Genomic DNA, 71,246 nt, shown 5'->3' on the forward strand with positions numbered 1-71,246 from the left:
TTTGACCTGCTTTACGGCAACGCGGCTACAAAATCCGGTAGGTTGAGGCTCAAATCAGTGAGAGAGTGAGGCTAGCTTTACACGGAAACTATCTGAACCAAAAGCGCAAAAGTGGCGTTTCGTTTCACTTTTAACTCCGCATTTAGACGAGCGTTTCTGAAACAAATCTGTGTTCAAACGGAAACGCAAAAGTGTGTGAAATTTCATACACATAGATGCAGTATACCGCCAGATGGCTAGGTGGCAACACTCCCAATAGTGCCTGCGTAGAGGTATTTACTTTTCTTCTACTTTTCCGAAAAATTGCGAAATACATTAACCAAAACAACCACTTGGATACAAATTATTGCGGCTAGGGCCTGTTGAACCTCCATCGCGGAGCTCGACATGTTGTTTACTTGTTTTTCCGGTCCTGTCGCATGCTTGTCACGTCATTTCTATTCGACGAGAAACGCAGTTTTGCGTTATTCACCCTTTGCACGGTGACGCGAGGGTGGAGTGTTTTTAAGATTTCCACTCTGGAGGGTGGTTTCACTTTTTTGCGTTTTCAACCCCCAAAAACGCCGTCACCATCTAAACGATATAGGACATCCGATAAAATGTTTTGCGCTTTTCACCTCCAATCGTTTCCGTGTAAAGTGCCCCTGAATCAGATCAGTGAGAGAACACTCAGCAGGTGTGTGGAAGATACCAGCTAGATAGTTTTTAAATTGTCGTCATGACAGAGCCTGCAAAGAAAAGGAGGAGTGTACTGTCCGATGAGGCGAAGAAAAGAAAACGAGAGCATGATAAAGAAAGAGCTAAAACGAGAGTGAATATCCGACCGGCTCATACTCGATGGCGACTTGGCTTTGCTGCTGCTGGACTTGTAAGTAATACCGGTAATATTTTTTTCAAACAGTGTGCATCGGTGTACAATACATTGTCAATTATTTTTTCGGCTCATCTTAGCTAAGGCGTTAGCTATTGTGCTAATATGTAACTATCGCTATGGCTCATGTTAGCTAAGGTGTTCGCTATTGTATGTAACTATCGCTAAGCTAAATATCGCTGTAACTATCACTGCAAGCTAAGACAATAACTGCAAAAATAACCCCAAATGTTTGATCGTTCCCAAAGTTGTTGATTCTTAGTTCACAACGGTCTCTGAAACTTTTTTCAACAACATTCACAAGATTTTCACAGACAATGCAAATGGCTATTACATGCTAAACTGTTAGGCAATACGTTTCTTTATTTTTCATCCTTATGTAAACCTATCTGGCTATTGCTAATCTGCTGTTTCAAATTTACAGTTTCACACAGAAATAAAAATAGCAAGCAATGTCATTATTTTGTTTTACTTCATTCTAATGTTGCAATACATCATACTTTCGTAAAATCATGCAACCTACTCTACCTTGTCACTGGACATCCTTCGATATCGTTGATTGTTTCCAAAGCCGGTTCTGCATAAACAAATAACGTGCCTGCGACAGTAGGATGCAGTAGGCTTACTTATTTACGACGGAAGTAATGGACAATTACACTTCCAACCAGTAGGGGGACCGAAGAGGAAAACTTCTTTAGTGCTGCTTTAACTACGCGTTCACATGCTTAAATATGCCGTCTAACCGGCTTCTCACGTGGGAAGTCTTTCTGGCTACTAGAAAAAACATAATAAAGGTCAGTTTTCCTTTCATTTTGTCCACGTGTGTCTACTCTAATCCATCCCCACGCTGCTTAATGCCAAATAGACATTTGAGAATGACTGTCTTTTAACAAAGTGAAAGACGAAATGTCATGCCTTTAAAATCTATTAACAAACGCACATCCATTGCCCCACTTCCCCTTCCACCACCAAAATAAACCTACCCCTTCTTGCCTCAATTTCCCCTAACTCAGTGAAAAGTGAATTTTGGTCACAAGTAATTCATCTTAACTAGATTTAGTGTGCTCAGAAGCCAGCGCCGGCCACATTGTACTCACATGATGACAGCGTGCTAAGAGGGACGGTCTGTAGTACGCCGGTCGCCGGAAAGCGATTCTGTTGCAGCTATTTTATTCAGATCTGATATCAAATATCTCAAAGTTGTTAAATTGAGGAATGCGAAACCTTACCGTGGATCAAATTCTGCGATTTATTGCTACTTTGGTGCTTGGGCCTCAAACCCAAGTGTCTGCAAGAGCATGTTGAGGAAATATCAACCAGTTCAACCAGTACGAGAGTAAAGAGTTGTATACATTTAAATTAGATACTGGAAAATCTAGTTAGGAGTAATCTTTTACAGTTAATTTAAAAAGACAGTCCCAAAAAGAAAGAGGAGAGCGCACACTCTTGTATATGTGCAAGGGGTACAGTATTATTTGGACCAAAAACCAGGAGATTGTTAAAGGGATAGTTTGGTTTCTTTCAGTTAGGGTTGTGTGAGTTACTTATGCGTGGATTACTTGGAGTAGATGCTGGTTGAGAAACAGACCGTGGTACCGACACCTTAGCCAAGCAATGAACTGCTGTGAATGGGGCAAGCAGCAAAATGTTTTTAGCCATGTAAAACGAGGCCCACCTAAAATAATCAACGTCAGTTTAAAGGGGAATTCACATTTTTTACAACCTGGACCTTATTTCTGGCATAAAACAAATACGATAAATAAAATACGATCGTTTACTCACCCATATAGCATTGATGTCATTTAGAGTCGTTCGGAAGATATTTATATCCAGTGGAGCGCCGCGTATATACATATAGTGGGAGTGATTGGGGCACCGAAACGCAGCCTCTAAATAACGCATTATCTGCCACGAAACTCGTTCATTTCACCAATATTTTGTTATGATACGCTAGTGAGTCCAGAATTTTGCGGCACTATATGGATATACGCGGCGATCTGCTGGATCTAAATATCTTCCGAACGACTCCAAATGACACCAAAATTATATGGGTGAGTAAACGATCATATTTTATGCCAGAAATAAGGTCCAGGTTGTAAAAAACGGTAATTTCCCTTTAAGCGTGTGCTATATTTAGATCATTATGCTCATCAAGGAACCCAAGCCAGTATATTGATATACGCTCTATATGCTCTTCAAAGCCGCCAGACTCCATTTACAAAAATTGTAATTTTACCTCATGGAAAGCACGAGTTCCCTTGATCAGTTATTGTTTGACTTTGGTCTTTTAACACATTAGTCAGGATCTGAATTAACATGTTAAAACACTAAAGTCACGCAGAAATAGACGAGCAACTTCCATGTTTCTATGAGTTCATCTTGCTGTCAGACACCTTTTCCCAATAGGGCTATTGTCTTTAAAGCCACCGTACCGTTCATTTACGACAGCAGTAATTCAACCTCGCAGAACATGGGGTTTGCACGTCTAACACTACGTACCTTTACGTAACTCACATGAAAACCCACCAAAGTCACACGATAACGCTAATCAGCTAAGATAATGGAAGATCAGCAGCCCCCATGTTCTATGACATAAAATTTGTATTTTTGTCAGTGAATGTTCGGTGGCTTTGAAGGAAGAGGCTGTTTCAAGGCAGGGTAAAGCTGTGATGACATTCTCAATATAGCATGCACCAAAAAGGGTTATTTGAGTTGGCTAAAATACATTTTGCTGCCGACCCCCTCCCATAACTGGGCTCCTCCTGTGCTTCTCCAAACCTTGGGATGCACCAACCACCACATGCTGCAGCTAATGGAAACCATAGTAACTTCTGTATGGACCACTTCTTCTACCAGTTCTTCAAAGAAACAGAACTATCCCTTTAAAACTGCACAGCCACGTGAATACATTTACCTTACTTAAAAGCTTGTCAGTGTGGTTGTGACGAAGATCCTCATTGCCGGAATGAGGTGTTGACCAGAAATTCCAGTTGTTTCGTCACATCCAAATGACGGTAGCTGATAGTATTACAGCCAACCAGGATGAGGTGTGGCCACTTTAAAATAGTCTTGTTGTGTTTGCTGCAAACATTCATCCAGCCAAGTATGTGGGTAATAATTTATCTTTAATAGGGTTGCTGAACATTAGTTTGCTGTCACCTTCAACTTCAACAATATTTAATTGGGTTATAGTGTAACATTGCACAGATGCATTTAAGATATTTAATACAACGGTCTTCCCTGCAACCCAGTACGCTTCACCGGCCTCCCTGGTTCTATATTAATCTTCGGCGAGAGGGTTGCTCGATACGTCTGCCAAGGTGACTCAAGGGATCTATTCCTTACTCTGTGTTTGTGTCAAATTAAATATGGGTCGCTGCAGATATGGGTCAGTGGTTCCTTTATGCTCCGTAGCTATTCTGAGCACCTGATTCAGCCGTGTTTATCCTGCCTGCAGCATGCCGCTCGCTCTTGCCTTGATGGTGCATCACAGAATTTTCAGCGAGGGGCAGTGGGGCCACATTAAAAATAGCACCTGCCAGCTTAAGATGGGACATATTTCATTGCGTTGGCGCGCGCTCGTTACGCACAAGAGTCATCTGCAGTAGCTATCACACTGTCCGAAACAGAAGGGACTCAACCTCTCGGGCATTTGCAAATTGGTCTAGTGCAAGTGTGTGGACATGGAAGCTGATCCAACAAAGTGCGGTTAATTTACATGTGTAACCTTATAAGGCAGTGAAAGCAGTCAGAGCCCACGTTCTCATTTTATTTTGCAGAGACTCTGAAGGCAACTACACATGTAAAGTCATCTTTAGTCTTGTCGTTTCAGGATTATTGTGTCGTGATAACAAAAACCTACAAAAACCTTTAGTGGATTAATCTGTGACAGCATTTTAAAGTCAAAATACTTTGATTTATGCCATTATCAAGGCTCTTTCCCAGTGACTCACCTCTCTGGGCCTAGACCGGCTTGGATACGCGTGGCGCTGTATCTCTGAGCTGCAGTTTCATGTCCGTGTGAGGACTGCCGCATATAATATTCCCCTTCCCTGGGTGAAACGCCGGTCTGCCGGGGCTGAGCGTCCCCTACGACTCTTCGATAGCCCTCCTCCTGGTCATACCCAAGTCCCTCCATCATCTGTCCAAGGTCAGACTCTGACTCCCGTGACCTTTTAGCCAGGTTTTGCAGCCTTTTTCAGCAACAGTTTTTTTTTTTTTTTTTTTTTTGTGAGTGAGTGAGTTAAAAAAGAAAAGATATCCAAGAGATGAAGGTTATATTTGTGCCAAAATTCACAAAAATTAGACTACTGCCATAGCCCGGGGTTTAGTAAAAGTTAAGGAGTTACAATTTGCAAACCAAATTCTCTATTTGTTTCTACATGCTCTTATCTGAGTGTCTGCTCTGTTTACTTCTCTCTCTTTCCCGACTGACAAATAGTTGCTCCCACGGAGAGAAAAGCAGAAAAAGCTCTGTGAGGATACTCCGTCTGCCCGTGCACAGGATGCACCTGCCTACAAAAAGACACCAGCCACCTCTAGGCGTGTCAATAGAGGGCGTCACCTTGGAGACTCTCCCACTGAGAGGGGGGTGTCGTCGTGGAAATGATGCCAGCAGCAGAGCGTTGTTGTTGTGGAGAGGCCGTCGTGTTGATGTCTTCCGCGGTCTTGGAGGAGATTTTCTGTCGCGGCGCAAAGGGGAAGGGTCGGGAGAGCACGGCGCTGCTTTATCCTACTTACAGTGCATGTAGGATAAAGCAGCCATCGCCCTGAGCACTCAATGCAGGTTGAATGGAGCGCCGCTGTCCTGCAGAGTGCTCCAACGAAGCCCTCTTTATGTCTTGCTGCATCTCTATGTACGGGTTAATCCTGCTTCCTATCAGCAGCACCACGTCATTTTCACAAAGAGGATTTCAGAATTAGAATGAACACAGCTCTGCAAAGAGAGCAGCACTTTTGTGCAGCTCAAACAGCAACAGCAGCATCACCAGCTATTTACCTCGGCACGCTTATGACTGACGTGGAAGTGTTCTGGAAGCACGTGGCACAAAGCAGAATTCAAACTTCATTGCTTCTCAAACTCGTCAAACTGATCCGTATGAAAACAACCATAGCGTGGTGCAATCTTCTAGAAGAGGCAGTCGCAGGCCCGAAGGTCAGACCCGCCATCTAACACAACATGTATTTGTAGATGCTGAGCAAAGATTGCGCCAAAGTGTGAGCGATAAATAAGCGCTCTACGGTTTTGAAAGTGTTTTGTTTTTTAAAAGGACACCCACATATCTGCAAGTATGGAAATGATGAGTAGGAGTCAACGGTAAGGGACAGTTCCACTCTTTTGAAGTGGGGGAGTTACTTATCCAGGGTCAGTGTGCTACCTACAGTAAATACTGGTTGGAACTTCCTTCATTTTACAATATATAGAATATTATCACCGATCTATCTTGCTATCACACAGCCTTTTCCAGTCAAGTTCTTTGAAGCCACCATACTCCCAATGACACTCCTCAGAGAACACGTGATTTGCCAGTCCTTTGACCTTTAACGGTCACTCAGTACCAACAAAACTAACTTCTCAATTCGTGACTCCCACCAGTGAACTGACAATTGATAAGCATCTGGCAAAACCCCAACTTCCTCAAAGAAAATGAACAATGAAAACACATTCACCTCGCTTGGAAGCTTGTCTTCGCACCTTTTTTCGTGTCTAAATATCAGTCGGTACCTATTGCCACCTCTTCTGCGCCTCCGCGGCATGGAAAGGCCAAAAATGAAATGCCTACAAAGTCATATTGTCTTTGTCTGAGCTGTGGTCACTGTAAAGCAGTCTGTTTGCTGCAGACCAATTACCTTCAACAATATTTAATGTGGGTTACATACATTAGCATTCTCTTTTTTATAAAACTGAAAGGATTCCCCTTCACATGCACACACACACGGACTGGCAGTCACTTTTTTCAAAGGGATCACCTCCAGGTGACTGACTGACTGTTTGTGACAGTTGCCGAGACGTTAAGATGGAAAATCCTCTTAGCCCACCCTCGGAGGCTCTGGTAAGTTCCCCACTTACAACCCATCTTCAACACACATGGTAACGAAAACCTGTCACACACAATATGCACACAACAAGAGCCTGTTTTTTTTATACGTGCGTCGATTTGTAATCTGAACGGACGGGCGTGAGGCTGATTTCCTCCTCCGTAGCCGCTGTAGTGCCTTAAAACCGCGTAATCTGCGGCATTAAAGTGTCACATGCAGAATCACTGGAAGGAGCCCGCTCTTAATTTTGCAGCATGCATGTCCTCAGGTTTGTCTCCCCTCATTCGATTACATCTGTCGTAATGACAGTCATGTGCGCAGCGTGGACAGCCATTGACCGGCTGAGACAAATCAGAGTCATGAGATTTAACCCACGAGCGGCCGTTCTCAACAAAAGAGTTCTCCTTGTGTGTGTGTGTGTGTGACTGGCCGTTGAGGACTTAATCTGTCAAATGGTCTGAATTACTTACATGAATCAATTAGTGTTAAGGTAGGAGTGTGATATTTGTATCAAAAGACAGAAAGACGGCACAAAGTGGATTCTTCAGGAAGAAGATTTTTACAGTATGTGAAGAAGCAGAATATCTATGTGCAGTAAAACGATTTACTTATCACGAGGAGTGGTGCACACCCCGTGAGACGAGTTATATAATGTGTTCTGTCACTTCAGTGAGAGATTTCTTAAGTAACTCACGAAATACAAACTGGGGGTGTGGCGTTCAAAAGATGAGGGTAGGATAATTAAAAAGAGAAGAGTGTCTTGTGATCTTGAATTGATCAGAAATGCATTCGTTCCATGTTATAGGAGTTTGATCCGTGTTTGAGACTAACAGTAGGTGTAATTTGGCCTCTGCTGCATCAGTCCTGACCTTTAAATACTGTTAAGAATAAAGATAAATGCTCTGGTTGGTTATGAATAGCGTCAGTGTTGGGTTCAGTAGGACACAGAAGGCGATTTCAACAGCTGGTCAACAGAAGACATAAAGTACAATGCTTACAATTGAACACTAGAGTCTACTGTTAACTAAAAATACTATGCTCTAAATTACACCTATCAGCCACAACATTAGAAGTAAGAAGACAGGAGAAGTAAATAACATTGACCATCTGTGGCAATTCAATGTTCTGCTGGGAAACTTTTGGACCTGGCATTCATTCATGTGGATGTTACTTAGACATGTAGCACCCACCTAGACCAGACCAGGCACCCCCACCCTATAGCAATGACACTCCTTGATGGCAGCAGCCATCCCCAGCAGGATGCACACAAAAACGGAAAACAAAAAAAAACATGAAGAACAGCACAAGGTGTTGACCTGGCCTCCAAATTCACTAGATCCCAAACTGATCAAGTATCTGTGGGATGATCCACAGAGGCCCCTCCCCTCAACCCATAGGACTCAAAGGCCCACACTGACAACATGTTGTTGCTAGACACCACAGGACACCCTCAGAAGGCCCATGTCCATTCTCTGATGAGTCACAATTGTTTTGGAGGCACAAGGGAGACCTACACAATATTAAGGAAGGTGGTCATAATGTTTTGCCTGATTGGTGTATTTTCTTGTGCATTTACAGTATGTTAACTGGCAGCAGGGTTGCCTCCACTACACACTGTATTTTATACACTTCCCAGTTAGCTGATTACCTCTAATACACAAAGAGTGAATACAGAATAATTTAACATCTCTGTTAATGACTGGTTTGTTTCAATCGATGACAAGTTTTCTCATAAAAAATCAACATATGCACAATGAAGCCATAACGTTAGCCAGGAAGTGCCTTATTTAGTCGGCTAGCCGTCCAGGGACCAACCAAAAAAACTACTTTGTGGCACATAAGGACATGAAATCCTAAAACATCTTGTCAAAAGTTTGAACGAAAAACATAAACTAAGCCAAACTCATCAGACTTCCAGAAATCCACGGCGTACCATCAGGTCTCCTGCAGTAATTTATGTCCGGTGACGGCCACTTGGCTCAGCCACGATGTGACGTCAAATGTCCCATCAAGTTATTTACAGCGGTCCTGTATTATTAGCCTGGTATATTACAGTCAAGCTATAGCGAGGTAACAGTAAGCCCAAAATATACTGCAAAATGTTTCAGCTCAGTGAAAATTACCCAGAATGCAATATGAAATATGGTATTTTACTGTAATGAAGGAATGATCTACTGCTATATCTACTGCAGTGTTGCACTTCCACCATTCAGTAATGTTTGTCCAGATTCCTGAAATTTAAGTAAGGAAGACTTGCATGGGAATTTATTGTGTTAATATTGCGAGAATGAGAAATTCCATTGAGGCATTCTTGATTTTTATTCTATTTTTTTTGCATTCACAAATTGAGTTAACGTGTTTTGGCATGTCACACTGATCTTGACCTTTGACCTTTGATCACAGAAATTGTCAGTTCATCTGTGAGTCCAAGACAACTCGGAAACGTACTGCCTCTGGCCAAGGATGCTGCAAAACTGAACTAATGTAGCTCAGTGTAAATTGAATAAGGATGACTATCTTTATCCTCTCTCTCTCTCGCTCTCTCTCTCTCTCTCTCTCTCTCTCTCTCTCTCTCGCTTCCTTGATCAGTTGACTAAGGGAGTTTCCAGTTACACCATTCAGATTGAACCCCCAATCAGCCAATCATGTGATCACTGTGAAACTTTAAATATATTCTCCCCCTGCCGCTGTCAGCTGTCGTTTCAGTTATCACTGCCCCAACCCTCTTCGGGGCTGGCCAGTATTAACATCCAGGGCCCAGGTAGAGCTCATCAAAGTCCACTCCTGCAAGATATTTGTTTCTTTATTAAATCCAGACATTTCGGCTGGACATTTCTCAAATTGTGCATGGAATTAAATAAAATCTTTTAAAAAATGGGGCTAAATGGGACGCATCCATCATCACTCTCATTGTTTTTGTACCTTTTTCTGCTGTGACATGATTCAATATAATAAACTAAATTAAAGAAACTGAGGGAGGAGAAAAAAATACCACCAAAAGCACATTTTGAAATGTCACATCGGTGTAAATAATAAAACGAGTAACGGCTGAATTCCAGGGTCAGATTTTCTTGGCTTGGTGGGACATTTCTAATTTTACTTTTATGATAAATGTAATTTGACAAGACGCCTAGTGATCTGATGAAAGTGATCCGAAATGCAAGAAACTTGCACCTGGAGCTCCTAGCTGTCGAGCACTGCCACCTAGCGGTGGTGGCAGTCACCTTACAGTGACCTATTGCATCAAAGACTCTTTTTTTTTTTTAATACAGTATATACATATATAATTTCCTGAGTAAGGGATTCCTTCATGTACAGTTTGCTTCCACTCCTCCACAGATGTACAAACCATGCATCAGCCAGCTCTGTTCTTACATAGAGGAAACCAGAATCTGTTTAAAGTTCATGGAAGTTCATCTGTGAAAATACTAAGAGTTACTATTTACATCCAGTCGATCCGTCATTTGACAACATCTGGATACTTCCCTCTTATTTTGCTGCCTCTGAACACTTTCTGGGAAATACATGACTGTTTCTCCTTGAGACTTGAGAGATTGAGTATGTAGATGAGTAACTTCAGCTCCTCAGAAAAAGCTGACTGTTTGTGAAAAGTGCAGAGGACTAACTCGGAGCTACTCCCTCACCACCTACACACGCAATTCTCAGAGTCTGGGATCCAGTTTAAGTATGAATCAGCGGTTTGTTTTAAAGTCAGTCTTGAGTCAAAAAGCCAAAACGATTAAGAGACACTTGAGCAGATCAACCCTTTCCAGTGAAGTTAAACATGTACTGCTTCTGGCCTTATGTGTTCCAGATGGGTCCCATTTAAATCTACTCCGCAAGCTGATTGCGCAACATTGGACTTTTTTTTTCTTAACCACGTGAAATCATAAGACTTGATTCTCTTCTCAAGAGCCATTACAAAGTATCGACGCACACAGAGAAGCATTTACATCTGTAAATGTGCAGGCTAGTGAGAGTGAAAGTGTTTCAGTAAGTCTAACAATTAACAGACTCCCAGCTGACCTGAAAATACCTCAACAAATCCTGAGGTAAATAAGCCTTAAAGTATAAAACAGACAGCGCAGATTGACCGATTACACTGTGCCTCATGCGCAGTGACATCATAACATCAGCATAATCAGAGCAATGATATTTAGCCACGCTCCTTGTCATGAATGGGAAAGCTCCGCTCTGGAATGAGCGCTTGATTTTTTTAACAGGCATGAGCAAGCCCAGTAAAGTAAGCAAGTGACTGTGCGCGGTGATAACGCAACAATGTGTCCCATATTCAGAGTGAGTCAGTAAAGGAAATGCCAAACAGCATGTTGCTTAATGCTTTCCTTTTGTCTCCAAATGCCAATCTGATGGTCAAAACCTCACCACCTCATGACTAGATGTAAAATAAGGAAGTGAAAACACGTATAATCCATTATATTAGGCTACATGTATAAAAGAATGACATAGCCACCGTATCTGAAAAGTGAAGCCTCCCATTTAAAAATCAGCCACTTCTTTCAGGAAATACTGTATCAAAACATTTATTTTACAAGTCATTATGTCCTCATTAACTAAATTCCCTAATCTGATGTTAGCTGGTGGTAGTCATGTTCTCATATAGTCAAAAATAAGATGGCATCTACAAACGAATGACTCAAGTGGCTGCTTCAACCCCGTGTGGAATTTTCGGAGTTATCGTCTCACTCTTAATCTTCTTGGTTGACTACGGGACATGAAACTAAACAAAACAACAAAAGTGTAATTTAATCTACAAAGTCTCTGAAACACTAAAATAAATGTTCTGCCGAAGAAAGAGCTTGTCACAGCATGTTGGAGCAGCCCAAAAGCCTATCTCAACAACAATTGGCATGCAAGTTTGTACAGACATTCATATCCCCTAGAAGATGATTTCTACTGACATCAATGTTAATTCAACCCGACTCAAATAATTCTGATCAGAGAATCCAATTTAATTATTTTCGTGGTCGCTAAATAACATCGGAAAATTCTGGCTATACTCATCTTTTCAAACTATTTTTGGAACAACTTGTTGTTTTGAAACTGCCATGTTTCTTAAACTTCTCTAACTCGGGTCACTTAAAAAGTCATTTTGATCAGAATAATCTGTTCTCACTGAGGTGGTTACTCAGCTAAATAATGCTAATTTTGAAATGTTACCATGCTAACACGCTAAACTGCAGTTTAACTATCTTAAAATGTTGCTGTTCACACTATTAGCCACAGTGTGAACACAGCATTTTAAGAATTCCATGTTGTTGGATACTAGGGCACTTATATGTCACAATTCAAGCAACAAAAGCTACAACTCGGTCAACGTGGCTAGCAACATTATCATCCAGTTGCCATTTAAGTTGTCAACGGCGTTATCCATTTCGTTTTTAACTGGTAAAATAACATATATGATTGGTTGAGGGTCGTTAGAGCGAGTGACAATAAAAAAGTTGAAGCTAGCTAAACTTTGATAGTAGCTTAGGCCCTAACGCTATCACGTAGCGACAAGTGCTGGGCGTCAGTTATAGCGGATTGTTGGCCTTCTTTGAAATTTAACTACAGCTTGTTACAGAGCTAGTGTCAAAGTAGCAAGCGACACAACATATCAAAACTGAGCTAGAATTTTGTAATTTTGTTTCAGCAGTCGTAGGTTAACTTTCAAATTACTGACGTCACCAACGAATTCGTCAGCGAGCGCTTTACGTCAGCGTGCTACAGAATGCCGTCAATGGGTGACCGTGATAACATGCGCTCAAATTACTTTTGATACAAACGGCTACAGCAACTGGTGTTGAAGTTGAAACTTTAATCAGCCTATTCTGTGAGTTAATCTTTGAACAATCGAATCACCTATGATCATTTCCTGTGAAGTTTGATTCATCAGGTTAAGAAGAAAAACTGGAAACGCTTTAATCTGATATAATCCCTCAATGAAAAAAAAATAAATAAAATAAAATTCCCCTGTAAAACCCAGCAGTCTGTCCAGGGTAACTCGTTTCCAGTTTCAGGAAGTTGATTGCTCGTGCTGCTGCTGTTACCCTGTGATGTCACTGGCTCGTATAATAAGGTGCCACTGCTTGATACAGAAGCGGCCAGAGAGGTACAAGGCAGCATTGTGGTCTGAGCTCCGAAGAGATGAAGAGTTATTCAGCGTTTAAGAAGAGAACCCAGTCCGTGATTATTACCGAGCGACAGGATCTCTGCGCATTTATTTGAGACAGCCGGCGACGACTGCTGGAAAAGTACAACACATCTGCGAGAAGAAGAAACGAAGAAAGACGCCTCAGATCAGCCTCCGGTATGTAGGCTACTTGTACCCCTTAAAGCTCACAACATATCTTAACAAACTGCTCTTGAAACTCGTTAAGCTGACAGTTTATCTCAGCGTGTGATTTTTAACACCATGTGCTCTGCCCGTGTAGATGCTGCCTTCAAAACCGCGTTTAATTGATTTTTGTTGAATTTCTATGTCAGTGCCGTAGCGGTTAAGAAAAAAAAACAAAAAAACAATGCTGGCAGCTTGAAAGCAATACACATTCACGGCACGTATCAGTGCTGTTGCAGATTTTGCAGTATTCACCGTCGCGTCGGGTCCGTTTTGCATTGTTTTTCTGAGTAAACTCCCAGTAGCCCTAAATGCACCACTGTCGCTGATCATTTCTTCCTGTTAATGTGGCGAGACAAGCTTCCTTGTAGGCGATTTCTCCACCAAAACGATCACTTTCACTCAAACTGCACCAAATCATGTAGGCTATGCGTGTTTATCCATAATAATATCTATCTATAATCGTGTTGGTCTTGTTTCGTGCAGGTCCCTGTCCCACGGGAGCCATGGTGGCAGCAGTCCTTAAGATGTATTTCATAGGAACGGCGCTGACGGTCCTCGCCGTCCTTTACGGAATCGTGGACTCCTTCGGCGGCCTCATGTACGTCCAGGACCATCCCTACATACTGGAGCTGAATCACCAGACTCATGAGGGGCCCCTCTCTCCCAGCAACACCCTCAGGGGACCCCGTGTGACTAGAACCATTGGCTCATGAGGGAATTTTAATGCCTGACTACTTGGATGCACTTTGGGGGGGAAGGGAAAGGAAGAGAAAGAACACACAGACTCTTAAATGATGGACTCGATATGGATGCTAAATCCAACACGTTACTGTTTTTGTTTTAACTTGTACCGTCTGCTGTCGGAAAACTGTTGCAGCTAATCTCTTAGAGCAACTGACGAGCTGTAAGAGCACTACTGAATAATGAATTGCACTAAAACAAGTATGTTTTGTTTATTAAATGATTTTCTTTTTTTAAAAAAGTGTTGTAATGTAGTTTATGGCTGGAATAAAAGCGAAAATGTTCTATATATCCAATTTCAAGGTGGTCGAGAGATATTTAAAATGTTCTGATATCCAACAAAGGTTCAAAAAAGGCAACTGGTGCAGCTAATTTCCATTAACCAGTTTCTGGTTGTTAGCATAACAAGCAAGTTTTCAGGAGGAGTTCCTATTTAAACCTCAAACTTCCCACCAGTCCCCTAGAACTGATGAGTGGTGAAACATCTTCTCAAAAAAAACTCTACAAGTCCAGTTGCCTTTTTTTGAACGTTTGTTGGATATACCATGACCTGGATGACTGATAACCTTCACAGACAAAATGTTCTGATGTTCAGATTCGTTTTAGCTTTTTGGGCGCTTCTTCTAATCTTCAATTTTTAGCGGGGTATTGGATCATTTCTCATTACACGTTACAGAAATGAAACCACTGGAGAGGTTTAGAAGGAAAATCACTTTTTAGTCATTTCATAATTTCCGATTTTATGATATGTGACCCTGTTTGCACACTGCCCAGACCAGACAGTTGTAAAACCAGTGGTTTATACTTTAACCACGTGTAAAATCAACATCACCATAAAGGCAAAAAAAAAAAAACTTTACATCAGATCTAACGGATAGTGAAGTGGAAAGAACGTGGTAGAATAAAAAGTGCAAGTGCACATAAGATATGCAGATATGACTAAAAGCTTACATTCCACCACTGGAAAAGTCCCTGTTATCTGTCTGTGTAGGTATCAGATGTACTAAAAATATAAGACAGTTGGAAAAGTATGCTGGCAGCGACTGAGGAAGTGAGAGTCCGACAGGCCCCGACAAAGTCCGAGCCATTCGAGGGACGAAAACAAACAAACAAACAAAAAAAAACTTCAGCAATTCAAACAGACCCTTCATTCTTGAGAAGTGTGATTACGCAAGCGCAGCCCCCGCAGATCCATTCTCACGCTCATTCGAGTGAACAGAACGGTTATGCGCCAAAAGAAAAGAAAAAAAGCCACGGGGAAGCATGTTTCTGGATGTCTACTGCAGTCTTTCTCCGTCTGCTCTTGTGGTTTTATGGCTCAGTGCCACAGCGTGCGTCAGACGCCTATTTTTCTCGTGAACTTGCGGATATATGTAAAAAAAAAAAAAAAATAAATATGAGAAAACGTATTTTTATCAGCTAGAGTCGTTACGCGCACCACATGTGCAGACAAATGTTGCAAATGCACTCATTATCTACTAAAAAAAACCATCAAAGCATGCAGGATGTTGCAACTTGGAGGGTGATTGTTTATTAATTGGATAAAGGGTGCGTTTTGAGTCACAGTTTTAAACAGACTGGAACATGCAGCTTTCTTTATTTACTGCTGCACGGTGGGACGCTTTCACCTCATAAGTCTTGAGTAGTTCTCTAAAGTTGGGGGGGGGGGGAGAAAACAACCCTCAACGCTTCTAACACTTTCACTTCCACCTCCACCCTCTATTTCTCTGTCTTCCTTTCTCTCCCCTCTGCAACAAGGGGACCACTTCCATTAAAGCGTTTTTGGCTGTCGTGGGTCACAGTAAAGGCTATAAGCTGTGAGATGTGCACGTACACACACCCACACACCAACTCAGACTAATAATCAGCGGTGAGTCACCAAAAGGGCATTGAGCTTAGTGTTCTGACACTTCATGAGCCGCTCAAGTTCTCACTAATTATCAGTTTCCCACTTGACTCACTTGTTTGCTTCACACTTCGAGATCTTTCTAAAAAACAAGTGGAAATCCCAAATTTGACGAAGCCAGTTTTGTATTTTTCCAGTGGAACCAAATTGCAAATAATCTTGTAATAACAGCACGTCTTTTGTCTTTAATCGGAAACAACGTCTTACCTCAGCTACACAATTTATTAAGACAATTACAACATCCTCGAACGAACGGGCACGTATCCCTGGCATTTTGTTATGGCACACAGGTTGGAACATCAGTCTGAGTGAAAAGACGTAAACCTGACATGCTGTTCAATCAATCTGTTTTCCTTGGTAGAAGGATAAAAGGGATGAAAAAAAAAAAAAACTTGGCACAGATGTATTACTTCATCACCCCTCGGCAAAACAGCTGCCTTTATCTGGGTGCCACCCTGCAGTAACGTGTGGCATCAGACGCACACGCACCTCGCTTGTTCAGGTTTTGACTTGACTGTTACGGCAGCTACATTCTGGAAATTATAGCCGACGTTTCTCGTGCGTAAAAGCGCAAAAAAAAAAAAGAAAAAATAAGTTTCGAGTCGCTTTGGCACACACAGAATTATGGGTTAACTCACGTCGACCTCTTGTGTTGAGTTGTCCCAACTACCTCTCTCTCTCTCTCTCTGCGCTCACGCCTCCTCCTCCTGCTTTAACAGCTCTTGAGAACTTCTCCATCCCAGTTCTTTTTGTCCCCGCAACGCATCCGCTATTCAGTTCTTAACTAGACGCACTGAACGTTTCATTTCCCCAAACTCTGTGTTTGCTCCAGTGGCCGGGAGATGCGTTTCCACGTACTGCTCTTGAAATGTAAATCCTCCCCTGCCGCTAGGTCACCTGGATGCGGGCAGAAGCACCTGCTGACGGTGGACGCGCAGCTTCACACAGCACTTTTTATGTTAATGACCCGTTCAAGCACTTCCCACCCCCACTCGACTTTAGAGCGCGGCTGAGGCAGCATCTCCGGTCAGCAGCGCTCATATTTTCACTTTGCACTCTCGCTGTCGTCGATATGATCTGGAGACTCGCGGCCCTCGGTGGGGTGTTGGTTCTCCTCCTGGGAGGTGAAAGCAGAATTTATGGTGGGGAGACGGTGGCTTTACGCAGGACCAAGCAAGGGGACAGCCAGGGACAAGTGCTCGCACGCACCAGGAGGGACGCCAGCAGCTCCCAGGGCATCTCCACTCCTTCTCACGGTCCTCCCTTCACCTCCTGCCGGCTCCCACTCACCCCAGCCGAACACAAGGTTCTGGATGACAACACACACGAGGTGAGGTGCATTTAAGTTGAGCTGCTCTGAAGCTGGAGAGGGGTCAATGTCCATCAAATGAGTCATATAAACTTTGGAAGAAACTCTCAATAAACCCCTGAAGATATTTTTCTTCTAGTGTTTGCTTTGCTTCAGGACATTGAACCTTTCTCAAACATGTGAGGCACAAAAAAAATAATAATAATAATTGAAAATTTGTGCACAGTGATGATTTATTTACTACCAGCAACTATTTTATAATTTTTACTCCACATTAGCAAGCAGTGCAATGTGGCAATCGCAGAAGACAACCTTGTGTGAGTACAAGTTTTGCTTTTTCAGACGTACCCTTCTATTCTCTTTTCCTCTTAGACAGGGTTTAACGGCGACGACAGCCCCTATGTAATCCTCACATGGGTGGGCGACGGCACAGGGGTGAGTATCTTAAAGTGCTGCAGCAAGAAAACATAACTTTGGATGTGCAGCTTCGATACTTTTTTGCAAAATATTACTTGTTACGCCATCGAAGCTCAGAAATAATAATAACCACATCCCTACGCTTCCTTTAGGTCATCCTTGTGCTGTCGACTATCAGCGCTTCTATTGATACTTTCCTAGAAGGAGGCTCCTCACGACTTTACCGAAGGTGAGCTGGAGTCCGATCATCTCATCCTTCCTCACGTGTGCTGTTAGCAATTATATCTCCTCTCTCTCATCAGCACGGATTACGGCAAGTCCTTCCACGACATCTCCCAGCTCATCAACCACACCTTCATCAGGAAGGAGTTTGGAGTCAGCGTCGGACCGGGGAGCTCTGTAAGCTGACCCGTCGTTTTGAGCAAAGTTTCAGTTGGTGAATTATGTGTGTTATGCGTCGGGGCCGGGAAGTGTGTGGTGTTGCCTCACAAAAAAAAGTGTGAAGACATCTTGTCCTTGTCGCCACTTTTGAGCGTTGTGGCTGACATGTTCAAAAATGCAGCCACAGAAATGCACACGGACGGTTATCTTGAGAAGGGCGAAACTTGAGCTTACCTAACCTTTCATTTACATTTTTTTTTACATTTCTTCTTTGCTTTGCATGTATGCAAGATCAATTAATACTTTACAGTTTAACATTCTGTCATCGTTCCGTCCAACCTTTTACTTCTACGCTGACAGGTGATACTGACTGCAGACACTCCAGTGGTCAACAACCCAGGTGGGGTTATCTTCACCTCCACGGACGCCGGTGCCACCTTCAAGAACATCCGGCTCCCCTTCCACCTGGCCGAGCCCATCACTTACCACTTCCTCAACCCTGACTACCTTGTGGCCCTCAGCATTGATGTAAGTCTTCTAATAACCACCTCCTTGCACACGTTTCTGGCTGATTTTCAACATCTCAAAACCGGTCTTCCGTGCTTTCTTTAATTTTCTTTGCACGTGTAGCGAATGCCTCCCACATAAACACACACACACCTAGAACACACCTTAAACCAAGGGTAAACATTCCTCTTTTTTTTTTTCTACCCCGACTTGCAGGGCAGTCTTTGGCTCTCTCTGGACTTTGGTGCCGACTGGACGAAAGTTCACGATGGAGTGCATTCTTTCTCGTGGTGAGAATAAACAAGAAACACAATTAGTCACAACGCATCGGTGCGGAAGACGCAGAAAACAATTGTTAAACAATTCATTGCAAAATTGTTGTACCATTTTGGGCCTTTTGTGCAACGTTTGTGACTTCCTCTTTCCATTAGGGGGGCTCGCAACAATTTGTTCTTCAGCTGCAGTCGAGTAGACACAGGTAAAAATGACAAAACACATACTTGACGATGCCAAACGGTCTAAATGAGTGACGGCCTGAAAGTCTATTTAAATATTATTTTAATATGCAGTTAGGATACAAGTTGAAGTTTGCATGCCTGCCCGAAGTCATAAACTATACGCAGTGTTTTTGCGTTTTGTCACAATCAGAGTATGACAAGTTGTGTTAGAGCCTTTACTGCCAGATTTTGAAGGCTTGATGGGTTTAAGGGAAAGTTTGCGCCAAATTTGAAGAAATTCCATGGAGGCGTTCCCGAGATATTCTTGAGAAGAGGACACTGAGTGGAAGCGAATGTTTGTGCCAAATTCAAAGACATTTCCTCGAAACGTTCCTGAGATATCGCCTTTATGAGTTGACAAAGGGTCAAAAATGTGTCATCCTCGGCTCCAATTCTGTCAAGGATTTCCTGAGATATCATGCTCACAAGAATGGGCAAGACGAATACACTGCAAGTGGAGGAGTTGTAACCTTACTGTCAGAAACCTTCTCATAGGCTAAATACCTCATGGTTTTTAGACTCAGTTGGGTCCTGGTTTTCTAAGAGGCACACATTCCTAATGTTATCCAGTTTATTTGTTTTTCGTCATTAAGATTTCAACACCAGCAAATCTGGGATAAAACACCATTATCTGTTTGCTCATCAACCTCAAGAACAAGCGCAAGTCAGAACACGTATTTAAGAAGGTTCATATTTTCCTTTTACATATTACTGCAGCTGACGCAGAAGAGAGGGGAGATTTAGTGCTCAAGAGAACCAAGGATCTGGGGAAGACCTTCACAACAATCCATGAAGACATCTACAGTTTTGGCTACATAGGCGCCTTTCTCTTCTTCTCCGTGATGGAAGATCCGGTAAGACTTGAGGACAAAACGCCTCCTTTGGACTGTCGTACCAATATCTCATCAATTGCCATTTTTACGCCATAGTTCTTTCTTCCAAATGTGTATTATATCTTTGCACTGTTCTGCTCCCAGAGATCTCCTCGCGTCATGTACTTCTCGTCGGACCAAGGAGATACCTTCAGTCGAGCACTGCTCCCTTCTGCATCCACCGAGCAGGTGAGAGAAAGTTTTGACTGCAAAAACAAATCTCTAAGCTGAAATCAAGCTGTGATAAAAGTAACCCCACATACTGGGCTTGGTATTAAACAGATGGTGTTTGATACGGAGCAAAGTCTCTTTTTTAAAAAAACAAAGAATCCCATTAGTCAGTTTAGCAGGGCCAGACACACACACAGCATCAGCAGCAGATGGCAAAAGGTAACAGACGGGAACAGCTCGGACTGCAGATATACAAAAAGTCAGCCACGTTGGCCAAAACCGTTAGACCTGCAACTCAAGCAAGTTTCTCGTGATTTGATGAGATATGCCATGACCTGAATGAGTGAGAATCCTCACAGACGAATTGGTTAAACCAAGTCAGAGTCACTAAATAGGGCACCCCCGCCCCCATAGCTATGACACTCCTCAAAAAACATGAAGAACTGCTCAAGGTGTTGACCTGGCGTCCAAATTTACTAGATCCCAAACTGATCAAGTATCTGTGGGATGATCCACAGAGGCCCCTCCCCTCAACTCATAGGACCCAAAGTCCCCCCACTAACAACATTCTGTTGCCAGACACCACAGGACACCCTCAGAAGGCCCATGCCCATTCTCTGATGAGTTTTGGAGGCACAAGGGAAACCTACACAATGATGATTGATGGGTATATCCAAGGTATAAAAATATTGTTTCATGCAAATTGCCTTTGACAGCAGTAAAAAACGTGTATGCAAAGTGTACCAGTCCCCGTTGGAAAGTGTTTTCAATATCTTAAACTCAGAAGGCAAGCCTGATTTTGTGCTACAGGCTCCAAACAAAATAACAGAGGGGCCGAATTCAGCACATTTCCCAGTCTGCTACTTTAAGGTTGTGCTCTCAGGATGTAAGTGTAGAGTTTCGCACATGAAGAAAACCATTTAAATCACTGACTCTAGCTAGTATTGAAGAACTGCTACCACAAAAAATCAAGCGTGCTGCCTCATTAGAGACGGTTCATCTTGGGGTGAGAAAGTCTTAAGCTCTTCATTTAGAGAAAAATGCTTTTTGTGGTTTTTAAGCAAGAACAAACGTGGCAACATTTCCTTTTTCGACACAACCCGAACACACACCTGCTGTGACGAAACCCCCGCCCACACGTCTTGTTGACAGCACAAACACACACGCTCTCTCACGACGATTAGACAAGGTGTATGGCAAGAGATTAAATTAGTCATCAAAACGGCTTTTTTTTTTTTTTTTTTTTTGCAATTTCACATCCCTTATTATATATGTGTGTGTGTGTGTGTGTGATTGCAGTTTTACTCCATCCTGGACGGGGATGAGGACATGCTCTTCATGCATGTGGACAACCCTGGAGGTATCAAGCAAACTCGTAAACACACACACAAAAGCACGGTTAATCTGTCTGACACATATTTGCAAATGTACCCACACCACACGCCAGAATTTATAGCTCTCTCAGCCTCTTTTTGTTGTAATGGAAAAGCTCAACGGTGAAGGCCGGACTGGTTTCACAAGTTCTTGGTGTTGCTGACAAATCATTCCATTATATCAAGTGTGTGTTTGTTCATGCAATTCTAGCTGCCCTCTCTTTGTTCCTTTCTTTCAACACTTCTCTCTTTCTCCCTCCACCTTATTCTCCCTTCCTCATTCTATTAACTGTTTACTCTCATATAATTCTTCTTATTTTACATATTTGTTTCCTCTGACAACCTTTCCAGTTTGTCACTGCACGGATAGGGTGAAGGGACTATTGTAGTGCAGAGATAAATAGGGGCGATATGGGGTAAAGGGGCTTTATCTTTTGTTGGCTGGAGGGAGAGAGATTTAGGTTACGCCGCAAAAGCTGACAAACATATCTTGGGATCAGGGTGTAACACACACACACACACACACACACACACACACACACACACACACACACTCAAAAACTCAACCGCGTCCATCGCCCGCTCTCAGCTGGGCTCGTCCTTCATGCCTTTAGCTGACACGTGTGTGAGCTTCAAACGGATAAAATATGATTGATGCTGGAAGGTTTGTGTCAGCGCGGCATCACCTGTTCCCAGGTGCTGATGCACTTTGAAAGTGATGCACGTTGCAAAAAAACAAAACAAAACAAAAAAAACACTGGATATTTCCCACAATGTAACCGTCGTTTCATTGAAGGGATATTTTGGTTTGTGCAGTTGTAGTTGGTGTATTACTGACAGTAAATAATGGTTAAACCACCCAGACTTTAGAGGAAAATCCGCATAGAAACAAAGAAATTAACCATTAGCAAAATGTATTTTAGTAATCAATATTAGTTTAACTGAATATTATATTTAGAACGCTATTACAGCTTTACTTTGCTGCCAGGCAGCTTTTTTAAATGGGGAACTGAAGCCATTATATCCATTATTTGTGTTTTCCTCATGTTCACCAGACTCCATTGAGAAAATCAATAATTTTGCCCAGCAGAATATGGGAGTAGGTCCACTGCTACCTTCGACTGGTAAGGGTTGGGGTTATTGTGTGACTTTCGTGTGTGTTAACGTGTGAGATCGGATCCAAGTGAACCCGTTGAAACAGCAGAGTCGCGCGGTGTAAGGCCAGGAACCCGTGAGTTCTGCAAGGTAAAATTGAGTTTTTTGTTAATGGAGTCTGGTGGCTTTGGTGCGATCAATACAGCGGCTACAGTTCCCTGTTAGAAAAGGTTGCAAGGTAAAGCAGGGATCATATTCTAAGTATATTGCAGACTTAAACTGATCTGAGTCCTGATCCAGCCCATTGAGTCCGAAGTTAGCTGTTATAAAAAAAGTAGGTCAATCTACAGACCCTGGATGATGTCTTCTGACCTGGATGATGTCGTTTCTGAACGCCGTGCCCACCCGCGACTGTCGGCTTGCTTACCTGTAATTTGTAATTTGGCGCTCAGAGACGACATCAATCTACAGACCCCGGATGATGATAACGGCTAACTCCGGACTCAATGGGGAATAGCACCAGCGTACGATAACAAAATATTGGTGAAATGAACGTGTTTCGCGGCAGTTAATGCGTTATTTAGAGGCTGCGTTTCGGTGCCCCAGTCACTCCCACTATATGGATAAACGCAGATCTAAATGTCTCCCGAAGGACTACAAATTACACAAAAGTTATATGGGTGAGTAAACGATCGTATTTTATGCCAGAAATATGGTCCAGGTTTTAAAAAACCCCTTTAAACTCCCTGAGTTTTCACTCAGAGTTTCTGTTAAACCCTATTTTGATGCATTGAGATGCTAAACATCTCCTTTGTTTTTCTCTCTTTTATCCCAGACACCTTCTTCGGAACCATGTACACCTCTGACGACCGTGGCATCCTGTTCTCCAAATCTCTGGAGCGCCACCTGTTTGATGGGCAAAGGAAGAGCGACTTTACTAACATCACTTCCCTGAGAGGAGTTTACCTCACGAATAAGCTAGACGTTGGTAAGTCTCTCCACGTGTGTGTGTTTGGATATCTCCCGAGGCCTGAAAACACAACAGTGTGCTCAGTGTTGTTTGGTTTGACGTGATACTGAATAAAGAGCATGTTGTGTCGTTGCAGATGGGCGAATTAGATCTGTGATTTCCTTTAACAGAGGAGGGACCTGGAGGCAACTGAACAAACCTGAGAACGTGGACTGTGGAGACCAAGTCAAGAGCGTATGTTACGTACAGGAACAGCCCACATGTGCATAAATTAACACTTAATCCTTTATTAAAACCTTTCTCATTTGTGTTTTTTTTTTTTATTAGTGCAATCTTCATATTCATGGTGAACACAGTCGCAATAAAGGAATCGTACCTATGCTGGCTCTGTCTGAGCCCACTGCTACTGGTCTGGTTATCGCCCATGGTAATTAAACATTTACCCATAGTCCTTTTCTGTAAATCCGAACTAATAATGCCAGCATTCATATTTATATACAGTGACAGCTCCTGGCAAATCAGGCATAACATTATGACCACCTTCCTAAAATTGTGTAGGTCTCCCTTGTGCCTCTAAAACTGTTGTGACTCATCAGAGAATGGACATGGGCCTTCTGAGGGTGTCCTGTGGTGTCCTTAGTGGGGGCCTTTGGGTCCTATGGGTTGAGGAGAGGGTCCTCTGTGGATCATCCCACAGATACTTGATGGGATGGTCTAGCTGGGTGCTACATGTCTAAGGAACATCCACAGGAATACCAGGTCCAAAAGTTTCCGGGCAGAACATTGACTTGTCACAAGATGGTCATAATCTTATGCCTGATTGGTGTATGTTTTGTCTCTCCAGTTTGGGTGTAAAGGCCACTACTTCTCTATGAGAACGATCTAGGAACCTGTACTGGACTATATTCAGAGTCGTGTCTTTCTCCCTTTTAGCGGTGCATCGTCTGTATGGTCTTAAATATGTTGTAATGGCATTTAAGAGGTGTATTGTCTCTTCACCAGGCACTGTGGGGGACTCTCTGTCATTATCGCAGCACCCAGATGTGTTTGTTTCCTCTGACGGCGGTTATAACTGGAGGGGGACACTGAGGGGCCCTCACTACTACAGCATATTAGACTCTGGGGGTCTCATTGTGGCTGTGGAGAATCAGCATGGAGGACAAGTCAAAACAATCAAGTACTGAAAATAATTTTTTATTTATTTTTTTGCACAATTAAACGGCACCAATGTGTTCTCATATTAACAAAAAACGTTCTCTGCTTCTGTCTCTCCCGTCCCAGATTCTCCACAGATGAGGGCCAGTGCTGGAAGTCGTACAACTTCACCGAGCAGCCCTTTTATTTCGCCGGCCTGCTGTCCGAGCCAGGCACCATGAACGTCAGCGTGTGGGGCTTCCGGCCCGAGGAAGACGGCCAGCCCATGTGGGTGGCGGTCACCATCGATTTCCAGAGCCTAATCACGAGGCAGTGTAAGTCCAGACACTAATAATAACACAGACCAACACACGTGGGACTCGACACACCTTCATAACTTATGTTGCCACCTGGTGGTAGATGCACAAAGGTTACTCCGGTGAAAGTTTACATTTGTCATGTGACTTTCCCTAACCTTTGAGAGAGTAGGACAAGTTCCTCCTTATTTTCTGAGGCTTTCTTTGCAAACAAGGACAAAGGCTTCTGTGTTTACCCCTCTGTTTGTATTGTGGTCCTAGATTTCTCTCCTTCTTCTCTGGGATCTTTTGACTATTATGAAGAGATCATGCAGTATAGTTTGAAGTCAGATTTTCTTTAATACTCCAGTATTATCCACCATGTGTTTGCATTGTCGTATCTTAGTAGTAATCTGTTTGAAACAGCCTCCATGAACATCAGGGTTTCTGGTGAACTCCATTTTTAGGATCTCTTTAATACTTGCAGTCTTAAAAGGTAATTGCTCATCACTGAATTCCTCAGGTAACGATAAGGACTACGAGGAGTGGCTGGCTCACTCCACACAGGGAGGCAACTCGAAGAGAAATGGCTGCGTCCTTGGCGTCAAGGAGACTTACAGGAGGTTAAAGAAGCAGTCCGTGTGCAGAAACGGCCGAGGCTTTGTGGTGAGCAAGAAGCAAAGGCCCTGCTTGTGCACCAGAGAAGATTACTTATGGTACGTGTAGGCTGTATTGGACCTACCCAGATATTACACTATACTCTCTTAAGCTGCTTAATACGGTGATTGGACGGGGAACCTGTTTTGCTTCCTTGCATGGAGAATACATTCTCATAAAACCGCCCTCTCTCCTTGACAACAGTGACTACGGCTACTATCGTCACGTGAACACCTCGGAGTGTTTGAGGCAACCAAGCGCTGCAAATAAAACCCTGGAGATCTGTCTGAGTGGAGAGGAGGATGAGCTCCTTACAGCAGGGTAATATTCTTTTATAAAGAAGAGGCACTCCTTGTTTGCATGCTTACCCACGTACCGGGCAGGGCCAGTTGTAGCATGTACCTCTTTACTTCAACACGTAATCCAGGTTCTTTCTAGAGCATCAAAAGTATCAAAAGAATCAAAAGAATTGCTGCAGAAGTTTGATGCAGGTAGAGTTTATTCTCAAAGGATACAACCTCCAGTCTGATTCTGGGCGCCATCAGACTGATTTCATGGTGTCGTGCATCAGGTTTTATAGTGTTTGGTGCTTCATTAAAGGGAAACTACTGTTTTTTTACAACCTGGACCTTATTTCTGGCATAAAATACGATCGTTTACTCACCCATATAACTTTTGTGTAATTTGTAGTCAGTTGGAAAATTATTAGATCTGCGTATATCCATATAGTGGGAGTGACTGGGGCACCGAAACACAGCCTCTAAATAACGCATTATCTGCCACGAAAATCGTTCAGGTCACCAATATTTTGTTATCGTACGCTGGAATGGCCTACAGACTGGCCCGGATGATGTCTTCTGACCTAGATGATGTCATCTCTGAGCGGCGCGGGCACCCGCGACGGTCGCTTGTTTACCTGGAATTTGCTACTGCTACCTGTTACCATCATCCGGGGTCTGTAGGTCAATCTACAGGGCACCGAAAACCCTGTAGATTTAAATATTGGTGAAATGAACGAGTTTCGCCCCAGATAATGTGTTATTTAGAGGCTGCGTTTCGGTGCCCCAGTCACTCCCACTATATGGATATAAGCAGATCTAAATATCTCCCGAACGACTGCAAATTACACAAAAGTTATATGGGTGAGTAAACGATCGTATTTTATGCCAGAAATAAGGTCCAGGTTGTAAAAAACAGCAGTTCCCCTTTAACATATCAGATGGTTGGCTCTGTGGGCTGCTCTTTTACATGGCAATTAGATGTCAGTTAATTGTCAGGCACCTATGTCCATTTCCATATTATGTGATTATATGTTCAATCCTTACTGATGTGGTACCTAATATTAGAAACACAAGGTAACAAAGAGATTATTTTCTCTCAAACAATTCTTCACATGTTTGCTCAGGTACCGCAAGCTCCCGAGTGATCGGTGTGAGGGAGGATTCCACCCTCAGCTAGCGGTGCAGACAGTCATCAGACCCTGTGGCGTTAAACCAAGCCCAGAACCACCGAGCAAGTCCACGTCTTCGGTCACACACTTCGACACACCGGTTAGTTTGTACTTCCTTTTTTTGTGTCAGTTCTTTCACGTTTTTTGGATTCCACAAGCTGTTTGCATGTATTTTTTTTTCCAGAGAGAAAAGCTGGTGCTGATCCTGGTGTGCGCGGGGGCTGCTGTCATCGTCCTGGTAGCCATTGTCTCCGCAGTCCTCACCGTCAGGAGAGTGGTGTACAGGAACAGGTGAGTCGGGGACGCGTCTCTTGCGCATGTCGCCCCAAAGTGAAGAGCTGACAGCTTCCCGTTTTGTCTCTGCAGGACACCCGCGTACCGTTTCTCCAACCTCCGGATCCAGGATGACGAAAACTGCATCCCAGCCGATCTTGAAAGCGCCACTAGCAGCAATGGCACGGCCTGCCAACCGGACTCAGATGATGTAAGAGTCATTTAACACAGTTTCAGGCTACTTTAACGGCCATATAAAATTTTGTTTTACATGTCCATATAGTTTCATTTCCTTATGTACTCTAATGTGAGTCCTTATTTTGCCAGGATCTCATTGAATGACACATCTTTATGGATATAATGGATACGAGACCAACCGCGCTAAAAAAAAAAAAAAAAAAGACTGCTGACTACATTTTTGTTTTGGACTAACTGGAGCCAAGTTATGCGTTTTTTGCTTTTTTTTTTTTAATATGAAAATGTTAAATGTTTTAATTTATTGAGCTCACTGTTTTATTGCCTTACTTTCTCTTTGATTTGTACAGTATTTCCTTTTTATTTTATCGATTTTATTTTCACTTTGTTGCGTGCCACCTTTTTACGTCTGTTCAATGTGAAAACAAACCCTGAACGATCCTGAAAATGTGCATTTACAGCAAAACTCAATTCTGACTGTTGACTGTGCTGCCATTTAAAATATTTTTGTTTCAAACCACTTTCCATTTGCAACCTGGCCATCAGGAAGAACTGGTGTTCCTGTGACCTCTCCCAGAAAGAACAGGAAGTCAGTGTGAAGATTGTTTTGACAGATGTATCACTCATAGCTATTTAATGAACAGTAAAATATGGTTGAAGTCAGGACGTTTACCTGCACCTTAGCCAAATGTATTTAAACTAAGAGTAAGTGCTTGGTCAGTTAGGATCACCACTTTATTTTAAGAAAGTATAATGTCAGTATAATATTTCAGCTTTTAATTTCTTCCCAGTGGATTAGAAGGTTGTATGCACTTAGTTTTAGTAGCCTCGTCTTCAAATTATTGAGTCGAGTTTGCAATGTATGCATTGGAGACGCTGCTTCAATATATCCACATAATCTTCCTTCATCATGATTAAGTGCACCAGCACCCACACAACATGAAGCTGCCACTTCTGTGCTTCACAGCTGAGATGTTCTTTTCAGCTTGCAAGCCTCCAACGTTTTCCTCAAGACATTACAGTGGCCAATTGCGGTTATATTTTTGACTTATCAGACCAAAGAACATTTCTCCATAATGGCATGCGTATAGTAGATGTCTTTGCCGAAAGTATAGCTTGTTAGCATGAAATCTGCACAGTAGTAATTTGAAGGACTTCAACCCAAGTAGCTTAAACTGAAGCAAGACGACTCGTTTAACGGAACTTGCACATAAAATACACACTTATCATGTAGATAATACAATATATAACTTAAACAAAACTTAATATATTTGTTTGAATGATACTTCTTCCATATTCAGATTTATACGGATGCAAATCACAATAAGGGATAGAGTATTTTATGCACAAATCTATTTAAATCTCTTTAAATTGTTATCATGGTAAGTAACAAAGGCTAAAAGGAGACTAACTATACCCATGCTCAGGAAGTTGTTGCTTGCTAACTAAACGTGTAAATAATATTTTCTTTCTTTCTTTTTTTAAATGTGTTTTTACGGCTGTATTAAATGAAATTCATTAATGAATTTATCAGTGCACTACTCTTTGTGATCTTTTGGGGGGGGGGGGGGGTAAGGCAAGTCCAGCCTTGTCTCTTGTTTTTCTGACAGAGTGGCACCTCTCAACCATGTACTCCTCTTTAATGGCTCGAGTGTCATAATACAATCGATCTCATAAACCGCCGCATATCTACACGCAACAGCACGGTGCTGACCTGACGGACCAGGTGAGAATGAACATTTGTTATAGGTTGTGCAACTATTTAAACTTCTGGAGCAGTTATTTTAGTGTAAGTCATTACTAGGTTTTATATTAAACAATGTTTTTATTTTAGAACTTCTTTCAAACAGCTAAACGTAAATAGTGTATGCAAAACTGGACGTTTTGCATACACTATTACGCACTACTACACGGGATAAATTTAACAAACATAAAATGTACCAACATACAGTAAAAGGAAAGTATTTTGCAACTGTATTAAGATTACATGCAAAGGGAAATCTTAATCGAAACTCAGAATTGGGAGAAATTAAATGGGCATGGGTTGGTTTTAAGATTTTTTTTTAACCCTTTTAACCGCGTGATGGACTGGGGACCGGTCCAGGGTGTACCCCTACTCTCGCCCAAGCAGTTACTGAAAATGAATTACAATTAATTGTTTAACCACTCCACAGATTCCATGTCAGTAAACTATTCACTGTATCACAGTTGTAGATAAAGCTGGGACAATTCCAGAAAATCGTGCCCTTGCTTTAGAAGCTTCTAACTGGCTAATTGGAGGAGGTGCAGCTACAGGTGCATTCTTCAAACGTACCTCTTTGTTAAAATCAAAAAGCAATTGGTCCCCCACATTGCCTGAAGCCGTCATACCGCTCGAAACGGAGATTTGTTCTGGCTCGTAGAAACGAACGTACTTTGGCAAGAAAAGTGCTATCAATCCCGGAACTAGTGTTGCGCATGTTCATATTAATATGAAATATGAATATGATATTTCACAAAAAAAAAATTGTGAAATGAACAAGTCATTTTTCCAACTGTGATCGTAGATGTGAGTTTCAATCTCAGTCTGGACGAAAATAATGACGTTCGCCCCCGTTCAGGAAAAAAATAAAAGTTTTACGACAGCCCGCGGCCTAGGTGTGAATTATGGCATACAGCATGGCTGGTGCAGCTCAAACAGAAACCGCCTCCGGCTCCGCACAAACAACTTATCCACACAAACAGTTGAGTGATTTATTAGTCTATACAGTTAATAGTTAATCAAGAAAGCAGTACAGATCCTGGCGGAAAAAAATATGAGGAATATGGGGATTAGGGTTGCCAACTCCTTGAAAAACCCTTCCTGGCGTGGTGATTGTTGTTTTTTTTTTTTTTTTAGCCCTTTTTTGTGTGTAAAACGATTTTTGAACTATTTGACTTAAACCTGAATTGAATTAGATGCATATTTTAGAGTAATATGAACACATGGGAAACAAATTCTTATCCAACTATTTAATTTTACTACAAAATAACACAATTAACCGGGTTTTCTGGCTTCCTCCCACCGTCCAAAGACATGCTTGTTAGGTTCATTGGTGATTCTAAATTGGCCGTAGGTGTGAGTGTGAGTGTGAGTGTGAATGGTTGTCTGTCTCTCTGTGTTAGCACTGCAAAAGACTGGCGACCTGTCCAGGGTGTACCCTGCCTCTCGCCTGATGACAGCTGGGATAGGCTCCAGCAGACCCCGCGACCCTTAACAGGAACAAGCAGTTACAGAAGATGAATGAATGAATGAATAACACAATTAACAGAATAAAATAAATATCTTTCTTAAACAGAAACCCGTCCTGCGTAACTTAAAACTGTATAAATTAATATAAAACTATAGAAAGCAGAACATTCTACGGTGGCCCTGAAGGTCAAAACACAACGACATTTCAGAAATAAATGACATTTCAGAACAATGACATTTCACAAAACACAATGACATTTGAGATTACAGAAAGAGCAAGGACAACACTTCTTGTTTCTGATTGGACAGAACCCGTGCTAAAATATAAACTGATGTGATTGGTTGTTTCGCTGCCAGTCAAGAAATGACGGTTTGTGAATGGTCAGCTACATGGAAGTGTAGACACTGTGATGGAAAGACATTGGCATTATTTAAAGGGGCAGAGGGGACGCACGATGAGGACGTAGTTGCCCCGTCTCCTCAGTCCTAACTCCTTCTGCCGTGCTTTCAGGGTTCCGAGGGACATGTTAATGTCATGACGATGTCCTCTTTCAAAATATTCCTCTATTAATGCCATATCGTCTTCCATTCTTTCCAACGTGGTTTAAAATATGTGCACGGACAAAGCGGACTAGAATCAGGAAATTACGTTACACTGTCCATTCTGTCCAATCAGAAACAAGAAGTGTTGTCCCTACCAGGTCCCTATACCCTTTCCTATTCTGAAATGTTGTTGCGTTTTGTAAAATGTCGTGTTTTGACCTTTACTGCCACCATAATATTCCTCTTGTAATAGCGTAAAAAGAAAAGTGCTAACAGAAAGTGTGAGGAAAAGTTGTTGCTTTGTTGTCTTCTGGTATCTTCTTCGCAAGCAACAGTACCTCGACCAATGAGATGAGCGGGATTCCCGCTGTCAGCTCATTGGCCACAGAGCAGGAGACAGCCTGGGAATACGTTTACCGTAAATGTTGATATAAAGCGCCCTGTTATTCATTAATGCCATTAACATTTTACACACTTTGATTCCCGTAGTATCATGAGAATCTAAAATAGTTTCAGCTCAATACGAGACACGTACTTTTGTTTCTAAATATGGCACAATTCTGTTTTTCAAGGGACGGTTGGCAACCCCACCGGGGATGGATGGGCAGCTCAGTCCGAGATCCTGTTGAACAAGAAAAGCTCGAAAAAAAGGTAAAAAAAAAAAAAAATGAATGGTTCACTTTTATATGCCCAAACTGAACTTTGAACTCGTTCTTGTTTAATGTGATCTTGCATAACACTGCCCGGAACAATAGCAAAGGACCATGTGAGGACACCGCAGGAAACAGGAACAGGAACAAAAATCTATATTCACAGTAAAGTGAGTCACAACGTCAACGTAACCAGAAAGGCTCTGAAAGGCTCTAAAACTACCACAAATGTCCTCTGGTGAATGCTGACCCGCTGGGACTGTCGTTATTCTGACAATTCACTTCTTAAATTACGTTCCTTATTGAGCTATGAGAGTTAACTGTTTACTTTAAACCTGAACCGTCAAAGCGTATTTGGCTAAGGTGTATGTAAACTGTCTGACTTCAACTGTTCATACAGCAAGGTGTTTTATATGCCTCTCAAATCTAAACGCTGTTATGATTGAGTTCAACATGTGTAAAGATAATTTAACTCTCATATAGTACCAAAAAAAAAGAGAATATACACCAATCAGCCACAACATTAAAACCACTGACAGGAGAAGTGAATAACATTGACCATCTTGTGACAATTTAACGTTCTGCTGAGAAACGTTTAGACCTGGCATTCAATGGTGTGGATGTTACTTAGACATGTAGCACCCACCTAGACCAGACCAGACACCCCCACTCCATAGCAATGACACTCGATAGGAGCAGCCACCCCCAGCAGGATGCAGCCTGACACAGGCACATACACAAAAAACATGAAGAACAGCACAAGGTGTTGACCTGGCCTCCAAATTCACTAGATCCCAAACTGATCAAGTATCTGTGGGATGATCCACAGAGGCCCCTCCCCTCAACTCTTGGACCCAAAGGCCCCCCCACTAACAACATTTTGTTGCCAGACACCACAGCCGTTGCCTGGACTATCACTAACTTTGTGTGGTTTACTGGCGTTATTTAATTGTATTTCTTCTTTTTCTTTCCATTTATTGCTGAAAGTCTTTGTAATGTGGTATAACCTACACAGATAGGTAGATCAAGTTGACATCACCTAATGGACCCCCTTTTTTATGTTCTAACTAAATAAGTACAACAGGAAAAACTGATTATGTGTTTTATTGGTACAGGTTTTTAGCTGGTATGAAGAGAAAAAAGCAGCGCGCTAATATGGCCAAAGTTTCGGGTAAGTCAAGCACATCTCCTTAAAGCTGTGCACTAAATTATCTGACAAGTGTTGCTCACGCGTTGTTATGGTTTTCTTTTCCAGCTCTTGTGAGGTTAGCAGCGCTCGTCTTGGGTTTCATCGTGGCTTTCAAACTGATCGGGTTGAAGACAGATTTCAAACTCTTTTGTGAGCAATCTTTATTTTAGATTAAGTGGGTCTGTGTTTACTCATGTAGAAAGTGTGTTCGGGTTCAGGTGTGACAACCCACCTTGTTGAAGGTCATTTAATTTGTCCATTTAAAATCTCACCATATTTATTTTGCTTTTCAGCAAAACAGATGGCTGTCAGTAAGTATCCTCAAATGAAGATGCTAAATGTGTTTATGTGTTTTTGATGCATATTCCACCTTTTTATTTCTCTATACCAGCCACTGCAAAAATGGTAATGGTGAGCTTGTGTCGTCTAGTTTAATTGTGTGAGCCAAGCTTTGGTATTTAACATGTAAACAGACATTTTGGTTGAGTTCTCTTCATTGTTTGTGAAAAGATCGGTGTGATTGGAGTGGCTGGTACCTGATATGGCCTTTTGTGTTTCCAGCACCAGAGCCAGTCAGTCCCAAGTGTGGGCTGTCCAAGCCATGTCCCTTCGGACACTTTTCCTTCACGATGTCGAGTGGTGCAGCCAATGTGATAGGGCCCCGAATCTGCTTGGAGGACAAACTGTAAGTAAAGGGACAACTTTCAGACAAACAGGCAGACTTTCTAACTTTTTATAGCTTCTCTCTTAATGTTTTGTTTTTATGAAGCACAACAGATGCAGAGTAGTTCTCATAGATTTTATAGTTCCAGTAACGACTTTTGCCTACTGATATCATGAGAAGCACCCAGATCACATTATTATCTGAACAATGTGTAAGAAGCATTTTTAGAATAGGTGGGGCTGGCTGGCACGACTGGGAAAACCTGCGACTAATGAGACTCGCTCTACTTGAATTTCGGCCAATGATCTCATTGAATGAGGTGACAAGACAAGACCATTATGATTTCAGGATTTTTGCGTAGGCTATGAACCAAAGTTCTTCCCGGTTCTCGTTACATTCCTAAAAAATGACATGACATACCAAGCCGGTGACTGCTGTTGGGCAGTCGATAGCTTTGGAGGTGTCTCCTGCACCGTAGTCACTAGTGGGACACTTGACGGCAGCTTTTCAGCCAGTCAATTAGTCTCTTTTCTCTTGACTGTTACCACATCCGAACATTCAATAACGACAGGGAAATTGTCATCTGGAATCAATAGACTTTAGACAAACATTTGAAGCTCTGCTCAGGTTCCTAGCTAGTCCCAGGTCTTCCGGTTTTCCCTGCCACCTACTGGTATATGCATCTGTAGTCTTTGCAGTGTATTCAAGTGCAACTTAAAGGGGAACTACTGTTTTTTACAACCTGGACCTTATTTCTGGCATAAAATATGATCGTTTACTCACCCATATAACTTTTGTGTAATTTGCAGTCGTTTGGGAGATAATTAGATCTGTGTATATCCATATAGTGGGAGTGACTGGGGCACCGAAACGCAGCCTCTAAATAACGCATTATCTGCCGCGAAACTGGTTCATTTCACCAATATTTTGTTATCATACGCCAGTGCTATTCACCATTAAGGCCGGAGATAGCTGTTATCATCAGGTTGCCAAAAACTAGCAGTACAAAGTACAGGTAAGACAGAAAACCTCATCATATGATGATAATAGGTAACTCCGGACTCAACGGGGAATAGCACTAGCATACGATAACAAAATATTGGTGATATGAACGAGTTTCAAGGTAGATAATGCGTTATTTAGAGGCTGCGTTTCGGTGCCCCAGTCACTTCCACTATATGGATATATGCTGATCTAATTATCTCCCGAACGACTGCAAATTACATAAAAGTTATATGGGTGAGTAAATGATCGTAATTTATGCCAGGCCCAGGTTGTAAAAAACAGTAGTTCCCCTTTAAGTTCATGCGCTGTATGCGTTAAAGCAGTACCCTATCTTTTATTGTCCCCTTATTCTTTCTTGCAGACTGATGAGTCATGTGATGAACAACGTGGGGAGAGGAATCAACATCGTTGTAGTTGATGGTAACGTTATCAGCTTGAGTGGCACAACTCAAAGACAGATCTCTGAACCACAATACGTATTCACTTGTAGTGATATAACACATAGCACTGAACTACTACCAACAATCTGTACCTCGTACAGAAAAAAAGTGTGTTTGTTGCTTTTTCTGCTGAGTAAATTATATCTTTTTACCACATAGGGAAAACAGGGCAAGTCAACGAGACAAAGGTTTTCGATATGTGGGGAGGAGGTGAGTATACTTCCCAACCATTTTGTTTTCAACTCTTAAAACCATGCATGTTAACCCAGTGTGACTTTGCATAGATGTGGCTCCCTTTATTAAATTCCTGAAGGAAATTGAAGAAGGGTCCATCGTAATGATGGCCTCGTTTGATGATCCCGCGTCAAAGTAAGAACGCTTCACTTACGACGTATTGACGTGATACATTTCCTCTGACATTGATTGTGTTGCTGCAGATGTAGCCAGGGAATAATAACAGTCTGCTTTGTCTTATAGACTCGATGATGAAGCCAAGAAATTAATTGGTGAGATGGGCAGCACATATGTTCAAGATTTGGATAAACGGGACAGCTGGCTCTTTGTAGGAGGAAAAGGACTCCAGAACAAGTCTCCATTTGAAAAGGTAAGAATACCCACAAAATACGCAAAAATACGCAGAAAAAAAAAAGGAATCCTTGAATCCTTGAATCCTTGAATCCTTGAAAATCAACATCTGCTCCCTTTCTGACTAAGAACTGTAAGCAATATTGTCCTTGTCTTTCTTTCTGTCTAAATACTTAAATTAAACAACAAAATCAACCAGATAACAACAAATCGTGTCCTGTCAGACACACCTTCATAGATCTTGGGCATATTTGAGGATGAACTGGTTTGGTGAGCTCAAAGGACTGGGCCATCAAATCAAGTTTTATCATCACGTGGGTGGCCAAGTGCCTGTGCGTTACTTCTTCCCATAGCACCAATATGTGCTACAGGAAGGAGGCAAGTCAGCAGAGGCAGTGCTTTGGGCAATGTTCTGTTGGGAGACGTTGGGTCCTGCCATTCATGTGGATGTTACTTTAACATGTACCACTTACCTAAGAACTATTGCCATATTCACCCTTTCATGCAACTGCTATCCCCTGATGGTTTCAATCAGCAGAATAATACTTCCTGTCTCTATGAAAAAAGGAAGGATTTGAGGAGCACGATGAGTTCAAGGTGTTGACTTCCCAGATTAAGGATCTTCAAGTATCTATGGCATGGGCAAGACAAAAGAGTCTGACACATGGGGGCCCCACCTCGCAACTTGCACTACTTAAAGGATTTACTGCAAAAGTCTCGGTTCCAGATACCACAGCACACACCTTTAGAGGTCTTGTGGAGTCAAAAACACTCCAACCCTGTTTACATCGTCAGTCGAGCGTACTCTTTCTGTCGTAGCCTTCTCATTTGTTTTCATTTTGTTGTCTTTTGGACAACTCAGACAAGCTGCCAGTTAAGCACACTGCGTGTGTCTTGTGTTTACGTCCCCAGCATTTAAAGAACGACGAAAAGAACAACAAATTTGACGGCTGGCCCGATGTGGTGGTGATGGAAGGCTGCGTACCGCGAAGACAAGACTGATATTACCACTTTTGTAGTGGTTGTGCCTCTTTGGGCTGAAGAAAGTCCATTTTGCTTCCAAAACTTTCTGCCAAAACAACATCTCTTTAGAAGATACTCGAAGGAAAGGTGGAGCTGCTCGGATACTTTAGAGCAGGAAACGAAAGCCTTCAAACACTTTTTCTGTTTTGATACATAAAATATATACTGGGGCTTGTAATTGGAGCTAGTAAGTAGAGTACACTGATTAGAGGGGAATAACTTTGATTACTGGCTTACTATAATCTGTGACAGAGTTGCATTGTTGTGCTGTCGCTGATTGAAATGGAGGTTTCACGGTAAACAGTTTGTTCAAACTTGGCTTTTATTTGCTTTAAACTATTTAATGTCACATGGCGTGCACACATTATGAGCCCGTATTGCCAACTTGTCCATTTGTTTGCTTTGTTTCTCCTGTTAATTGTGTTAATTTGTTTGTTTGTATTTGAGTTACCTTGTAGTCCTTCCGGGAAAGCTAAAAAAAAAAAAGGATGTGGGTGGGGCTTAAATGTTGGAGACTGTACCATTTGCTGCCATAGCATGGGGTAGTAGCTGAATAGTTGTAGTTCATGTCTATTTATATACACCTTTGTGTTCCATTTGGTTTGATCGAACCTGTATAATGTTCCCATTGTTCCACATTGTGTTAGGTCAACTAATATTTATTTTGACAGTTAAGTTATTATTAAGGACATTTAAAGATATTATGACCAAATAAAAAAAAGACTGTGAATTTTGTAACCTACCACAATTATAAAATCCACCACAATTTTTGAACATGACACAGTCTAATTAAAAATCTAAGATAGATGACTAGCAAAATGCAGAAAGATCCGGACATGTACAAAACTGTGATACCTCTCTCTCTCTCTCTCTCTTTATATATATATATATATATATATATATATATATATATATATAAATTTTGAATTTTTTACTGTGAAAAACCCTTAACTCTGCCTTTTCCGATCTTAATACTTGATGATTTAATATTAAAGATTTCTGCATGTTGATTCGTGCCTAGATCTTCAGCAGTCATTCTTATCCACAAATGAATTCACTCTCATGGTTTAAATACTATTTCAATGTGAAAGAAAATGAAGCTTTATAGCAGCATCTACTGTTCAAGAAATGTAATATCTGCAACAGCCACGGCCATTGGCCCCATCTTAGCGAGGCTGCCTGTGACTGTCCTGGTTATTGATTGGTGAATTCAACGATGACCAGTCAGTACATACTTTTAAAACTGCAGGTTTAAATGTTCCTGACCCCCCCCCCCCCCCCCCCCACAACCACCACCATGGTTATAATGTCTCAGTGCATAGAGGACAGGAGAGAGAGAGAAAAAAAAACTACTTTTAACTTTTGCCTACATTTCAGGACCTCTAAAAGGGGGTTCTCAAAGTTTTGTGGTGCAGCTCTCGCCACAGAGCCTGGTGAGTCGAAGAAAAAAAAAACGTCTGTGTCCTGGGTGTCAAGGTGACCTACAGGTTACATATGCGATCTGTGGTCTGTGTGCAGAAATGGGTGAGGCTTTGTGGTGAGTAAGAAGTAAATTATCCTGCTTTGTGCAATAGAGAAGAGTACACGTGATACGTCAGACTGTATTGGACCTACACAGACATTGCACCATACTCATTAAGCTGCTAAATAAAATGATTTAAAGAAGAGAGACACAGTCTAGGTGGGGAGCATGATTTGCTGGATACATTCTTGTAAAACTCTCTTCTTTCCTTGACGACAGTGATGATTAAAATGTACCATATTTGTGTTTTGAATCTTACATTTAGAAACCACTGGTGGCGCTGTAACTCACCGTCCCACCTGTGTGATGATTGAGCTGCAGATAGGAGCAGCGAAGAAGAAAGAACAGGAAGTTGGTGGTAAGTTTTGACAGACGTCTCACTCACACACACACAAAAAAAAATACCATCGAGTGATACTACTTAAATGGAATAAATATATTTCTCATTTCGACAAATCGTCTGAAATACATTCAGAAGAGTAAAACTGTTTAATTTGGAGGCGAAAGTGCACAAATATACGACTTTAAGCTTTGTGACAGCTTTACTAAATGATATAAATGTGTTTTGCGATAGAAACTTGTCTAACAATACGGTTTCTTTTGTACGTGTGGATTTTTTTCTAAGTGATAATTAAAAAAAAAATAAATAAATGTTGTCAAACAGGAAATATTATCTAAGAGAGTTGCTGACTCTGTGCCTGTGCCAGAGTTGAACCACTTCCTGGAACCGTGTCCCCGTGTTTGCTTTTTCCGACAGAGTGACACCTCACACCGTCTGTTCCTCGTCCGGAGCTCAGGCTCAGCTGTCATGACGTGAGTGAGCGGCGCTATCGGTTAACGCGGTGTTATCTGTGAGCAGCGCCAGGTGTCGAGGTCGCGGTGGTAACCGAACGGGTGAGCAGGACGTGAATATTTATCCAAATGCGTGCATTTAACTACTTTAATCTTCCACTGCGGTTACTTAATGTGTCCGTTGGCAAAGACAGGCAGAAACGAGGAAGTGTGACAGCACGCGCCAGTTAGCGTCAGATTTTTGTGCTACAGTTGACGCCGGTTAGCTTTTCAAAAAGTGTAGCTTCCAAGTTGTTATAAAATATCAGTCAGTGAGCTATAACGCTAGCGGAATACTCTGCCTTATAAGAAGAGTTGATTTTAAAAAGCTGTGATCACGTTAACTTGTAAAAACAACTAACTTTCCTGCTTTATTTACTAGCAAACAACGTACACTGCTAGCTAAAGTTGACATCGCTTTATTCATCTGTAGTCAATCTGATAACGTGTGTGTTACTACAGGTTGTTAGCTGTGAGGAAAAAATAAGAGACCGGCTAAGATGTTGAGAGCTGGCGGTAAGTCAAGATGATCTTCTCAACCCTGTACACCAAAAAAAAAAAAAACGTTTTTCCACGTTATATATTGGGGGTAAAGGTGACGAGCTATGATGTTTTTCCCTCCCCAGGGGTCTTGAAGCTAGCAGCGCTCATCTCTGCTTTCCTCCTGGCTGTCTTCCTCGCGTTTGAGTTGCTGGAGATAAATATGGATTTTAAACTAAGCAAAGTGATTTGTGAGTAGCGTTTGAAGCAGCAGCACCACACAGGATGTGGTTCTGTGTTTATTTATTTATACATTCATGTATATCAGTGTTTCCTGCATGTAGCTTCAGGTTACAGAAATCAAATACGGCCCTCTGGTTATTCATCTGTGCTGGGCATTGTTTGCAAAAGCTGCTGTGTTTAGAGAAAGGAGTGCCTGTTTACATAACATATAGGTGCCTACTGTAAATGTCATTACACACACACATATATATTTATTTTTTGTTTTTCAGCAAGATCTATACCGGACATCGAAGGCCGTAAGTATCCTCAAGTAATGATGTTACGTTTTTACTTTGTTTAAATTTTTTTGATGCATATTCCACCTTTTTATTTCTCTATACCAGCCGTCGCAAGAATGGTAATGCTGAGCTTGTGTCGTCTAGTTTAATTGTGTGAGCTAAGCCTTAGCGTTTAGCGTGTAAATAGATTCCTTTTGGTAGAGCTGTCTTCTTTGTTTCTGAACAATAACAATGTGTTGTTACCGGATACTGCGCTGGGCGTTACTTGACGCTGAACTCGCTTTTGTATTTCATAGCAACGAAGCCAGTCAAGCACAAGTGTGGGCTGACCAAGGCCTGCCCGGTAGGACACTTTGCCTTCAAGATGACGAGCGGCGCCGCCAGCGTGGTCGGCCCCAGAATATGCCTGGAGGACAAACTGTGAGTAAACGGGCGAGATAGCTTTTAATTCATCAAGAACTACTTATTTAAGATCCTGTCACAGTGCCAGGAATGTGGTTGTCTGTACAAACAATGTATCAAATGTATCATGTTGCAAACACGGCACATCACCACAAACACAGTATTCCCACTGTGAGGCACGGTGGTGGTGGTGGTGGTGGTAGCTTTGTTTATGCTTTTTGGCCGCACCTGTGCAGCTTGTAACGCTAAAGGTTAAAATGAGTGATGCAAATTATAGGGAAATTCTCGTCTACGACTTAGGAAAATAATTATTTTCCAGCAAAACAATGACCGGAGCACGGCCGAGTAAAACCCTAGACGTGAATCCATTAGAGAATTAGTGGCAGGACTTTAAAAGTGCTGTTCGCGACCAATCCTTGTGAAACCTCGAGCAGTTTGGAGTAAAACTACGGTGTCCAGAAGTGCACACAAAGTCTTTGCTGTGATTTTGACAAAATGCCGGATATTTATGCTCTCACTTAATATTTTTCATTAATTGACATTACTATGTAGAAATGATTTTTACTTTGACCTTGAATAGAGGTTTTTTATTATTATTCTTCACTATAATTTCAATTATAACAACAATAAAAGGGAAAAATCATCCAAGGGCTAAATACTCTTTATAGTCAGTGTATTTCGACATGTAGGACCATTGCTTGCTAATGTCATTAGGTGCACCTCGCTGATGTTTGAAGTTACTGCTATAGGTACGAAAGCCTAAACAAGCAGAGGTACTGGTCTGTATGAACCACATGTAAAGAGCATTGTTACAAAAGGAGAAGCTAACGCCATTTGCAAACAAAGATGGGGGGAAAATTTGTTTTGTCACTGGCTGCATACCATTCAGTTTTCAGGATTTAGATATAGGCTTTGTACCAAAGTATTGGTTTTCAGTACCTCCCTAATAACTATTTAATAGGTTAAATTAGTTCGTGGCTATAAGGACGGATTTAAGCGTTTATGTTCATACTATTTATATTTATTATACTATAATACCATTGTTTTTTTTACATTATTTCCTGTTTAAACACCAGCCTCGATTCTCGGTTGGCTGAGGGCTGTGACATGCCGAGCCGACAGTTGGTTGTTTGCAGATCTCCATCTGCAGCTTTTCAGCTGGTTCAACATGTTGAATGCTCTCTTCTCTTTAACTGCATCACATCTGAATATTCAAATACACACATGTTTTGAATGAATGAATGAATACATTGTAGACCAGCGGATTAACGGGGAAAATACCGTCAGGGAGTGGCGACGCGTTGTGCAGATTTATGGTCCAGACACAAGTACCATGAGGCAACATTACAGTCTGTTTTCGTTGCCACTTGTTGTTTGATGTCAGTTAGAAGTGTCCCTACTTTAAGGTTGTCATTTCCTTAAGTTCATGTGACGTATCCCTCCATTTAAATGCCCCCTTATTCTTTCTTGCAGAGTAATGAGCGGAGTAAAGAACAACGTGGGGAGAGGAATCAACATCGCCCTGATTGAGGGTAACGTTGTGTAATGTTATCAGCTTGAGTGGTACGCCTCAAAGACAGATTTCTGAACCATAATATGTTATCAGTTGTGACTATATAACACATAGCCCTGAACCACTGCTTGATGAAGAGGAAACGTGTGTGCAGCTTTTGATGCAGAATAAATTGTCATATTTTTTTTCCACATAGGGAGAACGGGGGAAGTTCTCAAGACAAATTTCTTTGATATGTGGGCAGGAGGTTAGTATACTTCACATCTGTTTCGTTTTTTGAAAATATACACGCACACTGTGTTAACGCGTGCGTGCCCTTGCACAGATGTGGCTCCCTTTATTAAATTCCTGAACGAAATCGAAGAGGGGACGGTCGTGATGATGGCGTCGTTTGATGATCCCGCAACCAAGTAAGAACATTTCACCTGCGATGTATTTACACGGTCAATTTAAAATTATCTCTGACAATAACATAAGTCCCCTCCTTTGTTTTTTAGACTGAACGATGAAGCCAGGAAATTAATCGCTGATCTGGGCAGCTCATCCATCAGCAATGTGGGCTTCCGGGATAACTGGATCTTTGTAGGAGGGAAAGGAATCAAGACCAAGAGTCCGTTTGAGCAGGTAACAATAAACACAAAACTGTTCACATCTGCTTAATATTAATATTCTTGATGTTTTGCGACATGTTTGTGTAGGAACTGACGGTGTAGGAGGAAGCCATAGACGTACAGAACATGCTCACCCTTGGTGTGAACTTCAGGCTACATGTTCTTATCAGAGGGTTAAACACTCCCCACCCTTGTAGCGTGAATTTATCTGTTGCACTGCGCTTCCTTTCAGCCATGTGAGACCAGCTCGCTGTGACGGCTGGATTGTAACAACAATGCGGGCTGTTTCTTGTTAAACTCACTGAGCTCGTGTGTCTGGTTTTCCTCTCCTCAGCACGTGAAGAACAGCGCAGACACCAACAAATTCGAGGGCTGGCCCGAAGTGTTGGAGATGGAAGGCTGCATACCGCAAAGACAAGACTGATCCGAGCTCTTCTTAGAAATGTCGACCGCCTCGTCAGCCCTCCTTAGCCTGCCTCCGCCGTTTCTGTCCTCATGAGATGTTGTAGTAAGGGAAAACGCTGACATTTGCCAACTTTTGTTTCTAACTTCCTACCAAAACAACATCTTTCCAGAATATATTGTCAGGAAAGAGATGCTGCTGTGATACTTGAATCAGAGCAGAAAACTGAAGCCTCCGTGCGCTCCTCCTTCTGTTACAATACATTAGATGCTATTGGGACTAGTAAATAGGGTGTACTCTTTAGAGAGAGGGGTGGGTATCTTTGATCATTGGCTTACTATAAGTCCCAAGGCTTATCCGAGTGTTGCATTATTGCACTGTTGATGATGTAAAGCGTTTTTACTTTGTCCTGTCTTAATAATCCTATTCATATTTTTGTACTTCCTCTTCTTTTCTCCAGAGACTTTTATTTTGACTAAGTTGTTATTAACAGGTTTCGAAGATATAATAACCAAATGAACCAAATTCACTGTGAAATTTGTAAATATCTGTTTAGAGGAGGGTCTGGATTTGAAAGATCCTAATTTAATAAACACTGTAATTACAATTTCTTAAAATAAATGATTTTGTCTGCCGTGAGCAGGTGTGGGTGGATTGAAAGAGTATTAAGTTACCCCCTTCAGTCTTAAGTAGTTCTTTTAATGCCCCTGCGAGGCATTTATCAGCCGTGAGTGGTCAGCTGTGTACAGACTGAATGTGTTTGTTTTGTTCACCGAACGTTGGTTATCAGCCTGAGTGTTAATCATTACTGTGTTAATCAATAAACTGGTGATTAACTTGTTCTCTGGTTGAAAGAAAGGGAACCAGAGAAAAAAAAAAAAAAAACCTCTGAGAAGCTAAATCATAGAGCAGAGTCCCAGATGGAGGTAGTAGATTAGGACAGGGCCCCCTCTGGAGTCTAGACGCTGGTGGAGATGGAAGAGATGGGCTGATAGAAACTTCAGATAAAGGAGAACTACTGTTTTTTTACAACCTGGACCTTATTTCCGTCATAAAATACGATCGTTTACTCACCCATATAACTTTGGTGTCATTTGGAGTCATTCAGACGATATTTAGATCTGCGTATATCCATATAGTGGGAGTGACTGGGGCACCGAAACACAGCCTCTAAATACCGTATTATCTGCCGCGAAACTCGTTCATTTCACCAGTATTTTGTTATGATATGCTAGTGCTATTCCCCATTGAGTCTGGAGTTACCTGTTATCATCATCCAGGGTCTGTAGACTGACCTACTAACCCCCAGTCACTCCCACTATATGGATATACGCGGATCTAAATATCATCCGAATGACTCCAAATGACCAAAAAAGTTATATGGGTGAGTAAATGATCGTATTTTATGCCGGAAATAAGGTCCAGGTTGTAAAAAAACGGTAGTTCCGTTTCTTGAGGCTGTGTTTCGGTGCCCCAATCACTCCCACTACGTGGATATACGCAGATCTTAATATCTCCCAAAGGAATATGAATTACACAAAAGTCATATGGGTGAGTAAACAACCGTATTTTATGCCGGAAATAAGGTACAGGTTGTAAAAAACGGTAGTTCCGTTTCTTGAGGCTGTGCTTCGGTGCCCCAATCACTCCCACCATGTGGATATACGCAGATCTAAATATCTCCCGAAGGAATATGAATTACACAAAAGTTATATGGGTGAGTAAACGACCGTATTTTATGCCGGAAACAAGGTACAGGTTGTAAAAAACAGTAGTTCCCCTTTAAGACTCCATGAACGATGACGAGGAGGAAGAGGATGAAGGAACTCGTTTAAAGAACAGGGACTTGGGTATGACATTTGCGGTCGATCGGGCAAGTAGTGACGTTGTAGCTGAGAATGAAGTGTTTCTCGACTGCATGGGAAAGCAGAAGTGAAGCAAGTGAGCTAAGCTTTATTGACCTTTCGCCTTAGCTTTATGAATGCAAATATTAGATGGTGTGGTCCAGTTTTCTAGAATACACACACATACCATCTGTGACTTCCTCTCTTAATTTCAGTGTACAGTTCATGTGGGAAAACTGCGAATTGAACCCACCTACAGACTAATGTAACAACGAGGTGGATTCCACATCACGCCGAAATGTAGTTTACGCGTTTTTACTAGTAACACTTTGTTAGTGTTGTGCAGTTTGAAGATTTTTACATCTATCCAGGGATGACGGATGTAAAATGTTGTCTTGCAAAATGAACAAACAAAAGTAGTAAATTGCTAAAATAGCTGCTTGGTCTCTCTGCAACCAGCAAGTTGTATTTGCGGCTTGTTGTTGTTGTTGCAGAAAGCACCAAAATGTCCAACTTTGTGATACTTCCCCTTTTCTACTTGTTTTGTCACTTTTTTAACTTCATTATTAACGTCTCTCAAACCACCGTCAAGTGCAAAAAGTTTTTGTTGATGTTTTGCTAATGAGAGTCCAAAAAAATAAAAAATAAAAGACTGCCTGTAATTTCTGCTTGTTGTCTTATACATATTTATTTATTCCTTTTTCTAAGACCTTCTGTAGACATTTTTATCCACTAACTTGCTTCCAACTCATACCATATCACCATCTTTCTTTATATGTATGCAAAAATCTCCAGTTTAATGTCATTCTTGGTGGCTGCAACCGCTGTGTAAGCTTTAACGCTACCTGCAGGGGGCGCCATTGCCCCATTTAAGCCAGCCTGTATGTCCAGTCTCTGCTTTTATTATTGTGCTTCAGTGGAGCAGATATGTATATCAGTGGCTTCACTCCTTCTAATTAGTATCAGTGTCTCTGTAATTACCACCTCATTAATGGAAATGTGCCCCGACTTAAAAGATAAAGTACATTTGATTTATGCCAAATGAATAATTAACATCCAGACAAGGGCATAATGAGCCGAAATGCTGTACAGGCTGCACATGTAGAATAGCATATGTGGGATTTCCAATCTCTGCTCCTATGATGTATGTCATGATGTATGTGTGTATGCACTTTTTCACTTTTGCATCTGTACCTTATTCCGGCGGCGTCTTGAGTTCCCCTCGACACTCCTCCTCATCTCCAGTGATTGAAAAACCACTCCAGAGCTTTTCCTCTGATCTCATTTGAGCTCTGGCATTTTATAACCCACCCCCCTCCCTCCTGGTGTGTTTTCATGAGGATGTAAGGGGCAGCATTTGTGTGGCAGCTGTTCCAGTGCCTTTATTAGTGTCACCGGCATGCACCGCGGCCCTGTCACGTGTCCACGCCGGCATGTTATTGTTTGGGTACGTGCGGTGTGTGTGATGCTGATCGGCGTTGGTGTGGGCTGAACCTCCTCTCAGCTCCGCGTATCTGCTCTGAGAGGTGTAGGAGTGAATCATCTCCGGCTCGTCTTATATAAAACGCGCTATGCGATGCATTATGCATGTATCTCCCGTCGCATAGACTTCTAATGATGAGGCATTTCACGCGGAGTGCAAAGCTGTATGAGTGTTTTCACTCCCAGAATAAATCAGCCCCCTAAACAAAAGCGCTAGCTTCTCAAAGAACCTCCGAAGAGCTCAGCTTTCTCCCCGACCTTTGCCCTTTGACCTCCCCCGACCGAGACCCTCTCCTCGGGCTCCTGTTGTCGTCAAAACAAGCTCCAAAACCGCTCCTATTTACCATAAACCTCGTAATAAAACCTCATTTCCTGTCGCCCTAGTTCGGCTGCTGCTAGCAAACTCAAGGCCTTAAATACTCAAAGCAGAATAACTGGTGAAGTTAGATCAACATTGTACCCAAACTGCTGCCTATGTCTTGCCACAAACCAAAATTCAAACACTCATTTATACCAAACAACTGCCTGTAGAATTTTTGCAGTGTGGTATCTGGCCCAGCTGTTGCAGCACCGAGCTAACCGATGGAAAGAGTTGTGTTGTAATTGTGAATTGCTTTTTGACTTGTGGAGGAGAAACTGGGCATTAAACCACCAACCGCTAAGATTAATAAACAACCCGCATTGCTACTGGAGATGGTAGATAACCATACTGATGTCATCTTGGTCAGGTTTAGATGCAACAAATTGACAATAGCAAACCAGGAAGTAGAGCCTAACGAAAGCCCCTGTTAAGCTGCTGTATGGGTATTTTCTGATCTGTGGTTACTGACTGAAAGCTGCGCATTGTCTCACTCCTTCCAGGGTATAGCCTTATCCTGACACTGACAACCGCCGTTCCTTTTCTTCCCAAATACTCGAGCTTTTATATTTTTCCTTACACCGTTTTACAGCGAAGTGACTTCCAGATTTTTCTCCCACATTCACATGGCATGAGCAATTTGGGATTCTGTGTCTGGGATGAAGACACATGTGGGCAGAAGCAGCTGCCGCTGCTGCTGAATCACCTCGTGTTATTAACGGACAACCAGTGTTAGAAAGTTTTAATCTGTCTGCGGTGCATGATTAAACCGGAATAAAGTCAAAACTGCACCTAGGTGTGACAAAGCATTTTTAGTTAACTCAAATAAAAACAACCAGACTTTCTGAAAAACTGATACGACATTGTGTTTTAAATAAAATAAAGCCAACGCATTAGTGCCCCAAACTGCAGTACCTCTGATGACCACTTGAGGCTGGCTCCAAACGTGAGTCGGTCTCCACAGATTTATATGCCCGTGTAGCTGTTTTTTACCGTAACAGTAAAAATATAAAGAGGTAAATTTATTTATAGCTCACTTGTTTAAATTATAACAAGGCTTAAAGTTATGCATAATTATGGGCGTGGCTGCTTTGAGTGGCAGGTGGGTTGCTAGCTGTCTGTCTAGGCATCACCCACCCGACTAAGCTCCGCTAACACTCCACCTTTTTGTCTATTTGCAAATAAGTTAGGTGGAGTCAAGACGGGGTAGGGGTAGGGACCCATGTAATTTCTTACCATTAATTAAAAGTCTGAATATTTTACTCTCTCTGAACTACTTTTGTTTGCATCTGTTCTTTGATCTTCAAGGTGCGATGGTAACTCGCCTCTTGAACTCCTTCCCTTTCTGCTTTAGAAACTGTTCTAAACAGAATATGTTTTCTTTTGTCTCTATTGTTCCCTTTGATAGATTCCTAGAGGATAATACACAGAACCACAGGTCCTGGCTCAGGGCTACGGCAAACCTAACGTAAACACAGTTATTTGTGTGTTCATATTAACTGTAGGTTGTAACCACTCCCATAATCTCTTATCTGATACTGAATCCCGGACACGGCCCGGCCCACTTGTTTACATGCAGCTCTGCATTTCAGCCCCAGGTCACCCTCAAACTTTTTTTTCTCCACAACAGTTTCTTTCAGGATCTCCAACCCCCACACTCATCCCCTGCGACCCCCCTCTCATTCTGCAGTTGCAGTAGTGACCTCACTGCCCTTGCTTTCCAACCCACCTCCAATCCTATAATTGCCAACGAAGTGAATCCCCCACCCCCACCCCCACTGATCCAGACAGCTGTGTTTACACTCAGTTGGTCTGTGGGAACTTCCTGCTGACCTCAGCAAAGACAGAAAAACACCACACGTAGGATCGATGGCTGATCATATGGATCTGCTCACAAGATCCGTAAAATGCACTCAACGTATGAGACTTTAAGCAACTGACACAAAGAAGCGGACAGGAGACAAAACCAATGTCTGAAGTTTGCTTTAACGTCTTGATTCGTTCACGTCGTGGATGTGTTGTTCACTCCTCATGGACTTACAGTATATAATCCCATCACAGTGATTTCTTGGAAACCTGGAACCTTAATCAAAGTTTTACACTCCTTGCACGCTAAGCACCGAGATAGCGCTAACCTTTTCACCCCAAACTAATGGCTAACATGGCTCATACTCAAGTCCGCACATGGTCTCTTTGGTCTTGTCCGTAAAACAAAGGTCCCTTTCATTTTGACGTTGGGCTCGGGGTCAGGGAGTCGAGGTGGATCAGATCACAGCTGCTGAAAAACAGACACTTTTGACATGCTCCAACCTCGACTGGTGGAAACCACAAACCAGTAGACTGCTTCCCCAGTATATAATAACACCCAGTTCGCCCCAAACCTGTATTTTTAGAGGTGCACACTGTGCGTAGCATGTTCTTTTGAGCTGACTCGGAAGATTGCTCCTTTGCCATATTGTGTACAACATAAATAAGATGATTCTTTTATAAGCAGCTGCATAAAGATGCTTTTCCATCACATGCACTCTCTCCAGGAACTAGGAACTTTTGGAGGAACGTGTTTGCATTTCAGTTACAAGAACCAGCAACTAAATTAACTTCCAGAGAAACAATTTTACCCCCAAATAAGTCCCTGCGGGCAAAACAACATAAAATCATAGAATTTGGAGGTGGGGCTAACTGGCAGCATTTTATCTCATGGTCAATGTCCACAGTGGCTCATAAAATCAATTTTGGCCATCAGAATCTGTTTTGCTACTAATAATAGCCCCTTTTTCCAGCTTCAATGACCTCAGCATACCGGACTGAATCTCCTCTATGCCTGCTGTTTTTATTTGGATTTGGATAGTCTTCTGCATTACCGCCACCTACTGGACAGGACCGGACTGTACATCTGAAGTTTAGTTCCATGCAAAATATTCCTGGGACCAAAAGAAAGTAGAAATGCACACTTTCAAGCTGCTGGGCTTGAACACATGTGCATACGGTGAATGTAAGCTAATGTGCTGTGGGTTTTAAGATGAAGGAACTTAACAAAATAAACTAGAAATAATGTAGTGGTGGTAATAATGGTAATAAAAATAAAGACTTGCTTACTGTCAATCTAAACACAGTGCACAAAGGGACATTTTAATTAGGGATGCAGTTGGATAAAGCCTCTTGTTAAAAGTAAAAGTGAGCTGTTGTGATAACTGGTATTTACATTCGAATCACAGGTTGGGCCTTTGAGCCTCACTCCTTACGGCAATTGCAGTGGTCAACATTTCAAAGTGGCAGTTTCCATCTTATTGTTTTCCTCTGTTTTCATGCGTGCCGTCTGGAAGAATAATGTTAACGTGCTCGATGGACTTCCACTCCTGTGGCCACAAAGTCTGCCTCATTCATTATGCAACGGTCTAGACAACACTCCCTTTTACTTTCCCTGATTGAGAGCCACCCCTCCTAAAGCCGTGGATCCTTACTTTAAGGATCCAGCAGCTAGTATTAACTCCTTATATCTGTTCAAACGGCCTTCTTATGTAAGATTTGATTTCTAAAAGCTGCTTTTTTTTTGTTGTTGCATGTCATCAACCACATTCGGCTCAACATATGTAGCTGACCAGTCAAAACGACTTTGATAAGAGTTATTATACTATTATAAATATATGTGACACAACAATCAAAATGATTACAGGCTCAGGGCCATAAGAGAGCCATAACTACGCCAGCTGAGCACTGAGTGAGCAATGAGAGCTGAAATGCGCACTATATTTTTCTGGCAGGCGAGCAGCAGCCCTCTCCCATAAATGTAGCCGCCTCGTAAATTCCACCGCATCACTTTGCGTTTCGCACGACCTTCGCTTCAAAACATATACATAAGGAGGGGACAGCATTAAAAACTTACAGAGTTTCACTGCAGCGACTTTGTGTCATCGCGGTGCACCCTAGATTGAATTTGGAGCCAGGATACAGGTGGTGTGAAATGGGCAGGGTTGGGTAGTAATGGATTACATGTAATCTGGATTACATAATCAGATTACAAAAATCAAGTAACTATAATCAGCCCAGATTAAAATACAAAAATTGTGTAATCAGATTACAGTTACATTGTTGGGGATTACCTGATTACATTTTATCAATAAACCTTTGATTAATGAGCTTTGAAACATTAGATGTGAAAAAATCCTAATATGTTGTAAAAAGAACATGTTCACTTTTGTTCTATGATATGTTTACAGACTTATTTACAGACTTATTTTGAGATTTTGAAAGACATGTTGTGGATATGTTATGAGAAATGTTCAGAAAGAGAAATATGAGAAAAGATAGAAAAATGTTTTAGGAATGTTTTTAGTTGTAAACATTCAATATGATGTGAGAAAAGAGTTAAACAGGTTGATATGAGGATATGGTCTGAAAAACGGATATGTTCAGAGTAAAGAAAGTACTTAGTAATAAATATAAAGTTTTTAGTTAATACAGTTTTTAGTTCATTCACAAAGGAATGCTTTACTGAGAGCAAAAAGTTTTCTTAGATGTAATGAAATAATAAAGAGAAAAATAAAAAGAGAATTCATTGATCAATTCTGTGACGGTGTCTTTTACTTAAGGTGCATATTTATTGAAGTAATCTAAAAGTAATCAGATTACGTTACATGTTTTTGGTAATCCAACTGATTACGTTACTGATTACAAAAATTGCCATGTAATTTGTAGTCAGTAATGGATTACATTTCAAAGTAATCTGACCCAACCCTGGAAATGGGAATGCAAAAATGAGGTCAAGAATTTATTTAATATTGATTTTTATGCAGACAGATATGGAGATGTCTCGATATCGCTCCCAGTCTGCTAGCACTTGTAAAACACCTCAGACAATACCACACCTAATTCCATTTTATGGCAATTTAATAATCCCATACTCATAGAAACCAGGATTACAATATGTAACTAACCTAGCTTTGTAGGTAGGTGGCCTCTCTTCTGAACTGGCTTTGCTAACAAACAAAAAATCCAAAAGAATAAGAAGGAGGTCTTGGCACTTCTTCCAGTCTGCTAGTACTTGTGAAACACCTCAGATAAAACCACACCTGATTCCATTTTGTGGCAATTTAATATGCCCATACTCATGGAACCTGGGATTACAATATGTAACCAACCAAGCTTTGTAGGTAGGTGGCCTCTCTTCTGAACTGGCTTTGCTAACAAACAAAAAATCCAAAAGAATAAGAAGGAGGTCTTGGTACTTCTTCCAGTCTGCTAGTATTTGTGAAACAGCTCTTATAAAACCGCACCTGATTCCATTTTATGGCAATTTAATATGCCCATACTCATGGAACCCGGGATTACAATATGTAACCAACCAAGCTTTGTAGGTAGGTGGCCTCTCTTCTGAACTGGCTTTGCTAACAAACAAATAATTCAAAAGAATAAGAAGGAGGTCTTGGTACCTCTTCCAGTCTGCTAGTACTTGTGAAACAGCTCTTATAAAACCGCACCTGATTCCATTTTATGGCAATTTAATATGCCCATACTCATGAAACCCGGGATTACAATATGTAACCAACCAAGCTTTGTAGGTAGGTGGCCTTTTTTCTGAACTGGCTTTGCTAACAAACAAATAATCCAAAAGAATAAGAAGGAGGTTAGCATGCAGTGCAAGTCTTGCTGCTGATGTGGTGAAAGTTTGCTGCAAAATGGTTACACATTTTAAACATTCTGCTTAAAAAACAAGACAGCAAGAAGTGCTGACTCACTGGAAAAGCTGATGCTATATGCTACTTGCATGTAGCATGATGCTGCAGTCTCTCATTGACCATCAATTTGATCCTATAGAAAGTTACACTCTATGGGAATGTACCAGTGCCACAGACCAGAGCATTTATGGCAATGCCCGTTGCACAAACATAACAACGGAAGACATTCAAAACTGTATAACAGTTTCTGTTCCTTACCACACTGTACTAAATACCCAGGGATTTTCACATGCCTTGTTGACCGTTGTTTACATTCTGTCCTCCGCTAACCCAACAACCCACATGTGACGTCTTTCACACCACAGACTCCTGGCTACTTACTTCGGGGCTTTCTTGTGTTTGTTGTATTTTTTGATCATTTTTATACAACTTCTATAATCTTGAGCAATTTCCCTACAAGGGCTAATTAAGTTTTTTTGATTCTGACAAGAGTGTAGAACAAACTGTTCTTGCAACACATTTTTTAAAAACCCTAGATACAGGAAAGGGGAAAGGAACTCACATTTCCAGGTATTTTAGATTTTTTTTTTAACTCACTTTGGGTGGTGTATTTCCAAAACCTCTTAAATCCTGCACTCAGTGGAGCACAGTATGTTGGGCGTAACATTCTCCCAACTCAAGACTATTTGGATTAGAGGAGGTCCTTACCAAAGTTAGTCTGCAGGCATGCTGAGCTAGATACTATTCAACTTTGTGCTAGTTCCTGCATCAGCAGTCGTGCGTACAACTTCAGAATCATAACCATGGCAGCTATGAAAGAAATGCGTGCAGGGGAGGCCCCAGACGAGGGTGGGCTCCTATATATCAGGGCTCAGCCTTGCTTTGTGGTTTCCACATAAGTGGTGTGTTGTGTTTGAAGCAGACGACACACCCGCTTTGATTCTGTTTCCCCTTTTCAAAGCTTTATTTTTTTCAAATCGAGGGTCCAAGGACAGAGGGAGACGTGTTCTGGCCCTTTGAGATTTGCAGTGTTGTGATATTGGGTTATTTTCCTTCTTCCAGCAGAAGAAGACAAACAATGCCGCAGCCCACAATAATTCTGGCTCTCGTTTGCCATGTTTCAGTCTCTTCTGGAGACCTGGGTTTTAGTCCAGGTGAGACCAATATGGGCAGAGAATGTATTCCTTCCCACTGAAAAGAAGCAATTGGATAATTTACGTGGTTTTAAGGTGCCTATTTAACAGATTAAATAGGCACTGCTTCTCTCTGTCTGACTGAAACCTTCCTCTGATTGGTCCAGTGTGTTCGGATTGAGGTGTATGAGACGTTAAGACATTTTTATTCGGATTATTAGCAGAATACAACTGTCCATGTCTATGTTGCCATTTTTTAAAAATATTATATTGTGAGGCCTGCTCACCATATGAAGCGAGAGCAGTTGTATTTCCTTGTCCAGAACATCAGTATATTGCATTAAATAGCATATGACGTTAAGAGAGCAAGTCTGGTTTTCTATTAAAGCTGGAACACATAAAGTGGTTTAACACAGAATGTATGTTTCTATCCTTTTACACTTTAACTCCTGGGACAAAGTATATCAAATCACACTTTCTATATTTGCGGTCAACAACACTTTGAACTCCTAACTGCACCGTCGCCGTTCATTTAAGGTGATCAAAGCTGCATAATTCGCACGACATAATCACCGGCGAGCCCTCAAAGGAACACGAGCCTCAGCTAACCAGTACGTCTGGAGGATTGCCTCTTATTGTGCCACTGAACGTCCTCTTATAATGACATAGATGTTGTCATTGTCTTCACTGGGTGGAGGTACGAGATCAAATTACCCTACGCTGTAACACTGCATTTGAGAACGCTCTTAAAAAGCTTTGTTGCCTAAATGTTCTCATGTGTTGAATGGTACTGTGCCCCGCCTAACACACTATGCTATATCGCGTGTGCTGTACACAGTATATATACATATAATTTGAACGGTGGTTTTGCTTTGTGCAAAACAATTTCCCAACAGCCCAAATTAAATGGTTTCCATCCATGGGGTGTTTTGACTGGAGCTTCGGAGCAGACTGAGCAAACAGAGTCTGCTAATGGCAGCCATGTTGCTTTACCATTTGTGCATGTATACTTTGAGACCGTGCCAAGCCAACTGTATACGCTGTAGGTGACGGTATTTCACAGTTTCTCCCCCTGGTTCTACAAACGCAGGACTGTCTGCCGTGTTTTCGCTTCCATAAAAAGGATGCAGGTGTGTAGGTTTAACCTACACCTTCACCTCACGGTGTGCCCCCCCCCCCCCCCCCACCCCACCCAACACATATATATAACTGTATATCCTATGAAAGCTGTGTTGCTTTAGTTCCCTTGCGAATCTTGGTAAAAATAACCTCTGGCTGTTTTCAACCCTCAGGGCCCTCAAGCGCCAACAGAGCATCACACCTCCATATTTCAGAGCTGCTTTTATTCATGCTAGTGTATGCATGCAAAGCAAACTCATTCACACACACACAGCACATTTGAATGCTTTGTTCTGGAGCAGAAGAGAAAGTTAGTGTAGAAATCTTTGCATGGCGTCTAACAGGACGAGCTGCACGGTGCGTCTGGATGGCAGTTGGGTATTTGTGCACATATGCTGCTGAAGTATGTCTTTTGGCAAGACAGTATAAGTCACCGCAGCTGACTTCCCTCTGAGTCATCCGGCAGATGTTGATGGATCATAGCAACACAGGGAGCAGAGGTCACTGAACCAGCGAGAGGTGTTGCAATCTCTCTCCCTCAGGTGACCAATGAGAATCCAGGAATACCTGACGATCGGAGCGGAGGGGAGTGGCCCGCAGCGCTTGCTCTGGCAAAACAACGTCTTGTTGATGTGTGTTGCAGAATGTGTGTCAGAGGGTGTGGAGGAAGAGGGTTAACAGGATTGATAAGGTGATTGAGAAAAACACACCCCTGAGGCGATTGGACGGATGACGGGGGCGTTGCCACGGGAGAACTGGTTCCAAATGTTTTGAGCTTTAACATGAGCCATACGGGCGTGTGTTTATGTTTCAGGCCTGTACGTACGGGTCTGTGTTTGGGCTTCGTTGTCTGCGCGATTGCTTGTGTATACCCACCGCCGCCGAACCATGTGCGTTTCATTTTCAGGACCGGCGCAGATCTCTTCTCACAACATCCCTGATCTCTGCCCCTCTGCAGCGAAAGGCCTCCCGTGTCACACGAGCCGCGCGGAAACACAACACCATTTGGCCAAAAGCTGTCCAAATATGGCCCGCGGCCCATTTGGTCACGCCTGCCCACGCCTCGAAGGCTGCCACAAGGAATTGTTCACCGTGCTCCTAATTCAATCACTTTCATTGCTGCACAACAGAGACGGATGGCGTTGGCTCTCATTCTCTCTGTTTTCCAGTAGCAAATGTGATTACCAACTACACAACTTGCGCAAAATGCTAATGCTTGTGCTGCCGAGGACAAAACCTCCTCTGTTTCTATTGGCTGGGTGCAGGGGGGGGGGATGTTTTGTGAGCTGCAGAATCAACTCGTTTAGGCTCTATTTGCCTTTATTATGTGACCTCAATATCAAGCCTATCATTTTCTACGCCATTGTTCGAAAACCCCCGCCGCCGCCGCCGCTGCCGCTGCTTCTCCCACTCGCTCCCTCCTCCGGTAATCTGCGTCGGTTTTGTGATAATTATAGCTTACTGGAAGAGATGTGGCTGGCTGTAAGCGCTGCCTCTTGGGGTGAAAGAGAAAAAAAAGAAAAAGAAAAACAGCAGGAAAAACAAGGAGACTACCATTCTCCTTCCTCCTCCTCCTCTGGGAGACAGAATGCACGATTGTGTGGGTGACACTGGAGGTTAAACAGGATCGCTGCTGCTCTCCCGTCCTTCACATCTCGGTTTCACTTCCTGCCAAGAGAGCTGGGCTGCAGGGGAGGATGCTTCGCCGCTGCCATGATTCTGAGCCCCTTTCTTAAAGTCAGGCCTTCACGCTCGCACACGCAAAACGGCCCCGTATGAGCGCAGCGTCGGGCCTCTTGACACCGAGGGGACGTCTGCAGCGCGTACATGCATGCGTGCGGTTCTTTTTGAAAACTCTCCGCGGCCTGATCCCGTTACACTAATGGCTCCGTCTTTAATGGCACACGGAGTTCACCAGGGACGGATGGATGACACAAGGAAGAGCGAGACGCGCACGCAAACACACTTGCGCGTACACACATAAACTGCACGAAGCAACAAAAGGAAAACATCTCCATTACAAGGGGCTCTTACGTAGAGGGTCATTTAATCATCGAGATAACATGTCCTTCCCATAACAAGGTCTGGCAGTTTAAAAACCCATGCAGCCTTTTGTTCCTCCTCATATCTTGTTGACCTCCTTTCTTAATCTGAGATGATCAATTTAAGAAAGCTGGCATGTAACACAGAGCATGCTGTGCTGCAAATGATTTTTACACTGTAAAGGCCTTTATCTTTTCCATTTAAAAACAGAGTAAAACTGCAGGATCTAGTTTTAATTTAACTTTAACTGTAAAGGAAAAGGTAGATGTACAGATATGCAGGAGTTACAGCTCAGCAACTAAAGCGTGCGCCCCTCATCCAGGAGAATTCGTACCGTATGCGTCTTTGGCTGCAATCTGCATATCCCCCTATATTCCTATTTATAACTTTCCAGCTCCGTCTCCTCAGAGGAAGACAAGTACATTGTTTTTGTTTACGTGCGCTAGGCTGAAAGCACTTACATACAGCGTTCCTCTGTCCTATGGGAGCGGCAATAGCCTCGAGGTTTAAGAATTCGGATTATGGTGGAAGAATATTGGCTGGCGTCCCGGAACGAGCTGGAACGAGGCCGGGGCAGAAAGCGTGGGGCTCTTTTTTTACTTTCTACTTCTGCGAATTATCTTAAGATCTGCCCGAACAAAACGCTTAGTCCCCGATTGCTTAATTGTAAACATGTGTGTGTTATGATTTCAGAGTGAATCTAAAATCTCGGACTGGTGCGTTGCCCCGGAGTGGAAATGTTGAGCTCAGCTGATTTAATTATCCACCTTTTCTTACTCGTGAATAGAAAAATGTTCTTGTTTTTCCTCTTTTAGCACTGAAAAATGTGTGAATACCTGCAGGACTGGCTGCCAGTCCAATTCAGTTGTTGTTTGCTGTTGTGACAGTAAACTCTGACCTGTGACCTGGGTTCTTAGACATATGGTGCTCCTCCTTTGGTGATAAAAAAGCAGTTGACCTGTGGTTTTGCTGTTGACATAGTTAACAGTTTTATTTATTTTGTTTTTGGAAAGGCTCCATCACGGTCATAAAACACAGCTTAGACTAGACTTTAACAAACAGATCAGTTTACAAGCTGTGTATTTAGAAATGTACACACAGATACGTGTTGAGAGGAGCAGCTCAGCTCTTATATAACGTCCTTCACCTTAATCTCATCAGGAGTTGAGTTTATCAGGTGTCAGTGAGCCAGAACTGTATCGTTACAGGCCACATAAAAAAAAGCCCAGGCTCAGCTTCTACCAGCAGGAGCTCGTTGTTACCACCCTCAGATCCTGGCTCACGGCAATACGGCAGAATTCAGACCATAACAGACAATAGATAGGAGCGGAAAAATGCATAAAACATGCCTAGAAATTACATTCAGGCACTAATTTGTTCAGGCAGTTTGGAGTCCTGTTAATGTGGCACATGGAAGTCAGTGGGAGATGGCCAGGGTAGAGGATGGGTGGATGAAACACTATAACAGAAGTCCTTTGTACAATGTCAAGGATACATCCCGGTTTTGGTTTAAGCCGCTTTCGACTTTTTAATGCTCAAAGGGGAAATCTGACGGACTTTTGCGCATCAAAAGTGTGTTTACGGGGAACTGTTGAGAACTGTGCTTCTGCGTGTGTCTGCTCTTGCTCCAAAGGGAGTGTTTGTGTGTGTGAAATGTGCTCGGTCGGAGTCTGGTGAGGCTCAAGGTGGGAGTTTGAGAAGGAAAAACAGAATCCGGCGACGGCGAGTTGGAAAAAAATAAAAACTAATCACCGTGGCCTGCTTCTCGTCCCTGTTAGCCAGAAGCTAGCTGCCTCGGGCTAGCTTAGCATGCTTTTACAAAGTAGAATTGCGGCTAATGTGGAACCATGTTGACAAAACAAGAAAAGAAGTTTGGTGTTTTCTTAAAAAAAGGTCCAACATAACTTCAACTGTCCTAAACCTTCCTTTAATCTTAAACATCTAGTGTTTGTATTGCACTATACTGTACATGCTAGCATCTGGGTCAGTACTACTACTGCTAATCCTCTTCGTCCCAGGATTCAACGATCTGTCTTGATTGGGATCTTGCACTGCATGCTGTGCCTGGCCCCATGTAAGGCTCCTTTAGCTCAGCTGTCACGGTTTGTCACCAAGTTGTTTTGGGGCGACCCTGACTTCTCTTCCCAGCCGGGGTCCATCTCAAGGCGACCTTTGGTATTCGATCCATTCTTAGCACATGTCTCAACCATCTTAATCAGCGGCATTTGATTTCCGACACAACACTTGGTCATCCCATGCGAGTCTTTGTTTGAGATCTTCTCAGGCCAGAAGATACAGCAAATTTTCCAGAGGCTTCTATTGTGGAAGGCATCGATCTTTTGCATGTCGTTTGCCACAGCACTGATTTCACATTGCTCTATAACACCTTTGTTGCCAGGCCTTTGTTCTGAGGCTGTACTCCTTTGACTTTCAAATACAGTAGGATGGAGGTTTACAAAGACACCGTGACTCAGTAGTGACGAATTATTTTCTAGGAATCCTCAAAGGTATTTCAGTGTAGTGGCATTTCCCGACAAACAATTTCAAAATATTGATGACTCATCCCGCACTGGTGGGCGTGTCCTAATGAACAAAACGCTTTCTCGAGTTTTCTCACTTCCTGCCTCCTCCCCGTTGCCATCTACCCCGCCGGCTCCTGGGCTTGGCTCGGCCGTGTATGGGCGACTGCGTGTGCTCAGACCGTTGGAGCTGACTAATCAGAACAGACTGGATTTTTTTTTTTTTTTTGCGGAACATTGACAGAAAACAAGGGAATACACGAAAAACAATCACTCCCATCACTGTTTCGTAGAGGCTTTAAACAAGCGATGTGCGTGACACAATTCATGCAAAAACAAAAGAAATAAAAGCATTTTCTCGTTATGTTAATAGAAATCATAAGGTGTGGGGGGTTTTATGTTGCTTCTTGCTAATTTAAGCAAATTAGCCAAAATAAACTAAATTATAGGAAGCACGGTTACAGGAAGGGCAGGCTGTTTTCATTTAGTATTGAATACTTCTGGAAAAGCTTTCCCATGAAGCTGTTTTCTTCCTAGAAAATGCATTTTTTTCTTTTTTTCTTTTTTTTTCCTCTCTTAGTTCAGTAAATGTCAGCACCTGTATTGGCTCCGTGTACTGTAAAGAAACATCCATCCCGCTAGTGGGGATTTCTTGGAAAGACAAAATAATGGTAGAAGTGAGTCATAAGAAACAGCATGCATAAAAAAAAAAAAAACATTGATTTATTTCATTTTACTGTCACTAAAGATTAAAATTACTGTTAACAGGTGATAGATGCATGGAAAATTCCTAACGGCTGAACAGATGTGACGCTCCCTTCAGTGACCAGTATCTCTGGCCGGGGTGACTGTGGTTTCTAATTCCGTCCTCTTGACGGTTTGCAGTGTGGATAATCTCAAAAGGCCTCGTTTGTTTATCAGTCCCGACCCTCGTTTCCATTTCCGGGGAGCTTACACTGCTATCAGCGCACTCAGCATCGTCTGGGACAGTCGCAGCTGTGGCAAGCGTACACTCTTTTTCAGTCGCGTCACTGATTGCTGATGGAGTCAGCCGCGTTGCTAGGTATTTTTATAGATCAGCAAGTTCATATTTGCTCCCCCACTGCGCACACACCCTTTTCGACTTCATACATTGTATAACAGGTGTGGTTGGTTCCCAGTGATTATGTTGGTAGAGCAAACAATGTGTCTAATTTACTTGCCCGACCTACTGGCAAGTGTTTGTATTGTGCAAGATGTGGAAAAAAAAAAAAAGAGAGAAGCTCCAGGTGGCTTATTTACACACTGATCTGAGTCTAGACACGAGAAGTTGCGCTTGACTGCACGAACATTGACGCTACGGACAATATGCAATACACTCAACTCTATGTAAGGCTTTGGAATAAGCTCACTGAAACATGTTTTATATCAAAACACTTCCAGCTTGAAATAATAGCTTTCGGTCTTTGTTTATTCAGTGATTTCTTTTTTTATTTATTTCAATTTATCTCCTGCGATTCTTCATTCTCGTCCAGCTCTCATTCCAATTCGCTGCCTGTAATGAGATTGCTCTCTTTACCCTTTCATTCATCAGCTCCACAGTCACTAAGAGTAATGGTAATGAGGTAATGGGTGATGTCTGCTTCTCCTTCCGTTGCCTTTCCCAACACTCCCCCACGTTATCCATCTTCCTCCTCCCTGCCTTCTATTGCACGCTGCATCTTTATGGAGTGAACCTCAGCATTGTTAATTACAGTTTTCCCCTCTCTCTCTCTCTCTTTCTCTCTTTCTCTCTACAGCTCTTTGCAGGCTTTGGCGAATAATTCAGACTTTACTGCGCTCTCCGACCAAATCATAGTTGCATATAAATCTGCGTCCGCACTGAATTTGTGCTGGAAGTCGTTGATATTTTACCATTAGTGCCCTTTCATGTTGGGAATACCGCTCTGAGCTGCACGTGCCATTACAATGGAAATCAAACGCAGCACGAGAAACCTGAGATAGTCCATGCATCGACTTGTCAGAACACTCAGACTGAAAATGCCATATCAATAACCGAGAGATCAATAAGTGGCCATTCACCGAGCAGCGCTCCCCTTCTTATTTGTTGCTACCTCTGTGAAACTCCAGCTGACCTTTTAATATTTCCCTGTAAAAGGGTCTTAAATATTCATGTTATGGCTACATACATGACATTATCTTATTTGAGCTATGTAATGACACAAAAAGATCTTTGGTTAACTGTCCCCTTAGTCAGCAAGGAAATAAAGGAGTGTTTTTGCAGACCTAGTATTGTATGAAGGTGTGCATACATTACTTGTAATTTACTGCAGTGCAGACATTCCCAACACATTGTTCTATGATTTAAAAAAGATATTTGTTTTTGTTTTTCATCTTCATTCTTAAGTAACTTGCACATACAGTCGTTGCAAGGAGTTTGTGGCTTAAGACAGATGGAGTCAGTTTGAGAAAACCTAGCACATTTATGATTTATTATTATTAGTTCCTTCTTACCTTTGCACACTTAAAGGGGAACTGCTGTTTTTTACAACCTGGACCTTATTTCTGGCATAAAATACAGTCGTTAACTCACCCATATAACTTTTGTGTAATTTGTATTCAGGAGTCAGTCGGGAGATATTTAGATCGGCGTATATCCATATAGTGGGAGTGACTGGGGCACCGAAACGCAGCCTCTAAATAATATTATCTGCAGCGAAACTCGTTCATTTCACCAATATTTTGTTATGATACGCTAGTGCTATTCCCTGTTGAGTCCGGAGTTACCTGTTATCATCATCCAGATGATGTCTTCTGACCTGGATGATGTCATCTCTGAGTGTCGCGCGCACCCGCGACTGTCAGCTTGTTTACCTGTAATTTGCTACTGCTATGGTTCGTCAAGGTCAGAAGACATCATCTGGGGTCTGTAGGTCAATGTATGATCCCGGATGATGATAACAGGTAACTCCAGACTCAACGGGGAATAGCACTAGCGTATCATAACAAAATATTGGTGAAATGAACGAGTTTCGTGGCAGATAATGCGTTATTTAGAGGCTGCGTTTCGGTGCCCCAGTCACTCCCAATTTATGGATATACGCAGATCTAAATATCTCCCGACTGACTACAAATTACACAAAAGTTATATGGGTCAGAAAACGATCGTATTTTATGACAGAAATAAGGTTGTAAAAAACAGTAGTTCCCCTTTAATGGGGGGAACATACAGGAGGAAACTAGCAGGGATGTGGTGACAGTAGACTGTGGCATGGAAATTTTTCCGCGACTTGAAGTGCTGGCAGGCAAAATAACCTTTGGTGACGCAAAGTGAATTGACCAAATGTCAACTCTGAGGTAACACGATTGAGGTGCCGACCAATGGGAGTATCTAATACATTTGATTGACAAACGTCTAAAGCACAGAGGTAACATCCATGGCTTTATTTCCTACCACCAACTTCACCAGACTGATAGCAGGCTTGGAGGGTCAGGTGAACCCAGATGGAGCGCTAGTTGTGGTGATGGTATTTTTGAGCACTGGCAGCTAAGTACAGCTAACTCTGCCCATAAAATAGCATTATCTTATTTTCCTGCTTTCCTGCTTGAGACATTTGGGGTGAGAAAATATGAATGAGCATTATCTAGGCAACCACATTCTGGAGCATCCACCAGTGACCAACTATCGGCTACAGAGCGATAGACGGCAAGCAAATTGCCAGCAGTCATGGTGCAGTCAACTACGCAATGGCAACATCTTTCAATGATCTCCTGTGTGGACCTTCCAGGATGGGGGTCATCTTCCAGGCGATGCCTACCTTTAAATTTAACATCCTCCCCTAGTTTTGCCACAATGTTGTGGTGAAAAATCCTTGGGCAAAAAGCTCGGTCACAGATCACCACACAGAGGCCGATGCCGTCCAGTCGCTCAGACATTGCTGACTTGCAGTTTTCAGTCGCCCCAACAGAAATACCACAGACGTTTTTGACTCGCTGAACTGCACATGAACTTGACGAGAGCTTTATAACTCATCCCCTTGGATCTTGCACCGCAAACGCATCCACTGCTCCTCTTATATGTCACTGACCCAAAAATAAACGAAAGAAAGCAAGCAGAGTTAGGCGTCTAGATGTGTTCAGTTAGTGGCTGCAACATTTAAACGAAAGCGGCAGCGTGCCATTAGCTTTTATGAAGCAGCAGGCCTGGATGTTTGCCTTGGCATAGATGAGATGGAGAACAACTGCTACTGGCTGCAAACAGGACCAATATGCTCCAACTACAAGTCACAGTACATAGAACACAACCATCCATCGCTCGGCCAAAACGCGCTCTCCAAGAAAAATCCTGGCATTTTAACGTCCCCAGTCATTGCTCTGTAAACTGAATTTTATATTCTCAAAGGAACGAGAAAAAAACAAAAGGCTATTGTTGTTTTTAACACTTTTTTTGCAGCTGCCTAAAGTATTTGGTTGGCTGCTGGTGTTATTAGCATATAGACATATAGGAAAAATGACACACACAGAAAGGATTTTTCACATCTAATGCCCTTACGTCTTTTTTTTTAATTTTTTGGATTACAATATTAAGTCAAACAGACGACATTATTAGATATAAACACTGGCCATTGACTTCAAAAAGGGACATTTGTTAAACAGCATTACCCATCCCCCCCTTAAAAAAGCCTTCTGGATTTCTCTTTTCTTTTTCTGCAAATAACATCTCTAGGGGACAAATGCAAATCTAATCCATATGGCAAAGAAAGACACAACATACCCAGCAGAGACAATACACTTGACTGACAAACTGTTTTCCTAGGATCACATATCCGCTGCTTTCATAATCAAAGACGTTAAGCTGCGAGGCGGTCTGTATTCTAATGTATGTAAAACCTTTCGGGGATCTTGCAGCGAGCGTCCTTGCAGCAAGGTGAGGATATGTATGAAATCAGGTTATTATTGAGCTCGGAGGGAGGATCGGCCATGCAGCTGATTGCCAAGTGCAAGTGAAGAGGAGCGCGGATTGATTCCTATGTAATATTGGACACATGTGGCGCGAGCGGCGAGGTCTGAGCCGAATATCTCAAATCAGCTTGACCCCGGAGGCTTTCTCCATCTGCATGCGTGATTTTGGCGTGTGTTGAATGGGCTTAGTGTGTGAGTTCAGCCGTTTCCATGATGTGTCAGTCCAATTTTCTGCTCCGACATGTCATTATTATGCCATGAAAAAGGGGGTTGTTTCTTCACTTTAATCTCAATCAGCTGTCCCTGCCTGAGACTTCGGCCTGAACTGAGAATAATGAGGTAGGATGCAGGTACGGTTAGTATGTCCTGATAAAATAAAACACTGCTGTGGGTATTTTCCGCAGCAGGGGGAAAGCTAAAGGACCAACAACAGCAAAAACAGGAACAAGGGCGATGGTTGGTTCACCAATCAACCACAACAATAAAACCACTGACAGGAGTAAATAACATGCATCTTGTGACAATTCAGTGTTCTGCTGGGAAACCTTTGGACCTGGCATTCACGTGGATGTTACTTAGACATGTAGCACCCACCTAGACCAGACCAGGCAAAAACAATTTAGGAACAACTAAAAAAAGGTGTCATTGACAAAGATCCATGTAGCACCAGTAGCAGCATCAATCTCTAACGCACCAAAAGAAAAAATCTGAATGCTGTGGATTGATATCAAGCTGATGTATAAAACGATTGGGGTTGTCCAGTCTTGGCAACCAGATTCCTGTCAAACGCAGGGCCTCGAGATCAATAACGAAAGAGGAACAGTTGGAAAGAAAGCTACACGTACGATGGGGGAAACCTGTAAGCATCGACTGCAAGAAGACGTATCTTCACTTTAAAGGTCACGAAGCAAAAAAGGACGGGAACTAATGCTTTAAGATTCTCTGAGGACACGCACATCCTGCTGTTCTTTACAGCCCTTCTGTCCTTATAATCCTCCCCTTCTTCGTCCTGCTGCTTTTGCCTCGGCCTGTACAATAACCCTGTGTCTCCCAGGCATTGTCTAATTACCGGTCAGAGTGATAGAGAGGGTAACAGACGTAGCATAGTCTCATCTAAGGGACGTACTGTATTTACCAAATGGCTTGCCCTGTGCATGTGACTGACAGCGGGCCGAATACTGAAGACCCCTCTGCTTCTAAGAGGCCTTTTGAAGCACCACTAGCTAAAGTATTAGAGGGTACTTTTCAATGTATGCACTTCTTTAAAACAAAAAAAATTGTTTGGCCTAGTCATTTCCATTTCCAGGAGTAAAAAGCAGTTTTTCTGTATCTGGTGGCAGTAACACTGAAATGTTTCCTCTTTCAGGGTAGTGTGGGGATTTTATGTCAGTGTTCCAGCTGCGGTTTGTGGTGTGAAAACATTTACAGAGAAAAAAAGGGGAGTTTGAGAGGGACTCGGGCTGAGAAGAGAAAAGGGAAATAGGCATAAACAGAAAGGGTATGAAATATGTCGCATTGCCCAAACCAAGACTAAATAGTCCGCTTGGAAATTTTCTCTCTCTCGCCGTAAACCCGTGTCACACAGAATTACGGCTGCAGCGGCCAAACAGTAACAAATGGCATCCTGCAGATCTCTCGCTGCAGCACAAAAGGTCACTCAGTCCGCAGTGGACGCTAAAAGGCCAAATCGCGAGCCACTGTAAGTTAGTGAATAAGCCCCAGTGTTCTTCCTGCGCATCTGTTGTCTGACTTGGTAATCAGCTGTGGTCTGACACTGGCAGACTAAATGGATAAACCAGCAACCAGTTTGAAAAACTGTATTTTATTTGTCTTTTTAAGGGTCCAAAAGGTGGGTAGCAATAGCTGTAAAGCACTAATTTTGGACAATATGGCTACCAGGCCAACTAGGGCTTGTCTTTAGATGTTTGAGACACTTAAAGCGTCACCATGGTACTGACACAGGTCTATCTGTTGTAGGAGTCTTCTATCACTTGGCAAATATGCGGAACAACCAGAAATGGTAGCTCTTTGGCAAACTCTGCTTTGGTTGTGGTGAACCAGATTGCTAGGGGCAAAAGGATGTAAAATAAATGAACCAGGTGGAAACAGGTTCAGTTGGATGGTAATTGTTTAATGGCCACTGATTAAAACATGAAACAAAACTCATGCTAGCAATGGATTGTACTCAAATCAAACAAAACATGAAGGAAGAACTTTGCCAAAGTTTATGAAAGTAGCAGTAGCATGAGAGTTGTTCAAGTAAACAGGGATATCAGAACAAAACTTAAAAACTTGTCCCTAGTCCAGTACAAGACATGCAAGGATTCTTATCATTATAACAACACAAAGTCTTCCAGAAGCTCTATTAAACACATACACCTAACAACATTTCTCAAAGGAACTAACACAGAGGCACAGCTGCCTCGAATCTGAGGCATAACGACCCTTTTAAACAGTTCGCCTGATGGAGACAGCGTTCGGATTGGTGGAACGGACAAACCCGGAGGAATGGGGGGAGATGGAAGGCGGATCAGGGAGAAACCAGGAAGTAGACGTTGCCCAGGCCTGATTGAAGCAGCTAAAACACAGACAGGAGTACTCCAGACCGTAAAACACCCCTTCCCAATTTCGGTTTGTTAACACATAAACTAAACAAAACTCACACACTGGACAAGGCATCAGCCAGCGCTTTCTCAGACCCTTTTTTTTGTGATGGTTATCCAGATGGATGCTCTCATCCCAACTCCCAGCCGTATCTAAACAATGTTTGCGCAACACGGACTTCAAAGTTTGACGTCTCTGTGACTCTGGGTGATACGCACTTGAAGTGACGTGCTGAATATTCACTTGGCAGTACAACTTACACTAAAAGTTGATACCTTGATCAGTCTGAATGCCTTTCGGTAGACCGAATGTTCCTCTTTACAGCTAAAGCCAACCTTTTAACCAACCAATGAATATTCAACCTACACATTGGGTAGTCTCTGCAGCCTCGGCACTGAATTTCCATATCTTTTCACTCTATGTAGAAGGAGATCTACACAAAAGGACACCGACACAGAACCATGAATCTGCCCTTATTTTGCGTCATGCAATCTTAATCAAGGAGTGTCTTCCACTGAACTCTGGAGTGGACACCAGCCAATCAGCAACAGATGCCAACGTGACACAATAATATCCTCCTTTTGTCACGCGGCTTCATAAACAACGATTTTATCAAATGGAAAAAATGATAGCAATCAGCTGTGTTTGGCATTCTCCTGATGCATTCTGGCAGATGGGCGGTGTTTTTGCTCAGCAAACTGACAAGTTACACGGAACAAAAGTGTGGCTAAACTTAGAGGCCTTTATTTGTTCTTCAGTGGAATGCAACATCTGCTGTTTTTACCGAAACTGAGCTTCGGTTCAGAACTTGCCTTTTCTCTCGACTGCAACCAAACTCAAGTTCTGGGTCGTTTTCTGTGACTGCAACTTAAAGCAAACATAAAGCCTGGAAACAACAGTGGGTGAATGAGAACAGACACTCAAATTAGTAGTCGCACAAGAATCTCAACACATTTTATCTCAACGTGCACGCTCTATCTAACACACCATATATACAGAATGAAGATCCACAGGAGGCATTCAGCCTCTAGCTCTCCAGTCAGAGGACCTACCAGGCTGCACGCCTCATTACAGGTCCTCAGCCCTCCTCCGCAGCCCTGTAATTATAAATCCCCCGACAACCCATCCACATAAAGCCTTTCATTAGCATACAGGAGCACAGGAAAGTATGAGTTCATCATTGTCCGAGATTTCCATCTAGCTACCTCTGGGGTTTTCAAATTTGCATGGCCTGTTTGTTGACAGTGCAGCTTAAAGGGGAAGTGGTTCAGATCTGCCATGTTTGATGCGTTTACATATCACATACCGGCACAGGGGCTGCTCGAGTGTTTAATCTGTGTGTGCATACTGCGTGCCTGCCTTTGCTGCAGAAAGGCAGGGTAAGACCGATTTGGTCGGAGGAGGCAGAGATGTAATCAGCGTCGGCAGATGCAAGAGTCTGAGATGACTGTTTACGCTTATCAGGCGCGCACACAAACACACGATTCATTTTTTTTTTGTATCCACCCATGCAGGCGCTGCTCTCGCCCGCTCGTACGCACATGCGAACTCACGCTTGGTTTTCAGGACTGCGGGGATTATCAGACAAACTTGTTATGGTACACGGGGAGCAGTTTGGCAGATAAGAAAGCTGCGGCATGAAATCCACACATCATCTGCTGTCATTAGCCGGCCTTTTGTTGATTCAGAGACGAGTCCTTGGCGATACAGTCGTCTGTGTGTTTTTCCAACAGACTCGCTGTCCCTCGGCTGTTTTGTTCCACTGCGAACCCTCAGGACATGCAAACACAACAGATACTATCCCACTCCCTGCTTCTCTGGGTCTTCATGTGACTCACTGATTTGCATCCCCAAACAGTCGGCCATGTTGGCACACTGGTGTGGGTTACAGCCTCAGACAAGCTCATTTATTGTGTAGCATTCAGTCACCTGAGGGGTAATTGTGCTTTTATGATGTATTTCCTATTATATATAGAAATATACACTCACACCGACCACTATTTTCCATCTGACAGAATTCCGATCTATCTTAATTAAATTAAATATCCTGAAATAGTCACTACAGGTAGGGGAGACTTTGGATTTGTGCAGGCCAAACTTAGTCCCAGCATTGTTGTGTTGTAATTTTAGGACCCCCTCGAAAACGAGAGGATTCCTCTCAAGGGGTTTATCCTATTAAATAAAATTTCTGATGATGATGATGATAATTTGTCCCTCTTTTGTTCTCCGGTGTAAAATGTCCACTGTGTCACAAGGGACCGTGGCTACAAGCCTCCATCGGCGTCCCGTCTGCCAGCCTCCCCATTTAAAACGTATTGTGCTGGATCACGAGACGAGCAACGGATCGCCCATGCTTTTCCCACGTGCCCACGCCGTCCCCTCTCTGTGCCAGTCTTGTTTGGCACTGGCCGCCGCTCTTCGCAAAATACAAGCGGCCCATTGAAAAGAGCGAGGGCCACCCCCCTCCCCCCTGGCCGACAGACAGTTCCGCGGGGGTCGAAGCCTCATAACGAGGCGCTTGTTATATGAATCTGAGTCAGAGGCAGGTTGTAGTGTAGTACGCTTGCTTGAAAGTGATAGTAGGCCTGTGTGTGAAAAGTTGTTGTGAAGACTCATCAACTGAGCATTGTCGATTATGTCTCCACCCGCCTCTACTCGCTGCACTTTTTGACCCTTCTGCTTTGTGAGAGACTTCTTTTAGAGCCACTCGCCCGCAGAGGGGGGGCTGCCCAGGATGGGTTTGTGCGAGTGTTTGTGTGTAGATTGCCTTGCTGAGAGACTGAATGATGTCACCAGTCCCCGTAGTACAATCGGCCCTGTTGATGTCTTCTGGGCAGACTGAAAAGAAAGGCAGTGTTCATTGTCTTGCCCTGTGGCCACGCTACTCTGTTATTGACCACTCTGGTCAGCACCCAGGATCAAGATACTCTACAAACTGTGCTTATCTCTTTGTGGCAGCAGACAATGGTGGATTAACCTTAAAGGGATACCATCCCTTAAACCCTCAATGCGGGCTGCTAGAGCAGGGTATAAAGTGACTCAGCTGAATAAATTAGCTGTTGTTCCCCAGGGGTAGAACATATCCTTTAGATAAAATAACTCTAAATTCTAAAATAATCATGTCTTAGCTTCCAAAACTTTATGTATTTCATTTTAATTTTCAGGCTATGGGGGAAAAATAGAGAAAAGACAAATATAATTCTATATTTTATCTTTTTATATACTTACTATTCCTCTTTCCATTAAAACACTGATTCAGTACATTTATTCTGATATTTCTGAAACATTATACCCTGTAATGTATACATGAGCAAACCCAAAGACTTTAAATCATGCTAAACGTTAGCATGCTAACAATGCTAACATCTGTAGTCGTGTTCCTGCGATAGCGGCTGCACGACAGTGAGTCATTGTAAGGAAATATACAGATGAACATTATGGGGAAGACGTCGGCTCTCGTCTAATGACTTAATTAGCCTCTGAGGGCAACAATTCTGTTGGCCGTCTGGTGCAGCTAGCAGATATCCGGATAGCGGATACAGGCGGCGGCCGTTGTTTATGGTCTGACAAGCAATCTGAGATGAGATGATATAGAGATGGAGCTGACAGATGATGTTTGTAAACCGGGCAGTTTAAAAACCACGGCAACGGCTTTGTTTAGAGATTAGCTCGACAAGCGCGACACGTTAGGTGGCTTGCTAACAGGTGTGGCGGGGTCTTTCAGTATCATCATCTTGCTTTTTTTCCCATAGGTTCTTTATATTCTTGTAGATATTTCTGTACAAACGTGAAAAGGACAAATGTTATATATTTACCCCGACATATTTTTGCTAACCAGGTTTATAGCAGGTTTATAGTTAAGCTACAGGTCTGTTACTGTGCTCAAGTGCTTTTTAACTTGAAAACATTACTGTGTGTAATCATTAAATGGAAAATGTACCCTCAGAATGAAAGTAAAATAAGCAGGTCAACTGATGTTACGTCATTTGCATAGCCACTGGCTACTCACATCTCTGTCATTTGATACCTGGAGCCTACAATGAGATGAGAAAGCCTGAGGGGATGTTTGTCCCCAAGTGTCCTGCTTTTTTTTTTTTTTATTATTATTATTTACTAAAAGTTAACCAGCCGTGAAGTTTTACCACCAAGATGTTCTGCTTATAACGCTAAACTGATTTATGAACTGTAACGTAACGGGCACTTATGCGCGACCGACGGCGTGCATAAATCGGGCATGTGCACACGTATGCAGTTCCATGCACATGTGCATGCGTTTGTGGTCAAACTCGCCGTGAAGGTCGTTCTAAACTGCTCTCGCTCGTAATTAGGCTTGATGAAGTGTGACACATTCTGCATGATGCCGTGAAAGGTTCCAGGTACTAAGGTAGAGCAACAAACCCAGTGACCTCCGCGCATGGAGAATAACAACACATGGACATGC

The 71,246-nt window shown here is 42.4% G+C and overlaps 3 protein-coding genes and 1 long non-coding RNA gene across 7 annotated transcripts; all 4 read left to right on the forward strand.

The window, feature by feature from the left end:
* The first annotated feature begins 12,489 nt into the window (after positions 1–12,489).
* On the forward strand, positions 12,490–14,287 carry LOC311508847. The gene is made up of 2 exons (XR_014699771.1): positions 12,490–13,220; positions 13,734–14,287. It is a non-coding gene; the product is annotated as an uncharacterized lncRNA (long non-coding RNA).
* Positions 14,288–16,898: 2,611 nt separating this feature from the next.
* Positions 16,899–28,947, forward strand: LOC311508573 (sortilin). The gene is made up of 21 exons (XM_084573394.1): positions 16,899–17,227; positions 17,579–17,641; positions 17,776–17,852; positions 17,926–18,022; positions 18,365–18,532; positions 18,728–18,801; positions 18,943–18,989; positions 19,726–19,862; positions 19,986–20,069; positions 21,351–21,411; positions 23,355–23,507; positions 23,626–23,723; positions 23,817–23,916; positions 24,492–24,666; positions 24,771–24,958; positions 25,443–25,635; positions 25,781–25,897; positions 26,982–27,126; positions 27,211–27,317; positions 27,393–27,510; positions 27,627–28,947. Exons 1-21 carry the CDS (start codon positions 16,970–16,972, stop codon positions 27,639–27,641), a joined length of 2,475 nt encoding a protein of 824 aa, XP_084429520.1. The 5' UTR covers positions 16,899–16,969; the 3' UTR covers positions 27,642–28,947.
* A 202-nt stretch (positions 28,948–29,149) lies between these two features.
* Positions 29,150–37,814, forward strand: LOC311508791 (protein FAM3C-like). Of its 2 annotated transcripts, XM_084573763.1 has the most exons (11): positions 29,150–29,220; positions 31,821–31,898; positions 33,012–33,069; positions 33,154–33,237; positions 33,381–33,398; positions 33,649–33,772; positions 35,118–35,176; positions 35,356–35,406; positions 35,481–35,565; positions 35,674–35,800; positions 36,694–37,814. In XM_084573763.1, exons 3-11 carry the CDS (start codon positions 33,027–33,029, stop codon positions 36,781–36,783), a joined length of 681 nt encoding a protein of 226 aa, XP_084429889.1. In that variant the 5' UTR covers positions 29,150–29,220; positions 31,821–31,898; positions 33,012–33,026; the 3' UTR covers positions 36,784–37,814. The 2 variants fall into 2 exon arrangements, with proteins under 2 accessions (XP_084429889.1, XP_084429890.1); XM_084573764.1 differs by lacking the exons at positions 29,150–29,220; positions 31,821–31,898 and adding an exon at positions 31,974–32,068 and having other exon boundaries at positions 33,014–33,069.
* Positions 37,815–37,938: 124 nt separating this feature from the next.
* Positions 37,939–43,928, forward strand: LOC311508790 (protein FAM3C-like). Of its 3 annotated transcripts, XM_084573762.1 has the most exons (12): positions 37,939–38,341; positions 38,592–38,684; positions 39,084–39,220; positions 39,620–39,673; positions 39,784–39,888; positions 40,150–40,176; positions 40,455–40,578; positions 42,034–42,092; positions 42,270–42,320; positions 42,399–42,483; positions 42,571–42,697; positions 43,019–43,928. In XM_084573762.1, the coding sequence occupies exons 4-12, from the start codon at positions 39,658–39,660 to the stop codon at positions 43,106–43,108; spliced, it is 684 nt and encodes a 227-aa protein (XP_084429888.1). In that variant the 5' UTR covers positions 37,939–38,341; positions 38,592–38,684; positions 39,084–39,220; positions 39,620–39,657; the 3' UTR covers positions 43,109–43,928. The 3 variants fall into 3 exon arrangements, with proteins under 3 accessions (XP_084429888.1, XP_084429887.1, XP_084429886.1); XM_084573761.1 differs by having other exon boundaries at positions 38,592–39,220; XM_084573760.1 differs by having other exon boundaries at positions 37,939–39,220.
* Positions 43,929–71,246: the final 27,318 nt, after the last annotated feature.

This window comes from Chelon labrosus (genome assembly GCF_963514085.1).
Source record: "Chelon labrosus genome assembly, chromosome: 23".
Classification (NCBI taxonomy): domain Eukaryota; kingdom Metazoa; phylum Chordata; class Actinopteri; order Mugiliformes; family Mugilidae; genus Chelon; species Chelon labrosus.

What these genes read in the sequence shown, in the direction of transcription:
- LOC311508573 (XM_084573394.1), top strand. Translation starts at nt 16,970, where the DNA reads ATGATCTGGAGACTCGCGGCCCTCGGTGGGGTGTTGGTTCTCCTCCTG. An exon ending in TCTCCGTGATGGAAGATCCG is followed by an intron (nt 19,863 to 19,985) that starts GTAAGACTTGAG and finishes TTCTGCTCCCAG; the next exon opens with AGATCTCCTCGCGTCATGTA. An exon ending in CACGAATAAGCTAGACGTTG is followed by an intron (nt 23,508 to 23,625) that starts GTAAGTCTCTCC and finishes GTGTCGTTGCAG; the next exon opens with ATGGGCGAATTAGATCTGTG.
- LOC311508791 (XM_084573763.1), top strand. Translation starts at nt 33,027, where the DNA reads ATGAAGAGAAAAAAGCAGCGCGCTAATATGGCCAAAGTTTCGG. An exon ending in CAACATCGTTGTAGTTGATG is followed by an intron (nt 35,177 to 35,355) that starts GTAACGTTATCA and finishes TTTACCACATAG; the next exon opens with GGAAAACAGGGCAAGTCAAC. An exon ending in ACAAGTCTCCATTTGAAAAG is followed by an intron (nt 35,801 to 36,693) that starts GTAAGAATACCC and finishes TTACGTCCCCAG; the next exon opens with CATTTAAAGAACGACGAAAA.
- LOC311508790 (XM_084573760.1), top strand. An exon ending in TATACCGGACATCGAAGGCC is followed by an intron (nt 40,177 to 40,454) that starts GTAAGTATCCTC and finishes TGTATTTCATAG; the next exon opens with CAACGAAGCCAGTCAAGCAC. An exon ending in TTTGATGATCCCGCAACCAA is followed by an intron (nt 42,484 to 42,570) that starts GTAAGAACATTT and finishes TTTGTTTTTTAG; the next exon opens with ACTGAACGATGAAGCCAGGA.